Source organism: Pyrus communis, chromosome 12 (genome assembly GCF_041283825.1).
Source record: "Pyrus communis isolate YQ-2024b chromosome 12, ASM4128382v1, whole genome shotgun sequence".
Lineage (NCBI taxonomy): Eukaryota > Viridiplantae > Streptophyta > Magnoliopsida > Rosales > Rosaceae > Pyrus > Pyrus communis.
This window is the reverse complement of record NC_142576.1, coordinates 12,473,323-12,534,108: the sequence shown is the minus strand read 5'-3', so window position 1 is coordinate 12,534,108 and position 60,786 is coordinate 12,473,323. Positions and strand designations below refer to the sequence as shown.

Sequence of the window (60,786 nt, the reverse complement as noted above, 5' to 3'; positions counted from 1 at the left end):
AAAGAAGCCTTCTGGTTGCATTTGCATGTTATAGATTGTAAACCTAATTCTAGCTTTGTAACTGTACATACGCTACCTGCCTTCTTTGGTGTAAGAATTGACATATTTACGTACATATGAAGAAATTGAATTCATGGCATCAGAAGCTAAAATTCTTGGTCAGCAGTTAGAATGTGTTTGGGTGAAGAACAAAAGGGTTCGTCGTACAATCCCGGCGATTACTAAAATCAAGGAATATATCCCTCTCCCTTAGTGTCTTTCCAGTTAAGGAATTGTGGATTTACTTGAGGACTTCTAAATATGATAATCAGGTCGAGTGAATGTTCTGTTTCTGCATGGGTGGTTTCTGGTGGCAATTATGTACTGTATATTGGTTACTAGATTACAAATGTATGATTAGAATGTCCAAATAGCCAAAAAAATATTGCTGTTGTTGTGAATGTTGCTTTTAAGAATAGGCAAAACAGAACAAACTCGGACATCGAAAACAAATAATCAAGATTAGCAACACCAAAAATTAACGTGGTTCGGCTTTATGTGCCTTCGTCCACGGGGCAGCAACAACAATCTTTCACTATATCAATAATGAGTACAACGAATAATCTTGCCAAGAGAGCTTCTTGCTAATGTTGGTTCATTCATGTTGAGGAGTAACCTCTTTCCTTTATTTGACTGTTTGTGACACTGCACGGTTCAAATGCAATTATTGTGCTAGTATACCCAATAGGGAAATGATGAGCAGAACAGTAGGTTACCATATGAGAGTTTTGAATTCTTAGATTAGAACTAACAATCCTATTGCTTCTTTTGCAGGATATGTTTGAGGAGACAAGGAGCATTTTAGAACCGGCAGGTGCTCTTTCTCTTGCTGGTGCTGAAGCTTATTGCAAGTATTATGGTCTTAAAGGAGAAAATGTTGTTGCAATAACGAGTGGGGCAAATATGAACTTTGATAAATTGAGAGTGGTGACTGAACTTGCTAATGTTGGTCGACAACAAGAGGCCGTACTCGCAACTGTTATGCCTGAGGAGCCTGGGAGCTTTAAACATTATTGTGAACTGGTATGCTGATGGAGCCAAGTTACACATGCATTCTGCAAGCTCATTGTCTTTGAGTCTCTCTATGTTAAAATATTAATGTATTAGATATCATAAATTAGTACATTAATGTGGATCTTTCCAGATTCATGTACCTAGTAGCCTATCAAAAGGTCTACTTCGTAATCTTTTAAAATAAGTATTAGTAAAATGAAATTCTGGGTTTCTGCTTGTGCGTGAGGAACAACAACCTTGGAGTGATTCCAATGCACCTTCAGTGTGAGGCTGAAGGCCGGTGTGATTTTTTTTCTGATTTCTCCGTTGGAGTGCTTCCATTACACCTTTGGTGCGATGCCAAAGGCCGGGTGTGTCCAGATCTTCTTCTCTGTTCATATTGATTCCTGTTGTCCTACATCATATGCTAATAATGCTTTAGTCGATTGGTTTTTTAGTTTTCCCCATCGTATTAAAGTTTTCTTCATGGTTTGAACTGAATCACTTTGGTTGACAGGTGGGCCCAATGAATATCAGTGAATTCAAATACAGACACAATTCTGATAAAGAGGCTATAGTATTGTACAGGTAAGCCTTAAGAAGGTTTTAGTGATCACTGTCGTTACTTTTTCCGAATTCAGGGCCAATTTCTTTTGCTTGGTTTAGATGTGTTTAGTACGGTCGTGTTGACTCCCATCAAATGGTATTTTTACTTAGGGCTGATAATACATGCAGAAGTGAGATATTTATTTATCCTTTGTATGTTATATGCAGTGTTGGTGTGCATACAGCCTCTGAACTTCAAGAAATGCAAGAGCGCCTGGAGTCTTCTCAACTCAAGACTTACAATCTCACGAAAAGTGACTTAGTCAAAGATCACTTGCGTTACTTGGTAATTCTTCTACTTATAATTGTCTTCTTGTATGTGCATGTGTGTGTATATGAATTAATGTTCCCTTCCCAAACAGTGTGGCATGCTATGCTGCTCGACCATAGAAACACCATACAGTATGTGGAAAATTAACAATTTCATTTTTGTTTAGTCGATCAAATGACATTTTTTGATGGTCACAAGTTCCAAACACAGCACTTACCCCCATGCCATGGTGAGATTTGATTCTCATAATTGTCTTCCTTTGCAAGACTGATTTCTTTTGACCCAAAAATTAGCACGTCATTTATGTCAACGGTGTAAATTAAAAAAAAAGAAAAAAAGAAAAAAAAGGGACTTGTTTCCTGTCCTGGCTGCAGTTGTGCATCTTGGTCCTAAGTTTACTTTGTTTGCATCATTCAGATGGGTGGCAGATCAAATCTTCAAAATGAGATTCTTTGTCGCTTTGTCTTCCCAGAAAGACCCGGTGCTCTGATGAAGTTCTTGGACGCTTTTAGTCCACGTTGGAATATTAGTTTGTTCCACTACCGCGGAGAGGTTGTAATTCAACATCTTTTCCTTTTGAAAGATTTTATATTTCAATATGATTCTAGTAAGAAATTTAAATTCGGTTTTTTTTCTTCTTATTATTAACAATAGTTTGATTGTGTACTTGCCCTTCCTCTGCAACAGGGTGAAACCGGGGCAAATGTGTTGGTTGGGATCCAAGTTACCCAAAGCGAGATCGATGAGTTCCATGCTCGAGCCAATACTCTTGGATACGACTATGTAGTAGTGACCGATGATATTGAGTTCAAGCTTTTGATGCATTGATAAGACCATCTTGTTACGAAATCATGTATCTCTGGCGTTCGACTTGTGCATCGCTATGTTGTTTGGTCGTGCTTTATATGTATGTTTCTACTGCAGAAACTTTGGGTCAGTTTTATAGCATGTAATGCATTAATTTCACTTAGAATTTAAGAGAAGTATGTATTCAAGGGCAAACTATGATATTCTGATTCTCTATCTTAAGAACACTGGCGTTTTAGAATTTCTAATCCTCTGTCTCGCATGTGAGGACCGACATAAGTCTCTTAGAACCTTGCTGTAATATAATCATATAATCCCAAATTTATTGTTTAGTTTTTTTAAAAAAATTTAACCAACACAAAAAATCTAAATGGGCGAGTTTGGTCTGTCTCATTCCCCATGTTTAGAAACTAGAATGATGAGAAATGCACCAAATGTTAAGGAATGAAATATCTTTTATTTACGTTCCTATGTTTGGTTTGTGATGTCTGATGTTGGAAAACAGGCTGTACGTGCCTCAGGATGACAAAGCAGTGAAGAAGGGTATCCTGGATGAAGCGCACATTATAGCATATGCCATGCATCCAGGAAGCACCAAACTATATCGCACTATCCGTCCGTTCTATTACTGGGTTGGAATGAAACGAGATGTGGCGGATTATGTGAGTAGATGTATCATTTGTCAACAGGTGAAGGCTGAGAGAACGACTTGGGGGACTAATGCAGAATCTTCCGATACCCGTATGGAAATGGGAAGACATCACCATGGATTTTGTGTATGGTTTGCCAAGGACACAAATGAGATTTGACGGCATTTGGGTAATTGTAGATCGACTCACTAGGACCGTTCACTTCTTTCCTGTTCGACAGACCTATTTACTGGAGAAGTTGTCAAAGTTGTTCATTGATAATATTGTTAGGCTTCATGGTGTACCCGCCTCCATTGTTTCAAACAGAGATCCCAGGTTTCCTTCCAGATTTTGGAAAGCTTTTAATATTGCCATGGGTACTCAGTTACTGTTCAGCACTGCCTACGATCCACAGACCAATGGTCAGTATGAGCGGACAATTCAGACATTGGAGAACATGTTGAGACTGTTTGTTCTCCAATGGAAAGGTAGTTGGGATAGCTATCTGCCGTTGGTTGAGTTTGCATACAATAACAGCTATCATTTGAGTATCGGCATGGCACCTTATGAGGCTTTGTATGGGAAGGTGTGTCGGATGCTGTTGTGTTGGACAAAGGTCGACGAACGGGTGTTAGTGGGACCAGAGATTGTGGACACCAGAATGCTAACATCCAACTAATTAAGAGAAATCTAAAGGCAGCACAAGACCGACAAAAAAGCATTGCGGACAAACATTCCAGGGACCGTGAGTATAAGGTGGGTGACTTTATGTTCTTGAATTTGTCTCCCTGGAAAGCTGTTGTTCGTTTTGGTAAGCGAGGAAAGTTGAGTCCTCAATACGTCGGTCCCTACCAGATTACTAAGAGAATTGGTGCAGTTGCCTATAGGTTGGAGCTACCACCGGAGTTGTCTTTTATTCACAACGTTTTTCATGTTTCCATGCTTTGGAAATACGTACCAGATCTCTCTCATATCATTCAGTTAAAGCCGCTAGAAGTAAATCAGGATGCTAGCTATGTCGAAGAACCAGTGGCTATCCTTGACTGGCAAGATAAAGTGTTGAGGAACAAAGTTATTTCATTGGTGAAAGTGTTTTGGAAGAACCACGCTATTGAGGAAACGACGTGGGAAACAGAAGATTTGATGAGGAGTCAGTATCTGTTTTTATTTGGTTAAGGTTGTAAATTTCGGGGACGAAATTTTTATAAGGGGGGTAGATTGTTACATCCCACCCCCAATTATATGTATAATTTCGTTTTTTTCCCCCAAAACTTAATGGAATTAACTATTAAACCCTTCGCTTTTCACACAATCAGGATCTAACAGTGGGATTTTTCTTCACAGTCAAACTGCCACGTGGCAGCACCCCAACACTCCCCACTTTTCTCTCTCTTTCTCCCACCCCGTGACCTTCTTTCCTCTCTCTCTCACTTTCAACTCTTTTTCTGCACTCTCTCCCTCTCTCGAAACCCTCTCGTCCCTCTCCCTTTCCTTCACCTGTGAGAACCCAAGTATACCCACACTCTCACCATCATTCTAGCATCGTCATCATCATCATCATCATCATCTTCACCCCGTCGTCTTTCTCTCTCTCTCTCTCTCTCTCTCTCTCTCTCTCTCTCTCGTCGCTGCGAGGAACGGCGAAACCAAGAAAATACTCTCCGGCGAGATTTTCTTATTTTTTCCAATTAGGTAAGCCTCGAGTTTCCCTCTATCTGTTTTAGTTTGATGCTTTGATGTGATTATTGAGTGTTATCTCGTTGCGGTCAAGGTTTTAAGCGAGATCAGCTCGGGGAAAAGTAAAACCATCTACGGCGAGCCCGTGAGTGTCGAGGAGTTTTCCGATCACCATCGGCCGTTTCACGGCAAACCAAAGGTATAATCTCACTCATCTCACCTTCTTCTTCACGTTGGTATCTAGATCGGAGCCTAAGGTTCACATTTGCAGTTGGGCGGAGCTAGGAAAGCTCTGGCGTTCATCTCCGTCAATCCAGGCCTTTCAGGCCGTTTCCAAGACCCTCGGGCCTTAGGCCCGTTTTGATTCAGCCCAAAAATCCTTTCTTTTTGTTTTATTTTATTTTCCTTTTAGTTTTGAAGGGCCTTTGGGCCGTATCTGCTAAGGGCTTGAGCCCAATTCCTTGAACCTATTTTTCCCTTAAGCCCAGCCTACTTAATTACCTAAAGCCCTAAACTTAAACCCAAACCCTAGGCCCAAACTCAATCCAACCTTAAGCCCAGACCCATTTGACCCGAACCCTTGACCCGTTGACTTTGACCCTATCAACGTTAACTATTGACTGTTGACTTTGACTTTCGGGTTGACTTTTCGAGTTTTTGTCCGGGACCTCTCCTAGGCTAATTTCGACATCCTAGACCCATTTTTGAAGTCCATTTTTTTAAATTCAATCGTTTGAGTAGAGTTTGACTAAATGTATCCTTTATGTACATAGGTGCAATTAATAGCTGCGATTCTGTTATTCCTTTTTGGTACGGTTTTGAACCAACGGTGTATGGTGAGTGAACCCCTTCTAAAAATGCATGTTTTGATAGTAGAAAAGCATACACGAAAAGCATGATTTGATGACTATGTTTTATGAAACGTTTTATAAGATAACATGCTTACTGAGGCTAGTTTGAATTATTACTATTTTTCCTATAACCCGAGTTCTTATAAAATATCTAATGGATGACAATATGATATTTAGAACATCTTTAGAACACCTCTTTATAGTATAGATGATGGATGACTTTATGCTATGAAGTTGCTTTTCAATATATGTATGTTCAATGATTTTATACTTACCTAGTGGTCATTATTCCGCTACGGGACATAAGGATAGATTTCGGTCCATCCCGGGTGACGGTTTGGTGTTGGCATAGGGCCTGGAGTGTGTCTCCTCTAGCTATTAGCACAGGGATGGGGAGCCGGCATGAGGCCTGAAGTGTATTTTCCTCTGATTGTCTGCTCAGAGACAGGGAGCCGGCGAGCCAGCATGGGGGTTATCGGACATTCACTAGTGATTATTATATATACAAGTTATGATTTGAGACATTGCACGACATGCTAGGTTTTGGAAAACCTATGTTTATCATAATATATGTGTTTTCATAAAACCTGAGGGTTAGTATGTTGATAACTGTTTTATTTTATATATATATATATATATATATATATATATCAACTTGGTCCACTCATATTTGTTTTGCGCCCCCTTCAGGATTTAGAATCGAGGCATACAATCCCGACGTCTAGACACTTCCGCATTGGCATCTTCGAGTCCTTTCGGTGTAGGATCCATCCTTTGTGTCATTCAATTTTATATTATTTCTTTTAGTGTTCTAGTTAGTTGTATACTCTAAACACATTCCTTAAATGCATATTCATTATTCTTTTATATTTATAAGCCTTATCTACCCCTTGTTTTTAGCATTTGCACTTAATAAATGGCTTTCGTCACCCTCGAGGGTTCGCAAGCACGTGCCTATCTTGGTATTCGGGGAATATTAGGATCGAGGCGTGTCAGTGATGCGTACCTCTTTGAGGCTAAATGCGTAATAAAAACTTTTCGATCTAATTCCAAAGTATTAATGTCGTAGTAAGTTTAACTGTCCTCGACTTGAGCAATTGTTTCTACACCCAACTTACCCTCTACATGACACATCCCGACCCGGAATGTCCACTAGGACCCTAAATCGAGCTGTGTTGGCCGACACCTGGAAGGTGGCGAAGCCATAAAGTGTGATAGTGTATAAAATGTGAATAAATTTGAACCTAAAAGTGTCTAAATACCAGAGTGCGCTCTGAGTGGGAGCGAACCCATTTCACACGCGATGTCAGAGCATAAGTAAAGTGCAGTAGTGTGGGTAAGAATCATACCCTTAAAAGTAGCCACCAATACTAAGATTAGCCATATATCCTCGTCAATACGGACTTAGCAATTATAACCTGGAGGGGTACAAAACAGAAAGTGTGAGTAAGCAGTAAAACCAAGTTTCCCAAAACTATTACCTTTCTAACAGTAATAACCCCTCACTGTAAATCCCTTATCGTTTTCTATAAAACAGTACTATATATATATATATATATATATATATATATCTATATATCCACCCATGATAAATAAAAATGGCCAAAATCACGGGTATGCTATATCCATAGACTCTACAATGCATTAACAAGTAGGCCAAATGAACTTAATCGATATAAAATGATACATCAGCCGGAATCACCTAACGTGACCCGTACGACTGTACTCATATCTCATCAATCAATGCTAGCATATAAGTCGGGAGTCACCTCTAATGACCTATACAACTTATCCATATCTCATCAATCATCCCTGCACACGAGTCGGAACCACCTCTAGTGGTCTGTACAACAGGAATGGGTGTAAATAAGTACGTTCAAGTGCTACGATCATGTGAAGACTGGACGAATAATCGCAGGTCACCTACGAGTTGGAACCACCTATAGTGGTCTGTACGACAGGCCTGTGCACCTACCTTGAGTCCAAGGTGAGCGTAAGGTGCAGGAGGTGAACATCACGTGAAGGACTGTGCCCTGGCCACGGGCGGGAGCACTAACACCGGGGTGCAGGTATTCATATCTCATCAATCAATGCTAGCATACAATTCGGGAGTCACCTATAGTGACCTGTACGACTTAATCTATAGCTCATCAAACATCCCTGCACATGAGTCGGAACCACCTCTAATGGTCTGTACGACAGGACTGGGTGTAAATAAGTACACTCAAGTGCTACGATCACGTGAAGACTAGGCGAATAATCGCTGGTCATCTATGAGTCGGAACCACCTAAAGTGGTCTGTACGACAGGCTTGTGCACCTATCTTGAGTCCAAAGTGAGTGTAAAGTGCGAGAGGTGAACATCACGTGAATGACTGTGTCCTAGCCAAGGGTGGGAGCACTAACACCGGGGTGCATGTTTATAAGCTCTCAATGAATCTCAATATAACATGTACAACTCATGGGCAACCAGTACGACAGTGTCGGAGTTACTTAACACATAAATGTAGTCATGCTATAACTCCATCGATTCAACTAATACCATAAACTCACCTGAACTTACCTGGGTGTCCTGCGTTCACCTTTGCACTTCAAAGCTTTCACAATAATTATGTGCAAGTAATATACATATGGATATACCATGATGCAATCTAATACTCAACCATGTCTTAGCATTTTAAATTAATACAATACGGTGTAAAATGTACAATCAATAACGCCCTACTCCCGAACTACTTATTTTCAGGGATAATTATCCTTGACAAGCCTCATTAACACTAATTTAACTAACTAATTCACAAAACTAAAACTTCCCTTTACCAATTTCCTTTGCATTACTCAATTTCCCAAATAAGGCTTTTGTCTTAAATATATTATGGATGCATCTAACGTCTCGTTAGACTGCCTACGTACCCTAAACAAGGATCAAGCCATTTGTAGTTCATATTAGTACTTCAAGTATTCACAATAATTATATGAAGGTAATATACCTAAATCAAATTTAAAAGTGTCGATGGAACTATCAATAATATGTACGATAAAAGGAAAATATCAACTCAACTAAAGTCCACGCTATGATTCTCTAGCGCACGCATCAAGGCGTCCCGAATGATTAGCGCCTGCGACCAATTATCGAATCACATCTCAGAACTCTTATCAATAGAATACATAATTGATGTAAAAAAATATCCACAAGGACATTCTAAAATAGTTCGAGACCCATTGACCACAAGTGAACCGTCGATCAAAGATCGACGGTAGGGTCTACACCCTGTATAACTCGACCCGAAAGATCCGCATATCATATTTCCAATCCACAACCCTCAAAGATCCACAATATGCTTCTAGAATAACATATAAAATTTCATTACGATCCAACGGTCGGATCTCCGCCAATTGCCCAAAACCAAGTGGCCATGAACATTTATTTTACTAACTTACAAATCCAATTCGGGAAGATCCGTACGTCAGATTCCAAATCCATAAATTCCTATGATCTTTAAATATTACGTATTATAATGTATCCAAGTTTGGTGACGATTCAACGGTCGGATCGTCGATTCACATTTTTATCAAGTAACATATCGTAACGAATTTAGGTTCCAACGATCAACGTACGTCTTTCAAATATCAAAATTGAATTCAAGACATTCGACATAGCCTAAAAATAGCATTGGCGGCCCACTGGCCACGCGCCGCCGTAGGCGCCACCGTGGGTGGCGGTCAGCCGTCCCGACTTGCCGGAAAATCCAACTATTTCCAAAAATTCTCAAACTTCACAGAAATAAAGATCTCGGTGAGTGGAGCAACTTTCATACCTGCCACGAAGTCCAAAAGTGGACGGAAGATGATCAATTTTTCCCACAAAGCCGGCGGGTGCCTAAAGCTTCCCGGTGTCGATTCGTCTTCTACAGTGGTCCAACGGGGTCAAGGTTGGTTGGGTTTTTCTCCTGAGATAATGGGCTACAAAGCCCAAGTGATGGCATTGGCCATCGCTTTGCCGATTTGCCGGAAAATCGAAAACAATGGCCGGAGTACTGTTGATTTTTGTCCACTTTCGTGGCCTCCAACCGCCATATACCATGATTAATTAAGGTGGTTCTTGGGTGAGTTTTGTAGAGGGGAATGAGATCTTCAGGATGGTGCTGGTGGCGTCGAAAAACTCCATCGGAGTTGGCCGGAATCGGCCTTGGAAAATGGGAGTTTGCGGTGGGCGTGGGTCGACGGGAAGGCTACTTCCCTGTTTTTTTTTTTTTTTTTTTTTTTCTTTCTTTCCTCATTACTGATTTGGCTTCACCCCACAAAGTGGGGATTTAATTTAATTAAAACTAAACCTTGAATAATCAATTTTGAACGTTCGTAACTATACCGTTATAATCCGGACTCGCAAACGGCTTTCGCCTATACATTCGTACCAACGAGTACTATGAGGATATGCTAAAAAAATAAGTCCCACATCTCTCAAGCCGATGGTCAACGGAAGTCAAAGTCCTTGCCTCTAGGGCATTTTCGTAAATTCACATTTTTAAAATAAAATTAAAACGTAAAATTTGGAACGGGTTGTCACACTACACCTATATTATTTTTAATGAAATAATTAATATCTCTTTAAACCCAATTTTATACCTAAATTACCCTCACAAACCCAATTCAAAATGTGAATTTATCTTTACATCCATTTAAAAAATAAAATCTCAATTGAATAATTTGGTGAAGTTTCTACTTGTTTAGGAATCTTCCATATACTTTCTTGATATCCATTTCCCCGTGATTGTATTTGCATAAGCTTAAAGTACATGCTTTCATATGTCTATACTTAAAACACCATAGAAAATAAACTAATAATAACTTTTCTTTCTATGCAGATATTGTGATATGCGGCAGTTAGGCGAGAATGCTAGGGGTATCGACGAAGCTGCCATAGGTATAGAGAATGGTGATGGACAATTTGTGTGGCCTGTAGTGGTGGAGGATGAGCTTGCCAAGCTCTACCATGGAGATGATGTGTTATACTTAGAGGTGACTTATCGTCGGGAACACTCACCTCCTTCTCAAGCTGGGAAACCACTTCTTTTCCGTTCAAATATTCAACCAAGAATAGAGTCTTAAGTCCAAGGTGAGGTTTCGCCATCACCTACACAGCGAAACCCAACCCCCCCCCGGCCCCCCCACAAAAAAAAAAAAACCCCATCTTCTTAACTTTCAATGTTGATGGCCGTGAATTGAAACTCAAAAACTCATCTTCTCAACTGTATAAAAAATAGAAACCAAACGAAGAAAAAAAAAAACATTTCAACGTAGGGTTTTAGCTAACGGAGGATAAACATTACATGATGGTAAGGTTTAATTTGAGTGTGGGTTTATTGATAAATTTTATTTTGTTATTAATTTCATCTTGTACTTAATGGTAATCATGCAATAAGGTAAAAATGACAATTCACATTTAAAGTTTAAGTTGGGTGACAGAGGTTATATGAGTTCAAATAAAATTTCCCAAGCCAAATCGTATCCACCCAAACCGTAAGTGCCACTTACCTAATACGTGTCATTCTATCTGTAGCACCAATTTATTAATGGGGCTTTTAGATCCAGGTCCAAAAACATAGATGGTTTTTAGGAGTGAGTTCAATTACCTAATTATATGTAGTTATTTTTTTAATGCTCATTTTATATTTTCTAAAAATATTAAAAATCAATTAAAATCTTCTAATATTATGAATTTTCAACCCCAAAAAATATAATTAATATCTTATAACAAAAAAAATAATATATTGACATAAATCTATCTACAAATCATTCTACCCTAACTCAAGTAACAAATATATGAATGTATATCATATCTATAAGTAAGATATGAAACTTAACTAAAAGGTAGAAAAAAACATAATATATCTACAAGCAAGACACGTGAATCTTACTTAATTATAAAAAAGAATCTATCATATAGGTAGATAAATATAATTAACCTGTAATATAGGTTGATTATAAAAATAAAAAATAAAATCTATAAATGGGGTTTAAAACGGGATAAAGACAAGAAAGAACAAAAAAAAAATAATCAAAGAGATAATTAGGAAGAAATTTGATTTTTATAATAAATTTTATCATTTAAGAGATAATTATTGATAATAAAATAATATGATTTAAGGAATTGAACTTATTTTAATAAATTGGACTATTCCTACTATTGACTCAAAAAATTGGACCTATATCAAGTTTCCTCTTTATTATTATTTAATGAAAAGGAAAAATTGAACCTACTAGAATGCACCTTCCAATAATATTTGTGACAAACATTAACTATATTCAATATGGGCAACATACCCTTGTTTGTGACCATAAGTTGTGGATGAAATAGGGTGAGTGAGATCCTCTCTCTCCTCTATCAAAACCAAACTCTCTCTCCCTCTCTCTCGAAAAACCAAACCGCTGAAAGCCTGAAACCAACTGATTCTCCAACGGCCACTCTAACCATTTGCACCATGGAGCTTTTCCTTCTTCCTTGTCACCATCACAACCCAACTCTGCTCCACAGGCCTCTCTTCCCACAACCGATCACAAGTAACTCTCTCTCTCTCTCTCTCTCTCTCCTCTCTCTCTCTCTCTCTCTAAAAGCTTGTCTTTTGGGGTGCATTGAGACTTCTAATTTACCAATTTTATTTGGGTTCTTCACAGGCAACAGCAAGAGATTCCCCAAGAGGAAGTCACATGTGTTGTCATGTCAATGCTCACTGCCTTCCTCAAATGATTCTGCAAAACCAACCAACCAAATTACACCATTTGAGGGCAGGAGGGCTTTGATTGGCACTCTCTTAGCCTCAGGTTTTTTTCTAATCTAACTTCTTCCTAAAGTTTTAATTTCATCTGGTTCAAAGAAAAAAGATAGTGAATTAACATAATTTTGAAGCCAGAATTAAAGTAGAAGTTGGTGGTAATTCCAGTTGGGTTTTCTTATATTTTATTTTGGTCTTTCTATATCTTCATATGATACTTTATAAACTGGTATATTGACTTTTGTTCTTGTTTTTTTAATGAGTCAGCTGCTGGCATTTATGTGTGTGATGGGGCTGAAGCTGTTAGCACAAGTAGGAGAGCTGTGAGTTCTGAAATTTTACTGTGTTTTCGAAATCCTTTATCTTTTCTTTCGTATATATTTTAGTGATTATTTCTTCTGGTATATTAAATTTGAGGAGAAAGGAAAGAACTCTTTATTTTGATGATTCAATGTTTGTGACATTCATTTATTTGCTGCAGCTAAGAGGAGCGAAAATACCCGAGAGTGAATTTACAACCCTTCCCAATGGCCTGAAGTTAGTAAACTATCATTACTTCTAACATCTCTGCTCACCTTTTAAATTTCGTCTCTCGCCTTTTGTAATCCATATTCGTCGTATATGAGCTAGTGTTGCCTTTCATTGCAGCTTTCATGTTGATGATAGAAATTCTCTCTCGAATTCATAATTTTCTTATCTAGCATAGAGTGAAATTTTCTAGAGTTTTTGAAGCTCTCTCTCTGATTATAATAGGATACAATGTACTGCATTTAGCTCATAACCCACTATTCCTATCGATAAAAGTTTCAACAGGTTTATTGACTTCATCTGTGGAAACTTAATGGCTTTTTCAATACACTGATGGTTTTATTCTTCTCTCCTCAGGTATTATGACTTGAAGGTCGGGGGTGGAGTTGAGGCGGTGACAGGATCCCGGGTTGCAGTATGGTTGTGATCAAGTTAAATTTCAATAATTGAGTATACATAAGTAATTCTGTCTCCTAGAATATTCCAAACTAAGCATGAAAAGGTATCCTCATTTTTGCAGGTTCATTATGTTGCGAAGTGGAAGGGTATCACTTTTATGACAAGTAGACAAGGACTTGGTGTTGGTGGAGGAACGGTGAGATTTGAGTGGTGCTGCTATTCACATTTATATGTAGAAATAAGCCGGCACCTTCAAATTTCCTTTTAAAATTAGGATAAGATGAACCAACCAATTTTACGGTTATATGATTTAACTTCTGGAATAACTATCTTGACCATAAACCAAAACTTGGAACATTGTTTTGCACTCTTGTGTATAAAATGTTTCTGCTTAATAAAAATGCACTGGAGTTCGGAACAGTTATATTTATGCAGTTAAAGTGCTGACAGTGTTAACATCCCATCTTGCATATGATGAACCACCAGTTATCCGATTCTCATTGATACCTGCTCATAAATTTAGAAGGAATTACTTAAACCTGGTCTTAAACTCTTAACCAAAAATGTCACTGAATATATTACTTCGGATTTTCAATTGTCTCCATGAAGCAATTGTTGGAGATTGTGGAATCTTAGTTTAAAGAAAACTTAATCTGAGCTTTAAGTGAGTACATATGTTAATTATGATACAGAAAGGAAAAATATGGCATTCAAGACTAAGCAATCTCTCTCAGTATTGTTTGAGTCGCATGTGTGTGTTTCTTATATCATGCACTTGTAACTTCATGCTTGGATGCTGCAGCCATACGGATTTGACGTAGGCCAATCTGAGAGGGGATCAGTCCTTAAAGGATTAGATCTTGGTGTAAAAGGCATGCGGGTAGGAGGCCAGGTGAGATTAGTTTATTGGCATGAAATTTATTTGTTATGTCTTGAAGCAGAATTTAACTTTACACTTTGTGGAAGAAAATTAAAGTTCTTACTTATTTTATGCTGTTTAGTAGTAAGCCTTGAGTAGAATACCGTCATGGAGTTGATTTATGCACAGAAAAATAGTTTTGAGTCTCAAGTATGTGCTGGAGATATTTTGATCTTTATGATGAGGAAATAGCAGCTTGAAGTCGGTGGCATTTTCCTCAGTCGACTAGATCACTTAAAACAACTGCAATAACAACGCCCTCTCGTTCTTTTCCTTTTTGGCCCTCAGCTTGATAAGTACCCTTTTGGGTTCCTTTTGTTTTAAATTATTTATTTTGCAGCGATTGCTAATAGTTCCTCCCGAGCTAGCGTATGGAAGCAAAGGAGTACAGGAAATTCCTCCAAATGCAACCATAGAGGTAACAAAATTTCATCTCCAAGTCTCCAAAAGGACTTCATCCACAAATCTCTCCGCATCTCTCTTCTTCTCTCTTAGGCTTATTCTATGGTAATAAGTATAAATACACATATGCACCACACTCCAGATGTTGTTCACAATCGACTTCCTTTGCCATTCTCTTTCATACAAAGTGCAGGATTCTAAATGTTTTTTTTTCTTGTATTTCTTGGAGCTAATCTATATCTATCACTGTTCTCTTTCGTGTTGCGATTATATTCTTTTCATCTTTTTAATACCTTTCTTTCATGAGCCCTTCCCTATATTCGTCTTCACTGTTCTGTATATTCTTTTTATCTGCAGTTGGACGTTGAACTACTCGCCATTAAACAAACCCCATTTGGGTAAGTAATGGATTCCGTGAAGTTTAATTATCCATTTTTTGTGCACATATTAGAAGATACGTAGCAATTGTTTCATCTTGTTGCTCTCTTGTGCAGGTCTCCTGTAAAAATTGTTGAAGGTTAATGAAACTAAGCTCTTCGTACTGATTGTCATGCCTCTTGTGTAATTTAAATGAGGAAACATTATCTTGCTATTCTCTTCATTGTAAACCGTAAAGGTGTCCTTTTGTTCGACACTAAAACAAGGGTAACTGCATAAATGATACAAATATCATTAGCGTTCTAAGTTTCATTCAGAACCTCAAAATATTTCTCGGAAATTCTCTTTTTTGGAAGTACTTATCCTTGAATGATCAGATCATCGTTTGCTTATTCATGATTTTTCTTTATATTTGACTCACTTTCTTGTTATGAATCTTGAATCTTTCCTCTTTTATGCAGAACATTAGTTTTTTTCTGCATAATTCTGTATTCTGATCGCTCTAACTTATCTCGTCGATGATACACGTGTACATTTATCCGAGAACAGAACATTGAAAAAATTCTAGCTAGATGTGATTAGCCATTATGTTATGGAATTATTTCTTTTATTTTTCTAATAGATTTTTATTCTCCAATTCAGTGATTTGTTCCTCAACTTAGTGAAGGAAAGCACAAAAGTTGATATATCATTAGTTTTCCCTAATGCCCTTTGTAGTAAGAGCTTTCCGTAAGTAGAGGTCACACTACAAAGGAGGAATCCACTTTATTCTCTTGTTGTTTCCTTTTTCTTAACTTTTGACAAAGTGATATTTTAAACTACTCCATTCACAAGAGTGGAATTCGAGCTTAGTGTAACGAGGCCTTCACACTTCCCTAGCCAACCTACTTAACCTCTTGTTGTATCCTTTTATTTACCCCATCTTTGTTTCCCATAAGCTTTTCATTGCTTCTCCTTTGTTCATGCAAATATGGTCACCAAGGCAAACATAATGCCAGGCTTCCTGTGCTGCTGTTTCTTCATCATCCTTTTTGTCGATTTTCGCTGCTCCTCCCAAAATACCTGCCCCGGGTGTGGCAGCATGAAGGTTCCGTACCCCCTAAGCACAAACCCCGACTGTGGTGACCCCAACTACTCTCTCCATTGCGACCCTTCCTCTAAGAAACTCTACTTTGATGCCCTCGATGGAAGTTACTATCTTGTGCTTCAAATCATGGCTCCGTATCAGCGTATGGTGGTACAACCGTCACCATGGCTGCCCGGCAAATGTGTTACTCGAGACTTGGTGGTGAGTGAGGGCCTCTGGTTGAATCAGTCACTTCCCTTCAACATCACTTCATCGAATACCATCTTCCTCTACAACTGCTCTCCGCGGCTCTTGGTATCTCCTCTCAATTGCACTCCATCTAGCCTCTGTCACCGGTACTTGGAAAGCTCAGGATACATTGACACAAACCGAGCGCTACAGTGCAAAAACAGGCTTAATCTTTGCTGCACATTTGTTGCCGGTGGTATGCCTTCAGCATACAAGATTCGGCTTCACAACTCAGGCTGCAAAGCCTTCAGAAGCATCCTTCATTTGGATATAAACAAGCCTCCGAGCCAATGGGGAGAGGGGTTGGAAATTCAATGGGCACCTCCACTTGAACCAATTTGTAGAACACAACTTGATTGCTCTTCAGCTTCCAAATGTTTGCCTACTGGTTCGAGTGGCGTCTCACGCTGCCTTTGCAATAGAGACTACTATTGGGATCATCTTCTTGGCACTTGCTCAAGGAACAAGAGGAACATGAAAGCCGGTCTGAGCCTAAAGGTCTCGATTGGGGTAATCTCATTTTTCGTTGTAACCGCAGTTGTAGCAATAGTCACGGTGAAAAGATCCTGCAAATTCTCGAAGCAGGAGAAACTTACCAGGGCAAGAGAGGACATTTTGAAGAGCAACAATGATGGGAAATCGGCTCGAACATTTAGCTTGAAAGAAGTGAAGAAAGCCACCAATGGTTTCTCCAAAGACAAACTTTTGGGGAGTGGTGGTTTTGGAGAAGTGTACAAAGGAGAGCTCGAAGATCGGACTCTCATCGCCGTCAAGTCTGCGAAAGTTGGCAACATCAAGAGCACAGAACATGTACTAAATGAAGTTGGGATACTTTCCCAAGTCAATCACAAGAACCTGGTCAGACTCTTGGGCTATTGTGTGGAAGCTGAGCAGCCATTGATGATCTATGAGTACATCTCCAATGGCACTCTCAGTGACCATTTACACGGTAAGTTTTCGACATTTCTTGACTGGAAAACTAGGCTCAGAATTGCCGTGCAAACTGCTGAAGCATTGACTTATTTACACTCCGCGGCGCACACTCCCATCTACCATAGAGATGTCAAGTCAACCAACATACTTCTGGACAGCGATTTCAACGCCAAAGTTTCAGATTTCGGGCTGTCCAGGTTGGCTTGTCCGGGGTTGAGTCATGTCTCGACATGCGCTCAGGGAACATTAGGATACTTAGACCCCGAATATTATCGGAACTACCAGTTAACTGACAAGAGTGATGTTTATAGCTATGGAGTCGTCCTGCTTGAGCTTTTGACATCACAAAAGGCCATTGATTTCTCGCGGGATCAGGACGACGTGAACTTAGCCATTTATGTGAGAGTAAGAGCCAACAATGGTGCAGCTATGGAGGTTGTGGATCACCGGCTACTCAGCGACGAGCCTTCGGGGAATACAGTAGCGAGTGTAAAGCTTTTCTTAGAGCTTGGACTTGCATGTCTGAGGGAAAAGAAGGGAGAGAGACCAGCCATGAAGGATGTTGTTCAAGAACTCCACTGCATAATTCAAGTTTTAGATGAACAAGTGGTTCATAATTAATGACATTATTAGTTATCATCATGAAATTTTATCAATGTCCTATGTAACTATAGTACTAGTAGAGTTTGAAAATGTTCTGTCGTAGCTTGTTATGTTGTCAGATTGTAATCTAAACTATTCGCGGTCATATGAATACATATATCTTAACGTGTTTTAGTGTCAAAATGTCATACAACTTTTCTTTACACAATCGATACTGAAGGAGAGAGAAATCGAACAAAGGTCATCTCAAACACATGAACGGAAGCTCTTAACCAACTTAAATCGCTAGCCCCTTACAAGTATCATACAACTTAACATACATGTAAGAAGATAGCATATACATGGTGTCAACAAAGGATAATATGTGTAGAGTATTTCTTTGAATATTCATGTTGTAAAAGAAAGGAGTGGAGATGAAAGGCAAAGAATCATTGTTTTTGCAGCCCGGCCCACAGAAGCCAAAAGTAGTGATTCCATTCCAAAGAAGGAAGAAGGAAGGATGGGCTTTGAATGGAGGGAAGAGACAAGGGCCCTTGGGATCAGATGCTTTCTCTGGATTTTGATTGGTTGCCATGGACACAGAAAGCAAGCAAGCTTTTTCAAGACGACAAAAGCATTTTGCTTACGAAGTTCGAATGTAAAAGTTATAATTATAATAAGCCATTGATTCATGATATTATCATAATTTTTCATTTTAGTTTTTAGATTTAAAATCGATGGGAGTGGAGCGTGAGATTGTTCACCGTCAATCATTTTAGTCATTCTATGAAAAATCTAGAAAGTTTTAACGAAAAACCCGCATTACTGTTCACTTTAACGAAAAATCACATTTTTACATTAAAAAGTCAAACCTGGTACTATTTACTTGACCCTTTATTTTGTCTTCATCATTAAAACTCAAAGTTTTCAAATTCTTTTCATTAGTTTTCCTAAAAATCTATATTAATTTGAAGAAGCCACCGATTAAAGTAGATGAGTTGATTTAACAAAACTACCCTGTATTTAGCGGAGATTTTTCACGGAATGACCAAAATGATTGACAGTAGACAATCTCAGGGACCACTTCTATTGATTTTAAATCGTAAATATCAAATTGAGAAGTTATACCAATCTCAATGATCATTTTGATTAAAAAGCAATAGAATACTCACGTTTACTTTGTTTGGGATTGTAGTGAGTTTTAGCTCGATTTTAATTTGTGAGTAATTAAAGTTGTGGAGTTGTGGTTAATGCAGATCATCATTAAAATGCAGATTGTTAAGTGCTCTTGCATATTCTAAGTCCACCAAACTTAAGTGGAATATTCACTTGAAAAAAGATTAATTTGAGCTTGAAAAATAGGGAAAGATTGTATGAGAGGTTAAATAAATCAAACGAAAACAACAAACAAGATTAAATAGCAGTGTGTGAACGGCTAAAAAAAATATTTGTTTATTATTTCCTTATTTGAACTCAAAATATCTTGCACCAAAGTAATTAAAGTAGAAACTAAGCATGCTTAAGACGGATTAATAGTGTTGGCAAGGCAATATTAAAATGAAACGTTATACTCATGGATGCGATAATAATGTTACCCAAAAATAATGTGATTTCCAATGAGATTTAACTAGTCAAAATAGGTCAAGAGTGGGCATGTTTATAAAGATAAAAAGCAACTTTTTAATTGGGATTAGTCAAAAGCACAACCCCATTACATTCGCTTTTATTATAATGTTAAGTAGATTAAATTTACAAATTAAATAAAGAAATTGTTATTGGTACTCCAAAAATTTCATTTTACACTCCAAACTTTTTATATTTGGAAAGAAAAATACACATGTGAGGAGTGTAGAATGAGATTTTTAGAGTGCCAATAACACTTCCCTAAATAAAGTGTCATCAATAAAAAAGGGTAAATTACATTTTACCCCCTCAGGTTTGAAGTCAATTTCAATTTCTTACAACATCTTTAAAACATTTCAATTTCATACATTTACTTATCATTTTATTTCAATTTCATACATCTATTAGGAAATCCGCTAAGTAAATCGTTAAGTGATGACGTGGTAAATATGGGATCCACATTTGTGCTGATGTGTTAGGGTTTGAGGACTCATCTCCTCAAGAGAGAGAAGCAATCAGAAATGGTGAGTGATGAGAGGACTGAGAAGGGGATTTTTGGGAAGGGAGTTGGTAGCCACGTGGCACAAATGTGGCAGCCACATTAGCTCTTAACAGATCAATGGATGGAAAATGTAACGGATGTATTATATTGAAATAAAATACTTGAGGTATGAAAGTGAAATGTTTTAAAGATATTGTATGAGGTTACAATAGACTTCAAACCTGAGGTGGCAAAGTGTAATTTACCCAAAAATAAGCACGTTAATCAACACTTAAGTAATAATCTAATTATCAACATCCATGTCATTTAATTTATAAAATTTGGTCTACAAATTTAGTCTGCCTAGCATTATAATAGGGTTGACTACATTTTATACCTTTTAAGTTTTTGGTGATTTTCAAATGGACCATAAGGTTTCAACTTTCCAATATTGCATTGAAATTGTAACAATTTACACCTTTTGTCTCTTTGAGCTTCTAAATAATCTATTAAATTGATAAGTTTTTTGGTCAATGTGGTGCAAATGTGGCTTACATGATAATCCATATAAGAGTATTAAGCTAACCAGCCATAAGTATCAACGAATTATCATACAATCAATCATACTAAAAATACAAATTGATACAATTTCAATACTTGGGATGTAATATGAGAAAGTTAAAACTTCGTATCCTATTTTAAAAATAATTTAAAATTTAAAAGGTGTAAATGGTACTTTAACCCTATGTAATATGAAACACTATTGTTCTCATTTATTCATTATTATAGTTCTGGGGACGACATTGAACTAAAATCAATTGTTTTTGTTTTGTTTTGGCAAGTAAATATAAAAATCAATACTAAAAAGCACTAACCCGAAGTAGCAGCGCATAATGGACCATTTGGAATCTCTTTGATGATACACGCTAAATTTTACAGAGCCTCACAAAGTGGAAAATCTCTTTTGGACCACAGGATGCGAATAAGGTGGCTCATCGTCTAACCAAATTAAGTTTAACTCTTGATCACCCAGTTTCATGGTACGAGAAACTTATTGATTTAATTTATGATCTTTTATTGGAGGATAGTATTAGTAATTAAGTTGTTGCTACAGGACAATCTTGTTCTCTTCAATCAAGGTTAAAATCTCTGACAAAAATTTTATCGCGATCCATTGTTAGCATCCTATTTTCTGTTTGTATGTATTTCTTTATTCCATGAATATCGTACTTGATCTTAAAAAATAAAAATAAAAATAAAAAACCCCACTTACACGAGTAATATTAACAATTTTAGTTATGGACTGACAGAGTGAGTGAGATACCATAACAACCCGCAACTTCCACATAAAGAAACGAAGCGACACGCGTGATGCGATTGCCATTTTATGCTCGCATAACCTTTTTGCAGTGGAAGGATAAATTGGTAATTAAGAACAACCACAATAACTTGAGTGGAAGGTGAAAGACAGACACTTCCCTAGCACAAAGGATTATGGACTAGTGGGATAATTTCAGTCCTAATCAAACACTAACTGGAGCCTATGAACTAGACTCTCACCACGCTTTCACACGCCTATCAAGGCGTCGGCTTTATTGTTGATCTCTAGTCCAACACAAAGCCAAAATTCTCTCCCTCACTATCGCTTGTATAGAATAGAATATGAGACAAACTTTCATGCATTGCTCTAAAAATTACTGCCTAAGCCTTGATTAGGCACTGGGCAGCTGGCCACCGTTCCGATTAGTTCCTTGCCGTTTGAAAATTAAGAATGTGCGCCTAGACTCGCTTAAGCTTCCGCCTAGATCACCTATGCGCCCGCCTAAGCACGCACCTAAATCGCGACTCTCACTTAAATAGAAAATCGATAACTCTCATTTAGCATTTTATTTCTTCAATAAAATGCAAGAGACTTGTTAAATATTTGGACAAACACTCATTATATGTTTGTTCCTCATGTTTTCAATATATTATAATACTTTATAATCTATATGTTATTCTATTTTGCAATTTATATATCCCAGTATAATTGTGTGTGCGTGTGTGTGTGTGTGTTTTTTTTTTTTTTTTTTTTTTTGAAAAAACAATATTATCTACGTTAAGGGGGAGGGAGTGAGCTTAATCTCACAATGGACTAATAATAATGTAGTTCAAATTTCCATTTGGCTAGAATTGAACTTAAGAAGAGCACTTACAAGGGAAAATGAATATCACTAAACATTAGTACTAAGTGGTAATTGTGTGTCTTTGTAAGTATAAATAGACAATTATTATACAATATATAATAAATTACATAAATCCGCCTAAGCCACACCTAGCCGCCTAGGCATTAAGCCTCTACCCACTGCCCGACTATCGTCCTCCAGAACCTTGCTTCCATGCTGCAGTAAATGCATAACAGCATGCCTTATTCTTGTCGTGCGTAGTACTTCTGAATTTGGTCTGTTCTTTTAACTGAGTTCTCAAACTTCAGTTAAACGAGCCGTTGCCCGCATATTGGACATGCACATATGGCAGTATTGAGACTACAAGCCACTTAAACTCAAAATTTTGTATTACATAGGAAGAAAATTAATCAGGATTAGCTTGTATTACATATATGTCAGCTTCAGAAGGAAAAGTGGCAACACTACCAGCATATCACCTACGATACCGATGTCGTTTGAAGTTGAAGTACACGTGCAAAATTCCACGTTCAAACGTTCATTTGAACCCCTTTTTGTTCGAGTATTTCCATTCTTTGTTTACTATCCAGAACGCCTGCAATGCAATTAGATGAATGATAAGTAATTTCATCCTCAACAGGATCATAACCGACAAAGTTCAATTACCAGATCAAGAAAACTTACAATGTCCTCGTAGGGTGGCCCTGCTTGGAACCTTATAATGCATGTCTCACTACTGTCGCCATCCTTCTCTTTCGTATAATGTGGGGCCTTCGTGTTGTCAACAAGGTCCGGATAGAAGATGTTGAACTTGTATCCTTGCACAATCTTCGGAGGAGGGTTATCATGATCATAGTGAGTCTGATTGTACTTGTTCCATTCATATCCAGTGTGAACACGGTTAAAATATTTCGGCTTTCTAGGTCGGTACTTGTCATGCCACCAGTATACCTGCATCCACATTTATTTCATCAAATTCTGCAGAAAGACGCAGTAGATATGCCCAACTACAGTTTCATTTTTCCTTGAGTATAACTGAGGGGAAAAAATAAAGTGCAAATGAAGATAATGGACAAGATAAAGTACCTGCGAGTCAAGGTTCACTTCAGAACCCATGCCAAAAACTGCATCTCCATCAACCATGTCTCCCATGAATTTCATGACCTTGTCAAAATTATCTTCTGGTGGAGCTGGCTTTGATGTCGTAGCTTCTTGAATCCGCCTCTGTTGTTCTTCTAACACAGCCACACGCTTACTTTCCTGTTAACACAGCACAAGACTAGTGCGGTTACACCAATGCACTTGTGCAAAGAAACCTTGCCAGTATTAGAACCTGAATATTACCGGTATAGCCTTGTCCTCTTCAGGGATTACTTCCTCATTTTCATCTCCATGCAACAGCTCTGGTGAAAATGACCCGGCCTCTTCCTCAGCCACATGAATCTCCTCCTCCATGGGTTCTGGAGAAAATGTTTGAGCATCTATCTACAAAAATGTATTAGCAAACGTTTTGGTAATAAAATCCTAAACCTACAGGTCAAAAGTGTGCATACCTTTGACATCAGGCTCACTCTTCTCCTCTTCGGGTTGTGAATCGTGAACCCTATCCAAGTTCTTTTCACCATCCTCCCGTTTCACAAGCCGTTGCAAATGCTTGTGCAACATTTTAGCATGAATTTCTTTCAAACAAGCCTGTATTGGAAGGAGTTAAATAATGAGTCCAAACACTGTAGCTGAGATAAAATGCAATTAAAGAATGTAAGGATAAAGTACCTTGGCCTTGAATATATGGAGGCGTGTGAGAACAGCCTCCCAATACTCAACAACCTTGGCTGTTCCAGAATGCATTTCTGACTCAATTTTGGACTGTAATTCCTCTAATTCGCTGAAAGTCCTTCCTTCCAAGAGGTTCTTGACATCTGCTTCAATGCTATTATGCAAGCCTCTTTGTTCCGCAAGCAACTCAGAAGGAGGTTCCTCTCCACGAACCTTAGCTCGATCTATTGCATCTTTTTTCCAGACCTTCAGCAAGCTCCCAATCACAACCACGAACCTTAGCTCGATCTATTGCATCTTTTTTCCAGACCTTCAGCAAGCTCCCAATCACAAACCACTAAAAGTGCCTGTCATAATGTATAGTAGGAATTTAGGATACAGTCCCAAAACAAATCTAGCTTGTAACATATAATTAATTAGGTAATATCTAGATTTAATTACTAAATTTTTTGGCAATTGAATGAAGTCCCAAGTAATAACTAGTGTTTGCAGCTGGCAAAGTTGCAACCCGCACACCCTTGATTCTCTGATTAGCTCGTTGAGTAAAGCTAACTCACTCTAGGCAACTCAATGGACAAAATAAATTTTGAATATAAAGAAAAATAACCAAATAAAGGAGCATCATTACTGCTATATATATATATATATATATATTTTTTTTTTTATTTTTTTTTTACTGAAAAGATGATGTATTAAACATCAAGATAATGTACACAGGATAGCACAAATTATTCAAACCCAGACGTGAATGTCAAGAATTATAGTTGTGTCTTTATAAAAGACATGCGCCCTGATTACCATCATGGGCATCAAATACAAAAAAGATGCACTAGCATCAACACTCCTTACTAGATACAAAACTGCCAAAAGAGAAATACAACAGAATAGGTAGTGTACATTATCGATGTGGGCCTTGTTAAAAAGCCTTCCCAAAGAAAACCACGTGAGACAAAACTTCGGGATATGGAAAAAAGAGCGCTGCACATGGCAGCAATATGAAACCACTTGGAAATTATCTCCCAATAATGTCTTTCTAAGACGACCACATCGATAATACAAAAATATTAAAGTAATCAAACCATATCATAAAACAGGAGACAGTAACTAATTAGCATGACTAGATTAATTTGAAGCACTCGTATCTGGGGGTACAGTATCCATGAGAAACATTGTAAGAGGTAGAAAGGCACTAAAAGGAAAATAAAGAAAATAATACCTCCCAGTACTTCACATGTGTTTCCGTTGCCCTGTCCAGATCAAGATGCATTTTGATGTCATCTCGAAGCTCTTCCATTTCCTTTACAGTCAATCCCTGCATTGTACATGTAAAATGCCAATGTGAATTATGATTCCTAAAACAGTTCAATCTATGTCATGATTATGTTTAGGGGTGTGCTATCCACACAACCCTTTTTACTTCTCATACACCACTTGTTGATTTCTATCCTTTGATCTTCTTCAATTCATCCGATCTGACGGCCGAAAATTACAAGGGTGCATGAGAAGTAAAAAGGGGTGTGTGGATATCACACCCCTTATGTTTATTAATGCTACAATATCAAATTACGATATTGAAACAGAAGACACACTGGACATTAAACAAAGATAAACATTTGACTTGAAATGGAAATGCTAATGCTTATTCCATGTATTCAACTTTATAACATCCGTTTCGAGATGGAGAACTGAAAGTAATAATTTCCTAAATAGTGAAAAAATAAAATAAAACTTGATGGTTCAGGCTGCTATTAAGACTCTTGCTACTTGAGAGCTCTAATTAAGAACCAACTCGATCAACAAGAACAGAAGCCCTTCCAGATAACCCACCCACCCCCCCCCCCCCCCCCCCGACACACAAGCTCACACACATCTAAAAGCCCTGGAAGGAAACATTCATTAACTCTCTTTCTATCTCCACTCATTGCACAGAACAGGTGCCTAACAATTTCCGTACAAAATATAAATGAAAAGCAAATTAATTGCCATGAAGAATAAATAAATTTTGTGAAAGCATGCACAAGTCTCTCAGAAATATTTACCATGAACACCATATGGCTCGTCTATCTCAATCTCAAAGTCATCTGAGCCACTGAGATGTTTAGACAGTACATCAATTGGCTTAATACGCCCTTCTCACAATCTGATCTCTGACCTGACTTTGCTGTGATCAAAGTGGAACTGTACGCAGAACATGTAGATTATCAAAGTGGCACGTAAAAGAAAATCTCAACACATTCACATAAGCTACAGAATTGGAAAAGAAAAAATGCAGATTCAACGCAAAAATTGGCAAGAATAGGAATCTATTGATTGAATTCGGCACCACACCTCTTCTTTTTTGTCCCAGTCTTGGAACTCAGCCCGAGCACATTCTCTGACTAGCAGTGCCTATAGAAAGAAATCAACTTTACTTAAACGAAAAGCTATGCTAGACCAATTAGGAAAAGAAGAAACTATAGAAGTATCATTTCCAATGGGAAAATGCATTCAGAGTTTCACCCCCAAGGGGTGTGTTTGGAAGAGCTTTTACAATAACTGAAAGCACTTTTGATGAAAGGGCTTTTGGAACCAACCCTTAGTAAAAATGCAAGTGAATCCGGAAAAGCACTTGAAGTGCTTCCTGCAAGATGCACTTCAAGTGCTTTTGGAACCCAGAAACACTTTCACCAAAAGCACTTTAATCTTGAAAGCACTTCCAAACATGCCCAAGATCTTCAATGAAAAAATATAATCCATACCAGGCAATAAACTTACCATTTCTTCCTCATGTTGTGCTTTCTCTAGTGCCCTTTCTTCCCTTCTTTTTCTTGACCTTTTCAATCTCTGCCTGAAGGAGGAATTTGTAATAAATACATGCAACTGAACAATTGTTAATTACTGAAGCCAAAAATCCCATGCTTTATCATAGAATTCATTTATTTTGCAACCCCAGGCAGCAAGGTGGCATCTGAAAAGGAAATGGTATTGTGATATATTAAACAGTTGTAACAAAGCCTAAGTGATCTGTTCAAAAATTATAGTAAAGCCAAAGTCTTCATTAAAATTATACACTGTCCTGTTACTATTTTATCTTCCTATTTAGCTAACTTCTGCAGCAAGTCCTCCATGAAAACACTTCTTTAGCACATGGGTTACTGGATAATGGGATGGTTTCTACACTCTTGTTGTCCTTCATGCTAGCTAAGCACGTGCTCCATTAAAAAGTAATTTTGCAGGCGGGTAAATATATGTGTGTGTGTGTGTGTGTGTGTGTGTAATGCCAACCCACTCTAACAGTCAGGTAAAAATTAATACAGGATAAGTATAACATGAATAAAAGCAGAAAGTCGGTAAGGTAGAAAACTTGATTAGTGCCTCATAATACAAGACAACTTGCCACACGTCCAAATCTCCTTTCCATATTAAATGAGCCATTCACATAAGTGCAGTACACAATTACCTAAGAGAAAGAGCAACCTTGAGAAAAGGAAAGAGCCTTAGCCTCGCAGGGCTTAGTTCCCTTTGTATTCGTAGCAATTTCACATGCCTCTCTTGCTCCGTAATTATCCTAAATGGTTTATTGAGATACCAAACTGATTATGCACTAGTAAATTCCTTTTCTATCTACATCCAATCCCTGGTGAGTGGGGGTGGGCACTTGGAACCGAAAATCAAAAGCGAAATACGGACCAAACTGGACCACACCGAACAATTTGATTTTTGCAGTTATGAAACAGTTTCGGGTTGAAACTGAACTGCAGGCTAAAAAAAAAGTTTGGTTTCAGTTCTTTTTTCTTAACATCTAGAGCCGAACCAAAACCAAACCGCAGCTCATAATATAAAAAATATATTTAATTTAACAGCCAATTAAGTGTTGGAGTGTAAGTGGTTATTTGTGAACTTGTCTTGCACTCAAAGATACTAAATTTCCTTGTAAACTTATATTTCTTAGGTACCAAGTAGCATAATATATTAGAGTAGGCTTTTTAAAGTTTATAACAACTAATGTACTTTATATTGTTTATGTTTTTGTACTGTGTAGACAAGGGCGGAGCCAAGATTTTTTCCTTGGGTGGGCTAATTGAAAATAGTACTATAAAATCATATGTTTATTTTTTGCTTGTATAAACTTATATAATAATCAATATAAAAGAACAACAATATAATATAAACCATTCTCAAAATCATAACCCTAACCGATAAATTCATGGACCAATTAATTAAATCAAGAATAATATAGAGATTAAGAAAGTACCAAAGGTGACATTTATTGGAAAATTGCAACAGAAATTAAGGAATTGCGAAGATAAGGATTTAATTGTGGATTTAAAGAAATTATTTTTCTTTTCTTGAGTAAGAAGCACAAAGGCTAAATTACATAGGGTAAATGGTCTTTTTCTTTAAAGAATATGATAAAAAAGGATTGGAGATAGAACTAATTTATAATCCTCAAGTATAGCATTCTCAAGCTCAAAGGCCTCCTAAACCTTCGAAGAGTAAGTGTCCAAAAGGAAAAGGACCAGGATGAGGTTGAACGATTCAAAGTAGTGACTCGAAACAACAAATTTTTTTTGTTGAATTGCATAATCAATTTATTTTTTGGGGTTGTACTCATGCCATAAGGCATTTTGGCATTGAACTTTGTTTGAATTTAATTTTAGTATGGTAAACTTAACTTTTTCAATTGGATTTTACTAAAGTAATGTCATAAGCCATTTTGAACTTTGTTTCAAGTTGAATTTTAGTGTGGTGATCATGATGAATTTTTTTTTTTTTTTTTTTTTTTCAATTGGGTTGTATTAATGGCATAAAGCATTTAGTCTGCAAATGACTAGGTTTTGAACTTTTTAGTTTCTTTGAATGTTGAATACTTGTACTAATACCAACTTTTTAACGGGCCTACAAGTGAGGCACAAACCGAAACCAAGACGTGCCCACCCCTACTAGTGACTCAGGACTGTGTTCCGTAATATAATAGAAAAGAGCTGTCTTTTCTGTATTCTTTCCTCGGTTCCGTTGCTATTGCGGGCTTTATGACATCAAACAGAGCATATAGATATCCCATCAACACAACATATGTCACTGAAAGGATCTCGACTAGCCACCAAAGCACGAAATCCATTATCCTTCAGAAAATTGATCCTATTCGAAGGGTGCATAATCGCATGGATAAGCTCACACTAACCCGTCAATTTGTAATACAACTTGGAATTTTCCTTTGGAGGTGTTGGGAAGGAATTGGAATGTAATATATACAGACACAGGAAAAAAAAAATTCCCATTCTCTATTAGACTTAGTACAACGCCAACAAACGTCAGCAGCTAAGCTTGTCATTCCATGTAATCAATCTTATAGTGCTCCAACAACTAATGCTGATTCCAGTAACTTATGAGATAAAATCGAATATTTAGGTCATGAATTTCAATCAAATTCTTCTTGGACCTTCCAACAATGGGATAAAATCTTAGGAGATTGAAGATTACGAAAACTTTCTCGAACAGGTAGAATTAGCAACTATAAGAACAAGAGAAAGTCCTTATGGAAGATAGATTTACCAGATTATTTCCACAACCCCATATGAAATTCTATGCTGAGCAAAGTCTCTAGCTTATGTCTCTGACATTTTAACTGATTGGAACTTAAAGTCCAAAATATATAAACTTTTATTTAAGACTAATACCGCCATAACCACAAGGAATAGAACACAACAATTAAAAAGTAACAAAAGAGAAGTAATTTTGGGCTAGAATTACGTACCATTCTTTCTCTCTGTCTTTTTCTCTCAGCCTTAACTGTAAACTCGTCAAGCGGAACACCGTGTGACACATCACGCTCAATCTTCTTTCGCCAGACAAACCTGAAAACAGCATAGTGCAAACTCAAAAATTATCTTACAAACAATAAGCATCTCCTATTGAAACATACGTATTTGTCAGCCACCACATACAAGATAGATAGTTTAGTCAATGAGATATTCCAATAAGACTACACAGTTATAGCTGTACTAAAAAAAATTATTCAAATCGAAAACTTACTAAATGCAACCAACTATAATCATAATACAAAAAGGAACAAAACACCCAAAAACACCTGAATGAAAATGTGAACAGTTATATTTCAGCGTAAACGCACTTCCTCATCCTTTGAGATTAACCATATTCTCCAAGAAATATAACCTATTGCTTCACAAAGCCAACTAATTTCGCAACAGAGAGTCCAAATGTGCTCTATAACCCAAGATTGAATGCTGAACCCAATGTAACGAACGAATAGAGTTTAAATCCCAAAAATTTAATAAAAACTTACATCTCATTGAGATTGGAATCGCCAAAGGGATTCGAATCATTGGAGTAACACGAAACCGTCTTCGATTTTATCTTCTTGGCTACTCGAGCTGCCGATTCAATCAAAACCAAGCCCGCCACACATTCAATGTCATAGAAATTCAGAAGAAAAAATCAAACAAAACAAAACCCTAATGGACAAAATTGCAACCTTCTTCTCTGCCTTCTTAGCCAAGTACTCAGAGATTTGCTCCTCCGTAATGCTCTTCGACGACCTCTTCGTCTTGCGGTCACGGTCCTCGCTCTCATCGCTGTCGTACGACCCGTCGTCGGAGTCCTCCCGGCGGCTGCTATTTCTGCGGGTGCTTCGTTCCTTGCGCTTCCTGGAGCTCCTCGCCGGAGAGGAGTCGCGGATGTCGGAATCATCGGACTCGGTATACGATGCGGAATCGGAGTCCTCGGATCTTCTTCTGTGGCGACTCTTGGAGGACGACGACGGCGCATCCTTATTGCTGCCACTGCGTCCGTAAGATCCATATTTCGCGGCAAAAATTTTCCAGGGGTTTATTTGGGTTTGTATCGAAACAAATGGATATACAAATTGGACAATATATAGGGTCATATTTCAGAGGCCCACACCCGGCCCATATTTATTATCATATGCCTTCAAAACAAAAAAGCCGGAAAGCTGCGACACAGGGAAAGAGTGACAAGTTGCCTTTTTATTTCAAAGGTTTTGCCGCTAAAATTTAAATGTTTTTTTTTATACCTTAAGAGTGAGGGTACGGCACAACTAGGGGTGGTTCGGTATGGGATACCATACTGAAACTAGTATCCCGAATCCCAAACCAAAATTTTTCGGGACGGGAATTTGAAGACCAATCCCAAACCAAATTTTCGGGAATCCCGAAATATTTTCGGGATTTTGGGACAAATCGGGAATCCCAAATTGAAATATGAAATTATGAATTGTTCTTCAAATATATAATTCAAGAACACATTCATGAACTAGGAATTTCATTTCATTCACATTACCATTTAATTAAACACTGACATGCCTGACTGTTTTTATCATAGTCAAAATTTAAATTAATTAAACCTTTTTTGCAATATGTTGAGAGACAAAAGAATCAAGCCTTCTAAAATCATTAGCCATGGCAGCAGCAGTAATAAAATCCACATGAATATCAAACAAAACATGAAAAATATGCAAGGTGTAGGGCATTCCAGGTTGCAGAGCATGAATTAGAAACTACTAGCATCAATTATAAAAGAATAATATATATAATAATTAATATTATATATTTTCGGTTCGTATGGGATTCCCGAAATATCGAGAAGCCAATCCCGAATCCCATACCGAAATTTTGGGATCGGTTCGGGATAGCATCCCGAAAATTTCGGGAATTTCGGTTTGGGAAATTTTTGGTTTGGGATCGGGATTTTTTCGGTTCGGTTCGGGATTTTTGGGAATTTTTTCCACCCCTAGGCACAACACGAAATGGTTTGGTTCGGTTAATATTGTTAGAGAACAATTCAGAAATTAATAAAAATAATAAAAATAATCAGAATTTGAAATTATAATATTTTATTAATAAAAAATACTTGATGTGCAATGAAATTACACAATAAATACAGAAATTAATATAAGAATATCAATGGTACTAACTTGATTACAGAAGGTAGAGGCTAGCGTACAAACTATATCCTTCGAATAGTATTTCCGTCCCACTCTTGTGTTTGTGGTTCTACAACGTCTGCTCGACCAGAATTCAACTACCTAATTCTACAACCCACACTAGATTTTAGAATTCTAGCGAATTTGCTTTATGTGCTTACTCTCTGGAAAATTCATACGAAAGAAAAGAAGAAGAAGAAGAAGGGAAAAAAAAAATAAATAAGGAGGAAGAAATGATGATTTCACTTGGATACTGTGATTGCAAATATATAGATTGTTTCATACTCTTTCAAATACATGTTATTTGAAAGTACACAACTCCTTTCTAAGAGCTGTGTCTTTTAATCAAAACGTTTTTAATTAAAAACTTAATCCGAAAATTAAAATTAATGAATCAAATTAATTTTAAATTCCAAGGGTCCAAGGCCCCCTATCTTGATTAATTAATATTAATTGCATTTAGATTTATATTATACAAGCCTAATCCACACAAACATAAAATACAAACCTTCAATCCATTTTCAAATAATCCATGTTTTAATTACTAAATCAAAGCACTAAATCTATATAAAGGGCAATGAACCTTTAGTGTTTCCCGATGTGGGACACCAAAAGTCTCAAAACCCTTACAAATATCTTTCAAATGCACGCTAAACCAATATCATAATACGAGTAAGATGTCTTACTTTTTGCCCATGCTGCTCCACTTACTTTTGATATCACATCAACAATTTTGGAGTTACTCGCTTAAAATGTAATTGACGGGGGATGTTTCGAACAAAATCACAAAGCAAGATGAAAAGTCTTCAAAGCGCATACTTAACCATCATAATATGGCTTTTTGAATGTCATTATCGAATCCAATTCAAAGGGAGTGATCTCATGGGTGAATTGATGCATCGATAATGGCAGTTGGGAGACGTTTCCTACTCTATGCAAAATCTAGGGGCTAGGAAATTCTTTCCATGCGTGTGACTGGTCTTGGGTCCCAAGATAGGCAAATGAAGCGACGGATTTCGTGGCGTTGCATGTAAGACCAGAGATGTGTGACTTACAACAGATCCCCATCCTCACTCGTTCGAATCCTGAACAAAGATGGGCTTCCATGGCCTCCAACCTAGTGTCGGTTTTTTGTTAGTTGTAAGGGTGTGTCATGGTTTGGCTTTCTCTGTTTTCTCTGATTCAGCCCTGGTAATGAAATATCTTTAGTTTTCGAAAAAAAATAATAAATAGAACCATCGTAACTTCGGGGTTTAAGTTGGAACCCAACCAATCCATTAGTAACCAGTTTTGTTCTATTGTTTCGTCTCCCTTGACAATCAATGTATCAAACAGAAGTACGTCTGTGAAATTCGAGCTCTATCTTTCGTCAATTGATGAGATTATGCAACAGAAAATTAAAATCAAAACAGAGAATTATGTTTGCCAAAATATTAAAAGCACTTGAATCCAAAACCGCAAAATATTAAGTTCCGAAACTTCATCAATTCTATCATTCCTACGACGATACCAGAGTAATCTATAGCAAAGAAACGCTTAACGTTCTATGAAGGAAGAAAAATACTCGGCTGTGCGAACAAAAGACCAGTAAAAGCAAACACTGTGACAGGCCAAAGACGGAGAAGGTGCCAATCTGGTATAAAAAATTCTCTCTCCCGGAGCTTGAGCTATGGAAAAGCCTCTAACCATCGCCTATTTTCAATTGACTGCAACCTCAGCAGAGAGATAACTCGGATGATTGTTATCTTTGTTAGGTACTTTGGTCTTCGATATCCTGAGCACCTGAACTGCTTCTTCCACTTTCGCAATCAAAGAGTCCGGTGACTCCAATAAATTCAGCAGCTCTGAGTTGTCCATTTCAAGTAGCATCCCAGTTATCTTTGAAGCTAGGTCGGGCTGCACGTAAAAGTGTTGAGTAAATGTTAGTCTCGGTCCTCAAGCAGCCATTGCGTTTGGTTGATGGTGTATTCGGAAATTTTAAGAAGTGTTAAAAACAGCATCAAGAAGATTGGAATTTCTGACGGAGCATTAATACTGCTAGAGATGACAACTATAGAAACTTCTAAACGGGTCAATGTGGAGAAAGCGTGACCTTTTGTTTATGGACAAGTGGATAGAGCTGCTCGCCAAGTATCTGTTTCTGCTGCTCGGGAGAAGCGGCAGCAAGCATGCTACTCAGCATCTCCGGTTGAACAACAACTCCAACAGAATTAGAGGCAGCAGACGAGACTCCTCCTTTATTCATTTCTCGTTGACGCCCAGTAGGAACAGACTTAGCCTGCCCTGTCTGCTGCAATGAAAGGCTTGGACGGATTAGAACTTCACCAGTAACAGATGGACATATCAGGCATACTTGAAAGCCGGGGAAACAAATATTCATCTCGGTCCTAAAGACTACTAAACTTGTTCGAAGAAACCAAACAAGAATAAAAGCAAAAATTGTTTTATAGGTTCGTTAAGTGCTGAAAGGTATAAATTCTGCAGCTATATACAAGGCCGACACACACACGAGTAACAAAAGCTTGTTAGTCAAAGAAAAAAAACCTGCTGATTGTTTGAATCTTTCGCAGATTGTGGCAACGGATTGGGCTGTTGTAAATGTGGCATATATGCGCCTCCCTGAGGAATCATATGCCCGTTCATTCTTCCCCTATTTTGCCTATGTTGTCGTGGAGCATTAGGAATCTGCAGATGCGATTTTTAAGTTAGGATAAGCATAATTGCTATGACAACTAGGCATAGGAAAAATGGTACTCACTACAGGACCCAGTGGTGGTTGATAGGCTGGTCCAGATGTAGGTAAAAAGCCATTGGGTCTCCATCCTGGCCACAATCCCAAAGGTTGATACATCAATCCCGCTCGAGGAGGCACTTGTGGAGCAACCCCAGAGGGAGCTTGATAGTAGATAGGAGGGTATCCACCAGGGATCACAGTTGGTGAAGGACCTGCAAATCCTGCCATACGCTGTGCATGCTGAAGCTGCAGCTGCGCTTGTCTCTCCTCTTTCCGTTGGGCAATAGCCACATACAATGGCTTCCGATGAAACATATATCCTGTGAAATAACAATGGCAACATGATTAGCAGCGCGAAGAAAACATGAGATACAAAGGCATTAGGTAATCCGAGGTTAAAATACTTACTGTGAAACAAAAACCATAAATTGAAACACAAGCTTAAAAGTGTATGCATAAAAATTATAGAGCAGCAGTTATTATAATATTAAAGAAGAACTTAGAACGTGTGTGTTTGATTCTCATAAAACGTCGTAAAGAAAACCGCCAATTATCAAAACTGAGGAATGTTACCATACAAAGATTCTTAGGTTAAAAGCAACAGATCCGTGCAATCAACTTATTACCATGAAAAGTATTCACAGCTTTATTGCCCTCCTCAGGGGTAGAGAAGCAGATAAAACCAAACCCCTTGCTTATTCCTTTGTCGTCTCGCATAATTTTTGCAGAAGTAATTGTACCACACTGACTAAAGTGTTCTGCCAGCTCTTCTTCACTGACATCGTCGTCAATGTTCTTCACATACACATTTGATCCCTACATATAAAACAAAGAAACACAAAGATGAGATGCTACTATAACCCTGTTTGATTCACGGAAATAAATTGGTGGGAAATCAATCCCCATGTCATTTCCCAGGAGATGGGAAATGAATGGGATTTAGGGTTTAGGGTCCTAAACCCTAAACCGAATATGCCCACTATTCATTTCCCATGTTTGGTGATGTTGGGAAAGTAAACCAAACATGGGAAAGTAAATGATTTCCATGCCCTTTTCTTGTAAACCTAATGGAGGCAAGAAATCTTTGGGAGAGAAATGAGAAATCAAAACTACCTTGAATTTTAACATTTGCTCTTTTCGTTTTTCCTCAAACTGCCAACGCAAAAGATGCTCGCGCTCTGCCTTTTTCTGAGCCCTTGCAACATATAGAACCTTGGAGCCTATTCAAAATAAACCGCCGGACCAAATATTAAAGGTCTGTATAAACAAATCCATCTTTCCAACCAAATTAATGCCATAAAAAAGATGCGTAACTTACCAAGTTGTGATCCATTCATTCCTTCCATTGCTCGTCTAGCATCATCTGGGTTCTCGAAGTTCACAAAACCAAAACCTCTAGAGTTCCCATGGTCGTCCTTTGCAATCGCGAAGCTAACAATTTTCCCAAACTCTGAGAACTTCTCCTCCACAAGCTTTTCCTTGAGAGTTGGATCCAAATTCTTCATATACAAATTTGTATATTTAATATCAGGATTGGGCAAAACGCGATCGCTCTTTCTAACAAATTTCGCAACATACCTGTTACATGAGTTGTAATTATTGTATGGTTAATACCCAGAAGACATCTTTCAACAGAACAGGAAACAATAAATAAAAAACTGCACATACAGCTGCTTGTTTTTTACAGTGGTGCCATTCAGCGCCTCAATAGCGGCAATCGCAGATTCCTCAGACTCGAACTGAACAAAGCCATAGCCTTTACTCTTCCCGTCATCAAACATGGCCACTTTGCAAGACAAAGTACGTCCGAACTTCTTAAACATTTCTTCAAGCTCTACACTATTAATTGATTCGCTCAAGTTCTGCAACAGAAAATCAAATATTTTTACCATAAATATTCACTTCAGAGAAAAACTACACATAATATGGAAGTATGTTCTCCATGACTTAGGGTTAAAGCAACATGACATACCTTGACAAACACGTTCCCAATTCCACTTCTTCTTGCATCGGGATCACGATGAGACCACATGACCCTTATCACTCTTCCATTAAGAATTGAATGGTTCATCACTTCAAGAGCTCGAATTGCTATTAGAGAAAAACCAAACGCGATAAGAATAAAATTAAGACCACATACACAAGAACTTAACATTCGTGTATGTGCCCGCGCGCGCAAATTCATGTGTATGCACGCGCGCGAGTGCATGAGAGGAGTTGTCCCTCTTTACAAACCAAACAGATCAGTTAAGAAAGCGCACACAGCCCAACTATCAAACAAATCAAAATTACAAAATCAAAATTCATAGTTTTCTATTTCACAGTGCATATGGATTTCCAAATTTCAACAATAAGAACAAAATAATCTCAACACAAATCATATATTAAAAAGGTAAATAAATAAAAACTCGATTCAAAATTTAAAAAAAAAAAATTAAGAAAAATTTATCCTATGTTTCCATTCAGGAAACAAAATCAAATTGCTGCAAACAAAAACCGACCTTCTTCAGGTGTGGTGAAGTTGACGTAGCCGTAGCAGAGAGAACAGTTGGTGGCGGTGGCGGTGTCCCTGCAGAGCCGAACGGACGTGACACCTTTGAAGCCTTTGAAAGCCTCCTCCAGCTGAACTTCGGTCATGTACGGATGGAGGTCTCCGACGTACAGCGACGCCGCAGGAACACCCCCCGCCGTAGGTCCAGCCCCCACCACCGTCTGGGAATTATTAGCAGCCATGATCGCACGCAGAAATTTCAAAAACAACCAAAAAAAACAACGCCCGGCCGGCGTTCTCTTGGGTTCTTTAATGTACAGTAATTGCACCACCAACTCTTAGAGAGAAAGAGAGAGAGTCAGAGAGAGTGGTTCTGATGAGTTAGAAAGTAGAGAGGGGAACGGATGGGAATTTTCTCTTTTTTTGGGTATTTTTTTTGGATTTTTTCTGGAGAATTTTGGAGAGGTTAGAGAGAGACTCAAACTCTGTGAAGATTAAGGTTTTTTATTTTTATTTTATATATTTGTATTTGCATGGAGGTTGTTGGAGTCCTTTTCCACAAGGATTCATTCCCACAAGAGGAGTGTGGACGCGCGATTCGGCGCGTGTTGGTACGCGCCGTGAAACGACGTGGCGTTCCTTGAATCGTAAGCCCCGTTTAAGGAAATTCCCAATTTTTAAGGATATTTGTTGGTTTTGTTTGGAGGACATTTGGAATTTACATAATTTTAAGGAATTTTTCGCAATTTAAAGGAAATTTGGTATTTTTGATAATAAAAGTTTTAAGGAATGTTATATATTTTCTAAATAATTCATCATTATTATTTTGCCTAAAAAAATTTATTTACGTTGAATTATGTATGAAAAAGTAAGAGTTATCAATGAACACTACGAGAGCATGCTATGTTAAGTATTATTCTTCACACATTCATAATATAAGAGTGCGTAAATTACACTACTTTGAATGCCGCTTCTCAAATTCAAGAACACTTAAATGATAATTTTTTGTAAAGCGATTAACAGTTTATTATTACTGACATTATCTACACTCTTTCAAAGTGTGCTTAAATTTGCGAGTGTATGAAATCGAGATTAAACAAGAAGTCCTCATAGAACTAAAGCCTTATATTTTTTTATACAAAAGAAATTCAATTTTGAGTTAGATATGAACTAAAACTAATTGAAATTAAAATTAAAATTAAAAAAAAATAAAGAATAAAAGGATTGTGATCTCCCAAGTCCTAATCGGACCAAGACCAGAAGAAGCATGAAAATAGGTCCCACATGTGGAACGAGAATGCCACATGTAAACGAAAGAGTGGGGAGCGGGGTAAATAAGTGGAGCCCAAGAGCATAAGACTACTTCAACTGTTCACACAACCGTTTGTTCGTAGGGATTATCGGTATTTTTCACAACCAGGATTTTAACCCAAACATTGCCCTTTTTCACGCTCACAATCCCTTTTCCTCACTGATTTTCTCCTTTAAAAAAAAAAAAATATATATATATATATATATATATAATTTAAAAAACAAGAAAATTTGTAGTTCGCACATGTAGCTTTTGATATAAGTCACACAATCAGTGACTATAATAATTTGGTATTGATTTTGTCAATTTTTTTTTAACAAACGATACCAACTACACTAAGGGGACGGCAGTGGGCTTAGCCTCACAATGAGTTGGCAATAATGTGGTTCAAATTCGCCTTTGGCAAGAAATGAACCTAAAACCTCTCACTTACAAGTGAAGATGAATACTACTATATCGTAGTACTAAATGACTTGAATTTGTCAATTAAACCTCTTACTTATAAGGGTAAATTACACTTTCACACCTCAGGTTTAGGGTCTATTTCAATTCCTTACAACATCTTCAAAACCATTTCACTTTCATACCTTAAGTACTATTTTATTTCAAAATAATACCTCCGTTACATTTTCTATCCAGTGATCCGTTAAGTGCTGAAGTGGCAAAAAAAATATTAAATTTTTTTTTTTAAAACCTTAATCTTCAAAAAAAAAAAAATTCAAAAGCTGCAACACCCCCCCCCCCCCGGGCCCATAATTCCTTCCCGACAAAACCAAAACCCATTAATCCCCCGTCGGGGCACCGCCGAAATCCCATCCCCTTCATCATCATCCCCATTCGTTGTCCCTTCCTGCAACCTAAATCCAAAACCACTCCCACCCATCCTCCACATCGTCCTCCGCACCTATCCTCCGCGCACCCATCTTCCCATCCCTCCCAATCCGAGCCCAACCCACAACCCAGAAGAAGGAAAAAAAAACCACCCCTTTCTTCTCCCTCCTGTCTTCCCCAAACCCACTGTACACCCATCCTCCACGTCGTCCTCCGCACCCACTACCTGCAACCCAGATCCTCCCAATAGGTGTGGATTTAAGGAGTGGGATGTGTAGAAGAGGGTGGGTTTCTGGGTGAGGTGGGTCACGGAGGAAGGTGGGTTTGAGTGGGTCGTACGCGCGCCGGGGGGTTGGAGGGGTGGAATTAAGGTTTTTTTTTAAAATTTTTTTTTTTTTTTGCCACGTGTAATACATTTGGCAACCACATCAGCACTTAACAGATCAATTGATGGAAAATGTAACGGATGTATTATTTTGAAATAAAATAGTACTTAAGGTATGAAAGTAAAATGTTTTGAAGATGTTGTAAGGAATTGAAATAGACCCCAAACCTGAGGTATGAAAATGTAATTTACCCTACTTATAAAGAAGAAAAATATCACTAAATCGTAGTGCTAAGTGATTGATTGAGCGATAAATAAGATAGGTTAGTTTAAAAAAGAAAGTTTCCATGCTTGCATCATAATTCCAATTCATGATTTATAAGTTGGTAACAGTTAGCAGTAGTAGGAAAATAACTCATGTGTTTATATTTCCCGATGTCTCTCTTTTCACGTAACAAGAAATCCTAATACATCAAATTGTTCTCTCTCCAACTCTCTCCTTGCCTGATAGAGAGGAGGGGGATGCGCCTACTATATGAAAATCACTAAGAAGTTGTCGCATTAACACAAGAAGTGCCGAATGTTGAGAGGCTTGCGAGCGAGAGTTTCATTGGCACAGGACGCCATATTTCGATGTATACGTGTCGTATGACACAAGTGCATTGACCACATTATGTAGAATGGTGCTGCTATGTTGAACAGTTGTAGGGGCTTCATATGATTACAATAATGGTACCCAAAAGTACAATTCCAACTGAATTAATTCAACTGAATCATCAAACTACAACACTTTGAGTTCTCTGCAACATTTCCTGACAACAACAATGGACTATTTTCCAAGTTTCTTGGAGGACAAAATACGTGTCAACATCGAGAAACTGTTAAAAGTTTCAGTTATGTACAAGGCTTGGAATCATCAAGTAAACAAAAATGATATCGACTCAGACTGACGTACAGAATTTCTATATGCCTAAGCTAAGTCAAGCAATAAGCAATAGCTACAATAAATTTGCTCTGCTTCCACTCGAATACTAACTTCATTAAACTTGTGGAAAGATGGATTACCATTCTGGCAATGCTGAAGATGGAGAGCGCTTTATGACGCTCCCATTCACGAGTCAGAAGTAGAGCAGAACGATATACACTGGGAACCAGGTGCTTGGCAATACAACAAACAATAGCAGAAGGCTCCGCTGATCATGATAAATAAAAGATCAGCCAACCCAAGACGCTTTCAACAGAGAATGGAACTTAGAATCTCACGTTTATATTACAGCAAGGGAACTCGTTAGCTCCACAGTATGTGCATTAAGAAAACCAGAGTTCCTGTTGTTAGATGCTTGAAAAGGATGTCTCCCGATGAGCCGCTATGATTCAGCTGTCCTGCATTAATATATTCGTCTTTGCTAGAAGTTACAGAGACGTTTACTGACATTGAGCCTGTAAAGGAGAAACTCAAAAAATATGACATAGGTATTGGTAACTGGCCCAAAGTTGTAAAGGAAGTGAAACTCGTTATTCAACTTACAATCGTAGTTAGCCCACCCAATCCTTTGGCGAGCCAAGTCATAGACAAATATCTTGTCTTTTAGAACAAGATCTGCAGTTGAAGAAACGAAGGGTCATCAGATGGCACATTGATGATTAGCATACATGTTTAAGTACTATTCATAAACACAAATTATGATAATCAATTTCTATCAGATGCTATAGAAAGAAACTGCAGATTGCTCAGAAGCCATTGCAGATTCTTTCGAACTATTGAAAGCTCCAGACCTGCACAACATGCCATGCAAGCCTGCACTTGAAATTTATCATCTACCAACTCAAACCTAAACTACAGAGCCTTAACCCTTGCTCGGGTTTTTTAAATTTGCCTCTAAACTTTATTCATTTATTAGAAAGCAGCCTAGTTTGAGTTTTATAAATCAAATTCAACAGAATAACAAAATGCTCCGTATGTTCTGCACACACAATATGACTTCCAACTTTCGGCCATAAAGTTAATCAACCAGCCTAAATTTGGGGCCTAACCTCCTAAAATCGTCACCCCTCCCTGAACCTTCTGAAAGCCAATGCACCACATAGCAGCACCTTCCTGTTACAATAGAAATAACCCATTAGACTTACGCCATGTAATTTGCAGTCATGATGTCTAAAGAAACTAATTTAAATAAGAAAGTTTAAAGGAAGCCAGAGAATACTTACAATGATCCCTGTACGCATAAGGTACTCCTCTGGTTTCAACACCATCGATGCACCTCCGGCAAAGTTTAGACTAACCGAAGGAAATACATCAGCCAAACTGAAAAAAAAAAATAGATGTCATTCAGATTTATTTATTTTTAAAAACATAAACAGAAAGAAACAAATTGCCACAATTATGCGCACCCTCCATGGTCCACCATTGTTCTTATGGAAAACTTCAAAGATATTTAGACAAAGAACCAACCTGGTGGAAACTAGATAACACTGGTTTCCTTTCGAAATGGTGGGAGTCACGGTTTGTGAAGCAGCCGAAGTTATCTACAGATACAATCATAAAATCAGGTTTAAGTACGGAGATGAAATCATATTGTTTCCATGCAATATTATATCTGATGTCAAATAGAATGAAATCATATTGTTTCCATGCAATATTATATCTGATGTCAAATAGAAAGGAAGGAGCAGATATTTCACAATCACATCAAAGTCAAGTTGGCCCCATCAGAAACTAAACCGAGAGATGAAATGAATCAAATGATGAAGAAAGAAAGAAAGAATTACAATAGGAACGAAGCTTAACTGTGCCTTAATTAATGTAGCTTCTGCCCATGAAATTACATCATAGATCAAGCAACACAGAAGACTCAAACACCATCAAATTGATATATATATATATATATATGTATATGTATATGTATATATATATATATGTTCTTTTCCTCTAACAAAATGACCTTCTTCGTCCCAATGCTAATGATGAAAATTATTTAAGTGAATTAGCGTATCAAATCAAGTGAACAAACTTACGGCGCTAACGAAAGGATCAAATGCTTCTTCCACAAGGTATGACAACGTTGTTCCTGAGTCAACAATAGTTCCTCGACTGTTTGATGTTGTAAAGGCTGCTGGATCAATTGGCAAGGTTTGCCCATTGACAGCGATGCTCTGCAGATTTAAATTGTAATGTGGCCTGAAAATAACAAAAAACAAAACTATATTACCGAAAAAATTACAGTTGAAGGGACAAAAAATAATAACTGTTATAAATCGTTGCAATTAAAAGAACAATATTAAAAGTAATAGTGAGGTTGACAGAGTATAAATTTTTACGTTTGATGTTTCTGCACAGAGAGAAACCAGACTTCCTCAGTGAAACAACAATCTTATTATTATCAGATAATGTTAAAAACAAATCACTAGCACAATGGGGATGAATGATGCTGAATCCTATCCAGATATCAAATAGCCAAGCACAAAAAGTTTAAAAAGCCAAAAGTGATATGACTCAATGTTAAGTTGCAGCATCCTTGGTGTATAAAATATATTTGGAGTCAAGGTCCATTGCTAACCAAATAAATTGTGCGTTTAAATGAAATACGACAGATATAGAAACACAAAAACACGAACAATGATTTAAATGTGTAGTAGAAATTAATTTCCACTTCATAGACTGGGTTATACTTATATCTTAAAACTTTTAACCTAAGTCAAACATCACAACCATAAATAAATTCCAACAGGGTAGAGACATACTGTGACGGGACAAGGGGACTATATACAATGCTTGGCTCCAAAATCTCGCCAAGAACAAGTATACCTCCTCCATTTCCATCTCCCTTCAAGCAATGGGAAAACACTCTGGGAGTCATCCCTCGAGATGACAATTGTGATATAACAGAGAGAGACCCTTGGCCGAACCCAAATATCCCATCCACTGCTTTATCTGTCTTAGTCAAACCACCAGACTGATACGTACTACACCTGCACGACCATCCGAGGCAATAAGCTTCAATAAAAAGAAACATGAAATATGATGTAAGCATCCAAAGAAAATGAAGAGAAATTACAATATAGGATATCCCATTACTCTTGTTTTAGTCAGATATAACAAGTATTGAACAGGTATTAAACCCCGACCCCCCTCCCACCCCCACACACCAACAAATCAGAGAAATTCTGCACAATCAATTACGGTTCTTCTGGCACACATCATGCTTATTGTTATTTATGAAGCAGAGTCACTATTACTGCTAAATGATGGGACTGGTCAGCCATACCATTTTAAAATATACCGTAAATACGGATAAATTATGTACACCTGAAACAAAACATGAATTATTTATTGATAAAACCTGATCAATCTTCATATTTATTGATAAAACCTGATCAATCTTCATACTAAGTTATTTATTATATTTCGCCTGTATCATTTGTTTGTCAATTATTTCTTTATAAGCCTCATTTGTTGTGCACGCCCTTTCAGTATAAGTTGAAACACTCACCCGAAAACAACAAATGCTGATGAGTTAGCGATATAAGACTGCCCCAGAATCATGTCAAAGTATAGTGCATCCAATACATAATAACCAGTCGTCCCACTTCCATCACCATATTGGAAGGTATAACTGCACTGATTACTCTGAGTTAAACATTCAGTTGACGAAGTATGAAATGAGGAAGTGCACATTGGGTCTGTACAGGGGATCAGCCCTGCAGTTGAAGAGCTAGCAGAATCATAGAAATTGAGCTGAATCTGCAAAAAAAGGGGCAGAAATTTGAGAGTTTGTTACGCCTTAACTTGCCCCTTTACTCTACAAACTTCTTAGAGAGACAGCAAGCAACAAAACGAAACAGAACTTACACCGAGTCCGCTAGATTGGGGGCAATCACTGCACGAATTGCAGGTAATCCACAGGATGTCACTTCCGGTATCAATCTGTACATTGAATTCTTTCGGTGGAGAGCCCAATTTCACTTTGGTAAAATAAAGCCTAGATAAAACAAAGATGGAACGAAAAGTCATTAATCTTAGTTGCATAATAAAATAAGAAGAAAACTGAATAGAAACAAGAAAAAAAAAATCCAGAAGAACACTAAAAAAGTCCAGAGAAAGCATTGAAGAACTCATTTGCAGAGGAACTGAAAACAGCTAGAATCAGCAAGCTTCGAGCTTTTTGTAATTTTCTTTCTTATTTTCATTTTCTCAGCAACCAAACAGAGCTAGAAATAGAAAATACAAACACGTAGAGACAATAAATGCTTACCCAATTAAGAACCCGCAAAGACTAACAAACACCCAGAAGAACACTCAACTCACCCAACAAAATCTACCTAAAATTCAGACAAACCCATTAATCCAAACGCATTAAAAGCTTCATTTAAGAGAACCCAGATGATAAAATTACCCGACTAGGTAGGGATCGGAGGTGCCTTCGACTGAGAAGTTGACAACGCCGCCCACCACGTTCTGCAAGAGCCGGGCGTGCCTGACTCGGTCCCGGGCTAGGAGCTGGTCGAGGTCCACTCGGTGGCTCGGGGGAAGAGCACGCTCTAAAGAAAGAAAGGCGGCCGGGAAGCTGCAGTAGACGACGGAGAGAGAGAGCAGCGCAGCGAGGGAGGCCAGGATCGGAATTTTGGAGACCCGCATTTCGGCGAAACGGATGGTTCTTTTAGTTGGGTGAGAGGGAAATTCAGTGGCAAAGATGGAGGTGGTGGTGGTGGTGGTGGTGCTTCTTGCTTTTGTTCATTGACAGAGAGAGACTGTCAGAGTTTAAATAGAGACTACAACGACTATTATACCCTAAATGTTGACTGAAGCATTGACGTTGAAACAAGCACCCTTTAGGCAGTTGGATTACAATCATAAAATACCTCACTTTCTTGACAGCCAATGAAGTGACATTTTTAGGCCAAAGAATTAAAAATGGAAAGTTGTAAATCGCCCGATTCTACCGCTCGACTTTCGAGTGATGTTAATCCAAATTGATGATGTCTTTGGTGGTCAACACAGTATTGTTTATTTAAATTGAAGATGTGTTGACAAGATTGTTAGAATAATTAATATTTTTTTCAGGGGTATAAGAAGGGTTTCGCGTTGAGTATTTTGAGTTTTCATTGAGTTGAAGAGGCCTCTCATGTTGTAGAACCACTTCTATGTATAGGATGAATTTCATGATAACCAGGTTTCTAGAGGTAGAGTTTTGATAGGACTATGGGTTGGTTTGGTATTGTTGTGTTTTTAAAAAAAAAAACTACTTCTGTTGTGCTATGAAAATAAGCAGCAGAGTGTTTGGTAAATCTTTTTTGTAAAAGTGCTTTTGAAAAAAAAAAAAAAAATGCAGTATTATAGTGTTTGATAAAATTTTATGTAAAACTGATGTGAAAAAAAGCTGATTACTGTGTTTTTGGCTTTTTTTCACCCAAAACTGTGAAAAAAGCTAAAGCTGAATGTTTACTAAACATAAAAAAGCTCCTAACTTTTTTTGACAGCTAATTTTTTCAGAATTACCTCAGTATCAAACTAGGGCTATGCCTACTCGGCACTCACCCAGATATCCTCTTGACTTCATCTCTTTACATGCGGTTATTCATGCAGTGGATTTTGCCTAGGCAGAAGGCTGGACGAATTTCTAAATTGAATGTGACTCTTCTTGAGTAGTACTCATTATGATAGGATGCCAAGGCTTATACGTAATAGTTGAATTAATTGTTTTACTCTTCTTTTTGGCATGCATATTCGTGTCACCTATATTTTTTCGATAGGGAAATTTACTCATAATTAATTGGCTAGTTTTGGCATGAGTGCAGATAAATTTTTAGTTATGACAGAAACACAAGTAGTACATCACGTGTTTTAATAGGAGTGATGTGAAATTTTATTTTTTAAGTTATTAACTTTTTAGCACACATATCTCACCATTTGTATAATGATACGTAGTGTACCATCCCGCATATCGATCACACTGAAAAATCTCTTGTGGGTGCGCTGCTATGGCTTAAGTTCACGACCTTTCTTCTCGACCTAATTACAGAATTTTCTAGTTTGGTTGCTTTTTGGTTTCCTTCTACTGAGAGAAGGCTTGTCATTTTCCTCTATATTGCTCACTTAATATCATTTTTCCATGCCCTTTCGCTCTTTGTTTGTAATTTTTTTATTTAATAATTTTGAAATGGAAGGATGGCCTGTGGGCTATCAGACTGTGCAGGACCCTTTGCTTTTGGGTGAGGGTGGTCATTTTTCAGGTCCTACATCGTCATACTCCGAGACGCTAACATCGCCTAAATTTATATTTTAATTATTTAAAAAAATATTTTTTTATTAAGTTAGACGAAGACTAACATTTTGTACTTGGATGTAGTCTTTTAGCTAGCCTGTTTCATTTTCATTTTTCGAAAATGCCACATTATTCAATTTGAAATTTTGAATGGTGCATGTTATGGTGTTAACTTTTTTCAACGACGATATGCATACGCCGAAAGGTAAAACTCTCGTTTAAAAGTTAAAAATCATATCATTTTATTGCACCATAGTATTAAGTGGTGTTGTCATGCTAATTATAATGTGAATTTGGAAGCAAAGCCCGCGAAATTTTGAAGAAGATGCGGTAAGATTGTATTTTCTTCTGCTTTATGTATGTGGGGAGCAAATGTGGAAGTTTAATATACGGAGGAAAAATTAACAGAGGAGGATTTTCTCCCCTCCTAATCTCTCTCCTCTTCCCTCTCCTCCTATTTGAATGGTTACGGTTAAACCATGTCAACATCTTATATTGATTTTTTTATAAAAACAATAAGACAAAAAGTAAAGTGTGAGAAGAAAGAAGGGAAAGAGATGAGAATAGGAGTGGAATAATCATACTCCAAAAGTAACAACCCTATCCAGCTCAAGTGCCACCTAAAAGAAACGAGTTGGATCATGTAGTAGCTTTAAATGGACGGGGTTAGATGAAAGAGTTATTTCTGAATTCTCTTTGTGGGAATTTCAAGAACAACTTTAGTCTGTTTATCTTATACCTTGTGGTCAGTTTTCGTCATATATTGTTTATGTTCAATTTTAAATAGAAAAATTTAAAATAATTTCTGACCACAGAATAACAGATAAACAAATACGATGAAGTAATCACCAAAATCTTTACAAAGAGAATCCGAATAAAATCATATTCCTGTCAAGTATTGTTCAGAAACCAAATGTATCATTCTTTGTGAAGTTGCATTTCCCACACTCAAACCCCAATTATAATGTTCATATATTGATATGTCATGTCATTTAATCCGTAATAATAGTTTACTTCGAGTTGTCACTCAACGCAACAAACATCCTCCTTCAAAAGTACGCCTCCATGATCAACCCCTCACGTAATCCACACCAAAAAAAAAAAAAAAAAAAAAAAAAGCTGCAAAATCCTATACTCATCCATAATTTACGTTAAGATTTCAAAGTCGAGTTAGTAATACATAATAATTATATTAATATTGTTTCAATTTAATCATATGCATAGTTTGAGAGGTGTTGAATTTTATCACAAAAAACATTGTTAGGAATTATTTATGTTTAATTTTAAATTAAAAAAATTAAAAATAATTTATGACCACATTATGTACGTGTTTGGGCCCGAAATATTATTGCTGGGCCGAGCAGCAGGATGTGCTCGGCCCAAGGAGATGATAAATACTATGGGCCGAATAATAAGGCCCGGGCCAGCTGGCAGGGTCGGCCAAATCCCATCAGAGGTAATCCGGATAAATAGAAAGGTCGAGGAAATCCTGATGCAATTAGGATTCTCGACCAGCAAGGAATGAAGTCCCGAAAAGAAGGAAAATTCAGAATCCCAGTAGGAGTAGGATTGTTCGAGGAAGAGGCGAATTGGGAAAAGGACTCCCGATCCAAATCGGAGTCAGATTCAAGGAATGGGGGACTATAAATACAAGAAATCATGCAACAGAAAAGGATCTTCAGAATCAGCATACAATTGCCCTGCGCAAAACCTCTCAAACACCTTTAGTTTTTTTTTTCCTTTTCTTTTCCTGCCGACACACCTTCAGTTTGGATAAACAGCACTGTGGAAGCGCCCGGCGAGCACCTTCAGTTTGGATAAACAGCACTGCTGCCGCAGAATCAGCCGACCGAGAAGCACCTTCAGTTTGGATAAACAGCACTGCGTCGAGGTCGACCGATTATCTATCCAAGTCTCGGTCGAGAAAGGTTTTCGAACCTTTGTTGGCAGAGGTCACCTTGCTAAGCTTTCTCGGCATAGTTAGGTGTTACGAATCGCATTGCTCGGCGTACAGGACGCCGAGTGGTTTTATGATTGGATACTCGCAAGTAGGTTTCAGGGTTCGGCATTCCGACGGCCGAACTACGTTTACCATCAAGACATATATCACGTTCGAGTACCTGTGCCCATACACCTTGGTCTCGATTCGACGTGCTTATACTCTCACGAATATAATCACGGTGACCGAATCGGGCTCCGACGATTATTGAACTCCGCAGATTTGGCAGCCTTGTCTTCAGGCTGTAGAACTCAGAGACCGAGAGCGTTCCTTCCTCGGTCGCAATCGCAAGATACAGAAGTCAACGACGCGCTCCAAGCGACATCAACAAATTGTACTCCTCGGCCGAGCTCGGCCGACGAGTTGGCACGCCCCGCATTCAACCGAAGGACGTAGTTAGCTTACTAGTTGCTCGGCCTGCGCGCCACGTAGGTCTTGTAATTATTAGGGTCAACATTTTGGCACGCCCAGTGGGACCATTTGTGCTAAACCTTCGGAGTTCATGACCATTGAGACACGGTCTACGAAGCAGAAAACAACCATGGGAAAGTCAACGACTGACTTGCCAGTGCAAGGCCTTGGGCAGGATTTGCACTCTACAAAAAATCCGATCATAATTGCGCCGCCCGAGGCCACAAGTGTAACACGCCGAGAGAATGAGGTCTGTCTCGGCGGGCAACCTTACAACCCCGCAGTCCCGAATCAAACAGCTGGGATGTTCATGGAAGGGATTGTGGAGGATTGTGATGACGATGGTGGGGAAGGTTCCGATCCACCAACTAGGACATTCCTTCGGAGACGACTAGATGAACAATATCGTCAGGTCGAGCAGTCGATTGGTCAGAAGATGAATGATTTGCTAGACGCAATACGTAGTAACAGCGATACACAGACCAGAATGCTTGAACTACTGGTTAGTAAAGCCTTCGAAGATGGCCAGGTCGGCCAGCCTCGGCAGCTCCCGACGAATTTGCCCATCCCAGCCGAGAGAGGGTCCGCTCGGCCACAACCAGTCCTCTTGGAAAGAAGAGGACCAGGAAATAGAGCCGAGGGACCAAGCCAGGGAGAAGAAGCCGCTTCCGTAAACATCACCGAAGTCCAGAGAATGATTGACTCGGCCCTGAAGAAAGGGCCGAAGTTTCCAAAATTTATCCATCCATACCCAGCTTATGTAGAAAGGTTTGAATACCCACGAGGATTTAAGATCCCCGATTTCAGCCTCTTCGCCGGAGAATCATCTTTATCCTCACTAGAACATGTGGCTCGGTTCACAGCGCAGTGTGGGGACGTCAATAGCGATTTCTACAAACTACGGTTGTTTAACTTTTCACTGACAGGCTCAGCTTTCGCCTGGTACATTAATCTTCCACCCAACTCCGTGCAAAGTTGGGAAGAGTTGGTCGAAAAGTTCCATGAACAATTTTATCGGCCAGGGATGGAGATGTCCGTATCGTCGTTGGCCAGGATGGCTCAAGCATCTGACGAATCTCCAATGGAATACCTAACAAGGTTTAAGTCGGCCAGGAATTGGTGCCGAGTACCACTCCCGGAGGTGGAGTTCGTCAGGATCGCCCTTAACGGATTAGACGTGGAGTACAAAAAGAAGTTTCTGGGGGCAAATATTCGAGATATGTACGAACTTGCTCAACACGTCGAACAATATGAGTATCTGCTCCGAGAAGAAAAGATATCCAAGTCACCATCCCGGGGGACGTTGTATAAGAACCCCACGGTGAGCTATGCATCGGCCGAAAGTGAAGACCCTCAGTATGTTAGTGTGGATGCGGCCGAGATAATAATAGACAAACCCTATGTTTGCAAGGCCTTGGCGCAAGTAAATACCAAAGACGCCAAAACCCGTTTGGCCACCGAGGAAACGAGTAAGTCATCAAAAGTATACACTTTTGATATCACCAAGGCTGATGCAATTTTCGATCAATTATTGGCAGCAAAAATCATCAAGCTTCGGCCGGGACATACTATCCCTAAGGCCGATGAATTAAAAGGAAAGATATACTGCAAATATCATAATTCTAATAAGCATGCAACCAATAATTGTGTTGTGTTCCGGGACACAATTCAAAGTTGGATCGAAAAAGGAAAGTTGAAATTTCCGGAAAAGATGGCGGTCGATGTTAATCCTTTCCCTTCCACAACGATTGGTATGGTGGATGCTCACCTTCCCAGAAACAAAGGGAAGGCCGAATATGTCCCGGTGCAGCATATCCGTAAAAGGAATGGTCAAACAAGACTAAAGCTTGATATATTTTCAAATGCACCACCAACGGAACAATCGGTGCGACCCGCCGATGAGCCGATGACGAGGTCAAATTCCGACGAAACTTGTGGATCGAAGGTTTTATGTGACCATTGTAAAACAACAGTTGAACCTGGGAAGAAATCTTCAACCCCACCAACGGCCCCTACGGCGTCATCAAAGGGATTAGGTCCACGACGTCAAGTGTTCGACCGACTCGGCCCACAAGTAAAGCCGAAAGAACAGACCTCGGTCAGGCGGCGTCTTGACTTCGCCGCACCCTTCTACAATGAGGATTATTATTCGCGCAATGCCAACAGTTCGGGCTCGCCAGTTGATCGCAAAACTTTCAAACCACCAAGGACATCGGATCAACGCTGGTACAGTTACAATTCTCCGACAGGTTTGTATACGGCGCTGTCCAAATCCCAAAAACGTCGTCGTCAACGGATAGATTGCATGGCTCGGCGACGAGAAGCGCAGGCCAGCCCGGCCAACAAATGGCAACCAAAAAAGGCCGTGGAAGATAGTAGCGAACGGCCAACCCCGACTATCATGACCGAGTTAGCCGAAGGCAAGAAAGTAGCGGATGCTAATTTCGAAACCACCATTGAGGAGGCTGAGAAACGTATTAAGATCCTTCTCCGGCCTGGGGAAACGAGAGCTCGTCTAGAGTACTTTACACAAGAGGCCGAAAGGAAACTGTCTCCGTTACCACCGCGCGAGCCGTTTATCAAAATACGGCGCAACTTACACCCTCCATTCCTCGGTGCATCCATGGAATACATGCGAGAATTTCATAAGAAATACTCCGCAAATGATTTGTACGGACTCCCCAAGGCATGTCAGGAAGCCCTCGACTTAGCGCTGACTTGTCCCGATGCCGAGCAAATTATCCAGAAAACTTCTGATCCAGCCATTAAAGCTCGGTTTCAACATATACGGGAGGCTCGGGTCCTGGGTTTTGAGGTCGATCCTTATACAGATATCGACACCGCCGAATTACCCTTCTCGCTTGAAGACCTCCAGCATTTACGTTATCATTTCGAAGTTTTCTCGGCTGTATCGCTTTTCGGCCTCACGGCCGACGAGGAACAACGGATAGCACGGTTGGATACGTATCTAGACACGAGGAACGCCCGTATTGCCTATGAAGAACGAGCCCGTGTAACCAAGGATCAACATGAATCTTCGGCAGTCAACATTGTCGAAGGAAATCGCCCACCCACATTCGATTTGGTTCCTACTTCTCAGATACCGGCTCTTACCGAGGAACTCAAAAGTTTAATTCAGGATGTTCCGCCAACTACTACTGAGGCTAGTTCTGCAGACGACGATGACCACGAGCCAATGGGTCCCTCGGTCCTCGAACATATGGAGATCAGTATGGTCCACGTCCTACCAGCCGAATTCCAGCCAGGTACCCACCAGTCGAATTTCTTGGACGGGGACGTAGTTACCGAGGAAGCAACGCAAGTAGACTTCGTCGCAAACGACGACGATAGAGAAAACCAAAGCGGGGACAACCTTACGGCAGCTTTGGCCGAGCTATTTCCCCGCTCCCCTTCGGTTAATCTCCAACACCTGAAGCCGTTGTATGTCACGGCTCATATCGAAGGATTCCCCATTTCTAAGGTGTTCGTCGACTGCGGCGCCACAGTCAACATTATGCCAATCTCCGTCATGAAGGCTTTACGCCGTTCTGATAGTGAACTCATTCCGTCAGGGATTACTATGAGCAGCTTCGTCGGTGACAAGTCTCAGACCAAAGGCGTACTTCCGTTGGAAGTTAGCATTGCCGGTCGTCAACATATGACAGCTTTCTTTGTCATTGATTCCAAGACCGATTATAACGCATTACTTGGTCGCGACTGGATCCACCAAACCAGTTGCATTCCGTCATCACTCTACCAAGTCCTCATCTTTTGGGATGGCAAATCGGTCGTGGTCCACCCAGCCGATAACCAGCCATTTGAAACCAACATGATTCAGGCTCGCTATTACGATGATCACGTCGGCTACATCACCCTCCAAGGCCTTAACGAGGATGGGCGGCCGACGAGAATTTCGGTACAGAAAGTAATTGAGGTCGGCGCCGAGACTGTCCAACAGGATTCGGCGAGACTTGGCTTGGCAGATCTAGTCACCAACGCCGATGATTGAGCACACCACGCAAGAAAGGCGTCAGGCCGCGGTTTCATCTACAATGGAACGTCTGCTGGCCCATTGGTACGCCATTACCAAGCAACCGCACTCGGGCGTCAATTTAATCGAATTTCTGGCCGAAGCAGATAACGGCCCCGTTCTTTCTTTCGATAAAGTTCAGGCTGCGCCGGCCGAACTCGAAGACCATCGGCCTCAAGTCAAGGACCCGTTGGAGGAAGTTAATGTAGGCACGGCCGAGGATCCTCGAACATTGTTTATTAGCGCGTTACTCCCACCGTCCATGAAGGTCGAACTACGGAAGTTACTCCACGAATTTAAAGATTGCTTTGCGTGGAGCTATCATGAAATGCCCGGCCTCGACCGAAACCTTGTAGAGCATGAGCTACGCATCAAGGAGGGATGTAAACCTTTTCGACAGCCTCCTCGACGATTTTCGAACGAAGTACAGCTCGGCATTAAGGAAGAATTAGTTCGGCTTCTGAAAGCCGGATTTATTAGGACCGCACGGTATGTCGAATGGTTGGCCAATATCGTCCCCGTGTTAAAGAAAAGCGGTGCCCTTCGCATTTGCATCGATTTCCGTAATCTAAATCTGGCTACTCCCAAGGACGAGTATACAATGCCGATTTCAGATTTATTAATTGATGCCGCAGCTAATCATGAACTGCTCTCTTTTATGGACGGTCATGCGGGTTATAACCAGATTTTCATCGCCGAAGCTGACGTCCACAAGACGGCTTTCCGATGCCCGGGGGCACTTGGTACTTATGAATGGGTCGTCATGCCTTTCGGCCTCAAGAATGCCGGCGCCACATACCAACGAGCCATGAATATGATCTTCCACGACTTAATCGGTACAATCGTCGAAGTTTATATCGATGATGTGGTCGTGAAATCCAAACGTCGTCAAACACATCTGGACGACCTGAGGCAAGCGTTCCTTCGCATGCGCAAGAACAAGCTCAAGATGAACCCGGCCAAGTGTGCTTTCGGTGTTTCGGCCGGTAATTTCCTAGGATTTTTAGTGCACCACCGCGGTATCGAAGTCGACGAAAATAAAGCTCGCGCCATCATTAGCGCCCCACCACCAACGACAAAGAAGCAGCTCCAGTCGTTACTCGGGCAGATAAATTTCCTCCGTCGCTTCATCGCCAATTCGGCGGGTAAGATGAAGGCATTCTCTACGCTCTTGAAACTTAAGGATACCGACAAATTTGAATGGCGCGAAGAACATCAAATGGCATTTACACAAATCAAGGTGGCTCTTTCAACCCCACCCGTGCTCGTTCCACCATGTCGCAACAAACCCTTGAAATTATACATTTCGGCAGCTACTGAATCCATTGGTTGTCTCCTCGCTCAAGACAACAATGGAGGGCGTGAACAAGCGATCTTTTATCTTAGCCGAAATCTGAATTCACCAGAGCTCAATTACTCCCCTGTCGAAAAACTGTGCTTAGCTTTGTTTTTTGCTGCGTCCAAGCTTCGGCATTACATGCTCCCATCAGTAACGCAGGTCATCGCCCAAACAGACGTAATTCGATACATGCTCACTCGGCCTATTGTCAAAGGCCGAATCGGGAAATGGACGCTCGCGTTATCCGAGTTCAGTCTTCAGTATGTACCCCAAAAGGCCGTCAAGGGGCAAGCTCTCGCCGATTTCTTGGCCCAACACCCTTCTCCTTATGGTTCTGAGGGAGACAACGTCGATATCGGTTTCATCACCACGCGCGATAGTCATTGGACTATGCATTTTGATGGTTCCAGCACTTCGACCTCGGCGGGTGTGGGAATTGCAATTCAATCGCCTGACCACTGCCGATGGTATTTTTCCCTCAAGTTGGATTTCAGCTGCACCAATAATCAGGCCGAATATGAAGCCCTCATTATCGGCCTCCACGTTTTACACGATCTACGGGCCTCCCGCGTTCTCGTCCTCGGTGATTCCGAACTGGTGATTAACCAGATAAACGGCCTGTTTCGTTGCATGAGTTGTACTTTAGCGCCCTATCACATGGTCGCCACCTACCTGGCCGAGTCGTTCGAACGGATCACATTTGAACACATTTCACGCATCCACAACACAGACGCCGACGAACTCGCCCAGATCGCCTCCGGAGCACAACTCAAGGGGGGCAAGCTAGGCCGAATTGCAGTCACAAGTCTGCGCTCATACCCAGCCTTGATTAATCGGCAAACTCTCCAGCGCGCACACGTAATACGCACAAGGGTAATGTCTCTCCCATCCTTACTAGAACGAGGAGATCCCGTGGAAATATGTGCTGTCGAAGTAGAACCAGATGATTGGAGAAGGACGATGTTACGATACCTCGATAACCCCAATGGGAAACATGACCGAAGAACGAAGGTCCACGCCACGAATTACGTGTCGTACCAAAATGAGTTATACCGCAAGGGCGAGGACGGGTTACTACTATGGTGCCTCGGCCCACAAGAGGCCACCCAAGTAATGGCCGAGGTACATGAAGGAATTTGTGGGGCACATCAGTCCGGACGAAAGATGCGTTGGTTGCTCCGACGACACGGTTATTTCTGGCCCAATATATTAAAAGATTGTATCGAATATGCACGGAGATGCGTCCCATGCCAAATTCATGGACCTGTACAGAGAGCCCCGGCCGAATTACTACACTCGGTCACTAAACCTTGGCCGTTCAGGGGTTGGGCAATGGACGTAATTGGCAAAATCACGCCATCATCAGGGGCAGCGAAACACGCGTGGATAATGGTAGCAACTGACTATTTCACCAAGTGGGTCGAGGCAAGGTCATACGCCGAATTAACTGCTAAAGAAGTATGCAACTTCGTAGAAGAGAATATTGTGACCAGATTCGGCGTGCCAGAAACGATCATAACTGATAATGGCACTATATTTACGGCCGATAGGTTTAGGGAATACGCGGCAAGTTTGAATATCCGACTGGAGCAATCTACGCCGTATTACCCACAGGCAAACGGGCAGGCCGAGGCAAGCAATAAAGTGTTGATCGGCATCCTTGAAAAAATGGTAAAAGAGAAACCAGGGTTGTGGCATTTGAAGTTAAATGAAGCATTATGGGCATACCGAACTTCACCCCGGTCGGCTACTGGAACCATTCCCTACGCGTTGACTTATGGACACGACGCTATGTTACCAGTCGAATTGAGTATAAGCTCGTTGCGAGTAATTGAGCAGAATGATTTGTGCAGTATTGAATATAGTCAAGCGATGCGACAAGAGTTAGAAGACTTGGAAGAAAGTCGAATCGACGCGGGTAACTTGTTGATAGCACAAAAGAAAATTGTCGAGCGAGCATATAATCAGCGTGTAAGACAAAAAACGTTCGGCGAGGGAGAACTGGTTTGGCAAACTGTGTTGCCTGTTGGAATAAAAGACCCCAGATTTGGCAAGTGGTCGCCAAATTGGGAAGGGCCATTCATCGTTCACAAAGTCCTCGGCAAGGGGGCATATCATCTAAGAGATCGGACGGGTTCAGTTCACAAATTACCGATTAATGGAAAGTTTTTAAAGAAGTACTATCCAATTACATGGGAAATGCAAGAGTAAGACCATTGTATTGAGAGCAAGACGACCATTGTATAGCAAAACGACCATTGTATTGATAACAGAAAATCATTACAAGTACAAATACAATGATGAACTCCTAAGGGGTCGAGGGGAGGTAAGTCTCAAGGGCAGCTTTCAGCTCCAGCCACTTCGCCTCGCTCAAAATTATCTCAGCCTGCCGCGTTTTCTTGTTGCACTGCAGTTGCTGGATACGCCGTGCGCCGGCAGCGAAGGCCGTCAGCCGAGACTTGTTAGCCTCGAAATCCTTCTCAAGCTCGGAAGCAGCAGCCGACCTTTGACGTTGAAGGTCAGAAATCTGACGCTGGAGGTCAGAGATCTGGAGATCAAACTCGGTCAGCTTTGCTTTCTTTGCTTTGAAAGCCTCCATCTCTACTCGGCCAGCCTCATGCGCAACCTTGGCCACCTTCAAATCGTCCTCGGCCTGTAGGGCACGCTCAAAGATAAGAAAGTGTTGTCGAGTCCGCTCCAGGAGGTCGGTCAGGAAAGAGATGCCCTCCGGGCTCAGGTGACCACCGCTGGCAAGGTCATTAAGACACTCCCCAACAGAGTCAAGGCCCTTGCTCCGGAGAGCTTGGGAAGCAGTCAGAGATAGGACTTCGTGCAGCTTCACGAAGACTTCGGCGGGCGTGTCTTCTGCCGATTCGGCCGGAGCTGCAGAGGAGCCGACCTCCCCGGTCGTGCTTTGAAGCAGAGCGTCAAGTTCCACTTCCCACGATGGCTGTGCGCATAAAAGGAAAATGTGAGGGAAAGTAAGGCGTGATATGGTGCATAAAGAAAAAGGGGATTGTTTTAGACCTGCTGAGAGGAGACTTCGGCCATGCCCTCTGGGTCATTGCTCGAACCCAGGGAGCTTAATGGCCGAGCCCAGTGCCTTAGACCGCTACGCAATTCACGCGGCCGATGGAGTTTATCTACATTTGATGGCCACGACGGCGGCCAGGAAATATAGACAACGCCCCTCGGCGCGTAAAATTGCCGGTGAAATGAATGTTCAGGCACCTGACATTTAATATCGTTTCAAAAACAATGTCACAAAAAACTCAAAACACAAAAGAAACAATACTTACAAAGGCCGAAGAGACTTCCTGTGGAGGAATGGGAGGGTCTTCGTCCTGCGGGTGGATCGGTGACTCAGCCGTGGCCTCAGGATCGACCATGGGTCTCTTGCCACGTTCCGCCGCAGTAGGACGTGGTCGAGCGGTCACCTCGACTACAGGAGGAGGATGGACGGGAGGAGAGTTGACTGGTCGACGGCGGCGTTGCAGCGGGACTTCGTCACTCTCGCTCTCGACATCCTGAACAAAAAGAGAACAGTTAGCATTACGATCAGAAACCTAAGGAAGCAAGTGAAAACAGAATTATACCTCCAAAACGACCGGTGGAGACAAGGGTGCCTCAGGTGCCGCGACCGACTCCGAAGCTAGAGCGGGTGCGGCGTTTGGATCTGCCGGGGAAACGGCTGGAGGATTCGAGGTTGGGGAGGCCGCGGCTGCCGGCACAGATGGAGAGCCGGCGGGAGCAGGCGTCCCAGTAGTATCACTGGGAACGACATGAATTTCCCGGTCGCCCTTCTTCGCCAATTTCTTGACACGTTTAGAAGGGCGAGGGGTCTCCTCCGCAGGCTCGGCCTCTCGGTGGGGGCGCTTGGAAGGCACCGATCGCTCGGTGACAAGGATTGCCTTATTGGGCACTAGCTTCTTCGCCTTTGGCACCGCAGCGACTACTTCGACCGCCTTCGACCCACGACCCCCTGGAGCAAAGTAATTAATAACAGGGACGAGAAATAAAACAAAAGGAGGAAAGAAACGGAAATACTACCTTGGGCCGACTCCTTAGGGTGAGTCGAAGATGCTGATCTGGGCCGATCGCCGAAGATTTTCTTTACCAGATCTTCGGCCGGGGCGCCGAAGAAGTCTCCGGTATATTCCTCCCACCAATCCCCGAAGGTGTCAGTTCCCAAAGACTCAGGAACCGTCGGCCGAAGCCGAAATTTCTTGCACTTCTCCTGGAACTCCTGGTCTGACGTCTTGCATTCCCTTTCAGAGGAACCAGTAAGACGTCCCCGACTTAGGAGCGACCGAGAGGCGAGCAGGGGGACTGGACAGCCTTGAAGATAGCCGAGCTGCCGGGCGAGAAAATGAGGGTGATAAACCTCCCAGCTGGCTCGGCGAGCATCGCAACCAAGAGGAAGGTCGCGAGCCAAGACAAACGACCCCCAGCGCTGGCGGATGCCCGCATCCTCAGATTCGGCCCATGCTGCCGTAGGGAGTCTAAGCGAGGATGGGTACTCCTGGCGCCGACACACCAAGAACTCGTCATCCGAGAGGACGTCGAGGCTGAGGAAGTGTTTGAAAACCTCGGCTGCCCGGTGAGGTGGCGCTGGTCGAGAGGCCAGTTGAAGGCCGAGGGCGGCCGTTCGCTGGAAGGCAGGAACCTCCGGTCGAAGGGTGGAGAAGTAGACCTGCAACCAGAGTTGGAACACCCAGAGGGGTCCGTTCTGGTGCGGGTCGATCTTGCCAATGGTCGCCTCGGCCAGGCAGCGGTAGAGGTTGGCAAGGATGGCTGGACTGAGCGCCAGCAAGCGACCATTAGCCAGTGCCTGGGCCACCGGCATATTCTCCACCAGGCATTTATTTGACCTGGTACAACAGATGAATTTGTTGTACCAGTAGAAGAGGAAGGCCTCGTGCTCTCCCTTCCTAAGACCTTCTTCGCCTCGGCCGGCGAAGTGAAGAATGAGCGTGTTATAGTTGAAGAAATTCTTGTGCAGCTTCTGAACTTCTTCCCTTGAGGGCTCCCGGTCGTCCCGGCTTAGCGTCTCGACGGCCCTTTCGTCGAATAGTGCCTTCAGGTCGAGAGGAGAAGGGTATCCGGAAAGGGCAGCGTCAATAGGAAGGCCGGTCGGGGAAGTCCCAAGGATGGCCGAGACGTCAAGGATTGTGGGGCCGAGTGGGCCGAAAGGCAGGATCATGGTGTTGGTGGCCGAACACCATAGACTCAGGGCCGCCATAAGCAGCTCCTTATCCATGGCGACCTCCATGGTCGACAGGATGATGGCATCATAAATACCCAAAGCCTTCCATTCCTTGGAGAAGAATGTGCTCATCCGGTCGACCCAGGCAGCCCAAGCCGCAGTAGTCGACGGCCAGGCTCCCTGAGGCCGCGCCAGAGTCCATTTCGACCAGTCGAACCCCTGCAGCAGGGGTGTTAGGCACTGTTCCTTGAGCAGGTTAGTGACAGACGACGGCACTGTGTCTCTGAAAAGGGGACCCAGAATTTGGTGGGTCGTGGCCATGTCTTCTTCAAATCGTAGCGTCTTGACGGCGCTCCGGTCGACGAAATCCTTGCACTTGTTGATCTCATCAGAGAACTTTGAAATGAAGGAGGCCATTTGTGGAGAAGTGATGTTTCTGGAAAAAGAAGGTATTGCAGAAGAACTGGAAGGTTTGATTTGAACGAACAAGGATGAGGAATTTGAGATTTTAGAATTTCTGAAAGCGTAAAAGGCAAATGGCAGAAATATGGGTATTTATAGGCCTTTCAGGATGAATATCAAACGTCTGGGATTCAAAAGGCACTGGTTCAAATTGGGGGGAAATTTAACCGGGAAAGGCTCAATCATTTCGGATATTTTGGGAAACTGCGAAGAGGGGATCGAGGAGTCGAAAATCCAGGACGCACGATTGCGTGCGACGCCAGTTTTAAGGCATTAATAAGGATGAGACGTTTCAG

General features: G+C 40.2%; 6 protein-coding genes and 1 pseudogene across 9 annotated transcripts in view; 3 read left to right on the top strand and 4 right to left on the bottom strand.

Annotated features, from left to right (window-relative positions):
- Positions 1–2,964, top strand: part of OMR1 (L-O-methylthreonine resistant 1) — a 4,851-nt gene extending 1,887 nt beyond the window's left edge. Inside the window, exons 5-10 of one of the 2 annotated variants that reach the window (XR_015954131.1) lie at positions 814–1,062; positions 1,550–1,620; positions 1,807–1,924; positions 2,076–2,138; positions 2,327–2,461; positions 2,597–2,964. Coding sequence is in view for 1 of the 2 variants with exons in the window: in XM_068485267.2 (XP_068341368.2) it covers positions 814–1,062; positions 1,550–1,620; positions 1,807–1,924; positions 2,327–2,461; positions 2,597–2,737 (714 nt within the window). In the remaining variant the exon portion in view is untranslated. The remainder of the gene's footprint in view (positions 1–813; positions 1,063–1,549; positions 1,621–1,806; positions 1,925–2,075; positions 2,139–2,326; positions 2,462–2,596) is intronic. The other variant, XM_068485267.2, reaches the window with a different exon arrangement.
- Positions 2,965–12,209: 9,245 nt separating this feature from the next.
- LOC137745120 (FKBP-like peptidyl-prolyl cis-trans isomerase family protein) lies at positions 12,210–15,577 on the top strand. The gene is made up of 10 exons (XM_068485003.2): positions 12,210–12,433; positions 12,548–12,694; positions 12,913–12,968; positions 13,127–13,182; positions 13,531–13,588; positions 13,694–13,768; positions 14,375–14,464; positions 14,832–14,909; positions 15,251–15,291; positions 15,388–15,577. The coding sequence occupies exons 1-10, from the start codon at positions 12,355–12,357 to the stop codon at positions 15,413–15,415; spliced, it is 708 nt and encodes a 235-aa protein (XP_068341104.2). The 5' UTR covers positions 12,210–12,354; the 3' UTR covers positions 15,416–15,577.
- A 483-nt stretch (positions 15,578–16,060) lies between these two features.
- On the top strand, positions 16,061–18,305 carry LOC137744677 (wall-associated receptor kinase-like 20 pseudogene; annotated as a pseudogene). The gene has a single exon (XR_015954049.1). The product of XR_015954049.1 is annotated as a wall-associated receptor kinase-like 20 pseudogene (transcript).
- A 4,091-nt stretch (positions 18,306–22,396) lies between these two features.
- On the bottom strand, positions 22,397–31,032 carry LOC137744402 (splicing factor Cactin). Its single transcript, XM_088680914.1, is given in 16 exon segments — positions 22,397–22,965; positions 23,055–23,321; positions 23,457–23,630; positions 23,715–23,851; positions 23,924–24,062; positions 24,144–24,388; positions 24,454–24,493; positions 25,363–25,458; positions 26,186–26,197; positions 26,199–26,324; positions 26,475–26,534; positions 26,901–26,951; positions 26,953–26,973; positions 29,884–29,983; positions 30,433–30,525; positions 30,623–31,032. Coding segments are annotated over 16 exon segments (2,091 nt in total). The 3' UTR covers positions 22,397–22,845.
- Positions 31,033–33,504: 2,472 nt separating this feature from the next.
- On the bottom strand, positions 33,505–37,850 carry LOC137744630 (polyadenylate-binding protein 7-like). Of its 2 annotated transcripts, none has more exons than XM_088681717.1 (10): positions 37,324–37,850; positions 36,795–36,913; positions 36,491–36,684; positions 36,141–36,400; positions 35,936–36,042; positions 35,449–35,638; positions 34,847–35,142; positions 34,633–34,773; positions 34,181–34,375; positions 33,505–33,984 (listed from the first exon to the last, which is right to left on the bottom strand). In XM_088681717.1, the coding sequence occupies exons 1-10, from the start codon at positions 37,553–37,555 to the stop codon at positions 33,787–33,789; spliced, it is 1,932 nt and encodes a 643-aa protein (XP_088537843.1). In that variant the 5' UTR covers positions 37,556–37,850; the 3' UTR covers positions 33,505–33,786. The 2 variants fall into 2 exon arrangements, with proteins under 2 accessions (XP_088537843.1, XP_068340504.2); XM_068484403.2 differs by having other exon boundaries at positions 34,181–34,378; positions 37,324–37,802.
- A 2,674-nt stretch (positions 37,851–40,524) lies between these two features.
- Positions 40,525–45,616, bottom strand: LOC137745651 (aspartic proteinase 36). The gene is made up of 10 exons (XM_068485641.2): positions 45,175–45,616; positions 44,631–44,760; positions 44,272–44,522; positions 43,523–43,750; positions 42,797–42,959; positions 42,234–42,307; positions 41,990–42,086; positions 41,816–41,879; positions 41,310–41,381; positions 40,525–41,221 (listed from the first exon to the last, which is right to left on the bottom strand). The coding sequence occupies exons 1-10, from the start codon at positions 45,414–45,416 to the stop codon at positions 41,070–41,072; spliced, it is 1,473 nt and encodes a 490-aa protein (XP_068341742.1). The 5' UTR covers positions 45,417–45,616; the 3' UTR covers positions 40,525–41,069.
- An 11,422-nt stretch (positions 45,617–57,038) lies between these two features.
- On the bottom strand, positions 57,039–59,668 carry LOC148692353 (uncharacterized). The gene is made up of 4 exons (XM_088680913.1): positions 58,873–59,668; positions 58,419–58,804; positions 58,122–58,349; positions 57,039–57,772 (listed from the first exon to the last, which is right to left on the bottom strand). Exons 1-4 carry the CDS (start codon positions 59,666–59,668, stop codon positions 57,131–57,133), a joined length of 2,052 nt encoding a protein of 683 aa, XP_088537039.1. The 3' UTR covers positions 57,039–57,130.
- Positions 59,669–60,786: the final 1,118 nt, after the last annotated feature.

Bases quoted from the DNA above. Each gene is read 5' to 3' on its own strand.
- LOC137745120 (XM_068485003.2), top strand. From the start codon at position 12,355: ATGGAGCTTTTCCTTCTTCCTTGTCACCATCACAACCCAACTCTGCTC. The intron at 13,183-13,530 runs GTTAGTAAACTA...TTCTCTCCTCAG, and splicing joins ACCCTTCCCAATGGCCTGAA to GTATTATGACTTGAAGGTCG. The intron at 15,292-15,387 runs GTAAGTAATGGA...TCTCTTGTGCAG, and splicing joins ATTAAACAAACCCCATTTGG to GTCTCCTGTAAAAATTGTTG.
- LOC137744630 (XM_068484403.2), bottom strand. From the start codon at position 37,555: ATGGCTGCTAATAATTCCCAGACGGTGGTGGGGGCTGGACCTACGGCG. The intron at 36,685-36,794 runs GTATGTCATGTT...TTTCTGTTGCAG, and splicing joins TTGGGAACGTGTTTGTCAAG to AACTTGAGCGAATCAATTAA. The intron at 35,143-35,448 runs GTAATAAGTTGA...GTTATTTCACAG, and splicing joins AGCTGTGAATACTTTTCATG to GATATATGTTTCATCGGAAG.
- LOC137745651 (XM_068485641.2), bottom strand. From the start codon at position 45,416: ATGCGGGTCTCCAAAATTCCGATCCTGGCCTCCCTCGCTGCGCTGCTC. The intron at 44,523-44,630 runs GTAAGTTCTGTT...CTTTTTTTGCAG, and splicing joins CCCAATCTAGCGGACTCGGT to ATTCAGCTCAATTTCTATGA. The intron at 41,382-41,815 runs GTTAGGCCCCAA...CTTCAACTGCAG, and splicing joins AGGGGTGACGATTTTAGGAG to ATCTTGTTCTAAAAGACAAG.
- LOC148692353 (XM_088680913.1), bottom strand. From the start codon at position 59,668: ATGCCGGTGGCCCAGGCACTGGCTAATGGTCGCTTGCTGGCGCTCAGT. The intron at 58,805-58,872 runs GTAGTATTTCCG...ACTTTGCTCCAG, and splicing joins CCCTAAGGAGTCGGCCCAAG to GGGGTCGTGGGTCGAAGGCG. The intron at 57,773-58,121 runs GTAAGTATTGTT...TTATGCGCACAG, and splicing joins AGGAAGTCTCTTCGGCCTTT to CCATCGTGGGAAGTGGAACT.